The sequence below is a fragment of the Miscanthus floridulus genome, chromosome 12 (assembly GCF_019320115.1).
Source record: "Miscanthus floridulus cultivar M001 chromosome 12, ASM1932011v1, whole genome shotgun sequence".
NCBI lineage: Eukaryota > Viridiplantae > Streptophyta > Magnoliopsida > Poales > Poaceae > Miscanthus > Miscanthus floridulus.
Genome location: NC_089591.1, coordinates 71,295,332 through 71,367,420, shown reverse-complemented (window position 1 = coordinate 71,367,420; position 72,089 = coordinate 71,295,332). Strand labels below are relative to the sequence as shown.

The following is a 72,089-nucleotide window of genomic DNA, read 5'->3' as shown; positions in this document are numbered from 1 at the left end:
ATGAGTATCACTTCTCTTTTCCAAATATTTGGCATATATAGATTTTGATTACTTGAGAGAGATATTGTGAGACATAGTAGATTGTGGACTTAAGAAAGCCATGTCATGTGTGATTAGCCAATCAAACAATCAAGGAGAGCTATAATAATCATATGACAAGGCTAGGTCACAAAGACCAAGATTCAAACAGTTTTTCAAATTCACACTACCTACTCATGCTAGTTAGGGGTTTTGAAAAACATCTCTCCTATGTCACACAAATGCACATTCTAACATATAAAGGGCCTTAGATGCACTTACAATGCATGTATGTAAATATATACCTTTGCCTTGAGCCCACAAGAATTCCACTAAGAAGATATATAGCATGATAGTCTTTATGTTGACCTTAATTGCCAAATAATTATGCTAGATACATTTTCATCCAAAGGACTACAAAGAATGCTAGATAAATTTATTAGTCCACAAAGGTGCAAAATAGAAACTGAGCTCCCCCTAAATAAGTGCTTTAAGTAATTTGAATAACTTTTATCTAGCACTTCATTCTATTAAGAATTTGAAAGTCAATTTTCTATTTTGAACCACAACCAAATAATTTGCCATATTTAAATTTGAGTTCAAGAGATACTCACAATTCACTTGGATTTGGTAAATCACAAGCCTCTGAGTAAATTGAGGATATATGAAAATATATAGATCAAAGACTCAGTTGCAATTCTATTAGTGTTCTGGTTCCTGCAATACCAGACACGTCAGGTAGTATACCGGACACGTCCGGAATACACAGAATAGAAACACTTACTTTCTGTCCCTGACCATACTGAACGCGCCCAGTAGTAATATCGGACATGCCCGGTAGGTGCAGGACAGACACAAATAATTCGTTGCTTGTGATTCTATAACACCCTAAAATTTGTCGCTTTTGGAAACAGAGCTAAAATGATTAAATTTGGAATTTGGTGTACATTAAAACATAGGAAATAAAAATTTTCATGAAATTAAAATTTAATATAAGGTTTAGAAACATGGATGTGCATACATATCGATGCATTTGAATTATTTGGTTGAGAGGTTTGAATTGCTTTTGGAAGTGAAATTAAAAATGGCTTTGAAATAAAAGAGAATTAGGAATTGAAAGAATTTAAAAAGTTATAAATTTTAATTCTGAAAGCCTACTAAAATTTACCATTTGTATTTGAATTGAAAAGAATATTTGAATTAATATTTAACTTGATCTGGTTTAAAGAAATTTAAACCATATTCGAATTTGATTTGATTCACATTTAAATCTGGGTTTGAAAACAAAATAGCAAAGGGATTCTTCGTTTTTTTCCTTCCTACCCGGCATCTGGCCTAGCTTGATCTTCTTTCCCACCGGCCCACCTTCTCCCCACTCTTTCTCCCCCCTCTCCCATAGGCCTTTTTCCTCTCCCCCGCGTGGGCTAGCAGCCGGCCACAGCCCGCTCCCGCCCCAGCTTCCTTGTTCCATTGTGCGGCCCTGCATAGCAATCGGCCCAGCCAAAGGCCAGGCCTAGCCAGTCGCCCGCGCCCTCTCCCCTTTCTTCTGATGATAGGTAGGGCCGCCTTGTCAGCAACCCATCTCCTTCCTCCAGCCGTCCCCAAGCCGGACTCTGCGTCGTCGCCCGGGAGTCCGTGTCCGCGCCGCTCCTGCCTCGCTCGGTTGCGTGCCTCCCAAGCCACGCCAGCGCCATAAATAGCGAGCACATGCCCGCCGCCTCCACCCTAATCTCCTACGTTGCAGCCACCTTCGCCGAGCCACCGCCTATGCCCATAGCCGTGCCACCACAAGCTCCACTCCGCCCCACCCGCGCTCGAGGCCACCACCGTGCCGTCCTAGATTCCCCCGAACCCTCCATCGAGCTCGCCTCGAGCTCCTCTCTCTCCTCGTAGTCCTCTCGTGCTCTGTGGTAACTGGAAGCGTCGAAGCCGACGTCGCCGGCAAGGTTCAGCCATGGCGCCGCCATCTGGATGCAGCCGTCGGCGACCTCTTATGCCCCAATCGATCACAGCTGTCCGATTCGCGATCAACATCCCAGATTAGAAGGTACCGGTTCACAGGCATAATTGCTAAAGAGCCCTCGAGTTTTTCTGATTTCGAATCCGCAGTCCCTAGCGCTTTTCTAGATTTTGTTTTCTTTGTCTGAAAACGTATTTTATTTTGGTTCAGTCCAAAATACGCTTTCAGCTATTTACAGATTTGCCACTAATTTTGTTTTAGCCATAACTTCTCTGTTTTAACTCCGATTTGATCCGTTCAACTTGCGTTAGGTTCGTAATTTCATAATCTACGTGTTCATACTACTGTTCAGTATGTTTTTAACTTTTAAAATTCATGATTAGATTTAATCTATTATTCTATTAAAAGAAATCTTGTTTAAATCATATCTTCTGCGTCTTAGATCCGTTTTAGTCCATTCAAGTTGCGTTAGATTCATAGCATCAAGATCTACGCGTTAGTAACAGTGGTTACCATATTACTATTTCTAAAATTTCATGTTTAAATCATATCTTGATTAATAATTATGCAACTGGATTTTATAAATAGAATATGATTTGTTTCACTTTAGTTTTATAAATCAAATCTAAATTTGACTTAAATTATAATCTCTATACAATATCTTATATATGTTTTTATATAATTAAAACACATGAATCTAATAGTTTTATGAGTAGATCTTTCGGTAGTTGTATCTTTTCAACCGTAGCTCCGATTAGCGTGCTTCTCGCGTCTTTATGTTCGTATCGAGACGTAGATTCGTTTTATAAACTTTTCATCTTGATTTTATGTTTGGTGTATTGTACTGATTTAGATCTATTGTTTGCATCATGTATGATTGTATGGATGCTTGTGTGGTGCTTTACGATTATGTCCAGTCGTTAAGATATACATGGTGATCAAGAAGAAGAACGTTGAAGATTAAAGCTTACCGAAGGATCGGTGTTTAAGGCAAGTATAGCATGGGACCATCCTTGTTACCTATTCACCTTTAATCATTTAATTCATATTGCATGTGTCTACCTTGTTGCCAATAAGGATGTCCTAGATATTTGATATCTTGTACCTTGATACCTTTGGGGTATTGCATTGGGTAGTATGATGCTAGTGCTCAATTAAAGACCATGATCTTGTAACTTGACTAATGGTATATGCAATAAACATTGAAAGATGCTTTTTAGCAACATGGAATCAGGGGCCTGGAGCATTGGGCTGTTTTTATGGTGCTCTAGATTCCTCTCCCTAAGGACTTATCTGTAAGTGGTTTATCCAGGACTTACAGTACAGCTGTGATGGCTACATGGCTTTGGCTTTAGCTCAGTATGAGGACCTTTTCTAGCTTGTTAGTGGTTACCTTTATTGGCGTAAGAATGGCTTGCCGAATCAGGTATAGTGCGGCCTCTATCCCCATGTGTATAGGCTGCGTGTCAATGTGCCATTGGGAAGGGGGGCTTTACATCTGTTTGCCGAATGAATCTAATGGCCCTAACTTGTTAGACGAACTTTTGAAAGGCTTCATAGTGAACCCTGCCGACCTTCCTTGGTAGTGGGTCAAGAGGCTGATCACCTTGGGCGAAAGGGTAGATCACGACTCACAGTGAAAGTATACAACCTTTGCAGAGTGTAAAACTGGTATATCAGCCATGCTCACAGTCACGAGCGACCTTGGAACATTTACGGAATATATGATGAACACAGATGATACTGATGATGAAGATGCTCACTAATGGTTAATTGTTTATGCTATTCATTACCCATGTTTACCTGATCATGTGTTTATGGGCTTGTGATAAACTTGTTGCCACCCAATTGCTAAAAGATGACTCATTAAAAGCTAATCGCAGTAAACCAGTGTCAGCCTTTTGAGCCTCATGAACCCCATGTTATATTTGTTGAGTACAACATGTACTTATGCTTGCTTTACTTTTTAAATCTTTGGAAAAATCCCAGATGGGTACCAGATTGCTAGAGTCTGGAGGAATTAGGCTTATGATCAACCAGTCAGTTGTCCCTGTGGATTTGGAGTCTTCGCCTAAAGATCGGAGTTGTCTTTCCACTGTCTATACTCTGAGGTTGTATTCTTTATACTAATACGCTATGTATTTAAGCATTGTCTTTTGATATTACCCTTATTTATAGCTATATGTGAGATTTGACTTCCTAGGCTCACATATGGTGTGTTTCTGGTTTTGTTCTTAAAACCGGGTGCTACAGATTCCTCGTTTAGCTCTAGTATTTATTGTACACCAGCATCTCAACAAATAAATTACTCTACTAGAGAGCTATTAAAAGCACCATATGGCAAACATGATATTATCAAGTAAAACTAATTAGCCACATTCAATTTTTCACAAATATGCCTATTTGTGAACTATTGAACACAAAACGAACAAAGTGGCTATACTATAAGGTTTAGGTACTTGTTGCCAATGGAGAGGATGAAATATATGATATATTCATTGAATTATCTTTGGGTCAACCATATAAGGGATTATGATAAGAATTGGTTGATAGATTAAGTGAATATTATCAAATTGCTTGCTCAACCACCCCGAAGCTTTCATCTCATCACCAAGTACCTACATCATTAACCAAAGCACACTTTGGTACCCAACTTTTGTTGGGTCCTTTTGGGTTAGTCAACAAGTGCTTAGGCACCCAAATGGCTTTAGCACTAGTTTGTGGTGAACACATCACCTTGTTAGTGCTAACTCCATTTGTGGTCTTCCTAAGCTTTATCATTATGAACAAATATGTTCGGCTTAGGAGCGTTACCATTTGGGCATTCATAGCTTAGATGTCCCTTTCTTCTACAAGCATAGCATATGTGGCCTTTGTTTGCTCTATGCTTGCTTTGCTTGTATGGACATCTATCAACCTTGTGGCCCATCTCATTGCATCCATAGAATCTTCTTGTTGCAACTTGGGCTTCCTTTCTTGCCTCTTTGTACATTGGGCATTTCTTGGTAGGATGCCCCAATTTCTTGCTCATGAGACAAGTGCTTTGTCCATCACTTTTCTTTTGGTTGGACAACTTGTTTGAGGCCTTTTGTTCGGCCACTTCGCACTTGTCGGCCCAACTCTTATGTGGACACATGGCCCACTCATGTCCATATAATCCACAACCATAGCATAACCTTTTTCCATGTTTTTTGCTCTTGGTTGTGTTGGCCTTGCTTGATGTGATTCTTTTGTTGGGTTTTGGAGGAAGCAAGGTTTGAACCCTTCTCAAGCTTCTTCACCATGTTATCACGGTTATCTTGAGAAGGTTGTGCTTTCTCCTTACCCTTCAACCGAATCATATTTTTCTTTAATCTTTCCACCTCTTCTTTGAGCTCTATGTTTTCTATGAGATTTAGCTCAATCGAAGATTGGCTTGCTTGAGGAGCACATTCATTAGTACAAGAAATATTTAATTGAGATGGTGTACTAGTGAGTGAATGTGTGAGAGGTTGAGAAAATTTTACCAATGTGATCACAACCTCATGAGCCACCTCAAGCATGATGCTTGATTCTACTACTTCATCATGAGAGCACTTTAGATGAACATAGTTTGCTTGTAGCACATTATACTTGCTTGATAGTTCATCTAGCCTTGCCTTGAGCTCAAAGTTTTCCTTCTCTAGTTGTGAAACACTAGAAGAGGAGTTAGTAACTAAAGCATGCTCAATTGATAATTTTTCATACATTTCACTTAGAGCCTTTAGTTCTTCCATCTTAGAGATGAGAAACAATTCTTGCTTTTGAAGTGATTGCTCTTGCTTCTCAATCTCTTCTTCAAGCTCATCATTCTTTTCAACTATCTTCATGATGATGAACTTGTCCTTGCGATTGAGATGATCAAGGTTTTAGTTGTCTTCAACTTCAACATCACTCTTATCTTGGTGGTGGTGCTGGTGATAGTGTAGAAGAAGGGCTGGAGGAGTGGGTGTGCTTTTTTTATGACAACCAGGTGTTTGATGAAATGCCCCAATGAAATGTTTGTAGGGTAACTCTACCATACCTGGTCCAAGGTCACCACATCCAACAAGTCCAGGCAAACAAACACAATCCGGTCCCAGACTGTCTCTACTAGGAAATATAACCAAACAAGCAGGTGATCCGACCAGGCTGGCAATCTCTAGGGAAATAAACACGCCCTTAGAGTCTAGGCCATCAAGGCCTAGGCCGCCTCACGCCTAGTCGCCCGTCGAGACCGCCGTGTGTCAAGATGCTCCTGCGCTAGCCTCCGAGTCCCGCCCGCACCATCTGGGGTTAGGGTTTTTTAGTTTTAGAAGAGAGCGGGAGAGGATGCGGGAGGGAAACGAGACCGTGAGTTGAGAGAGAAGAGAGACATGACTTGGTGTTAGGGGTATTTTCGTCTATTCAATAAAAACTAGCAACTCAATGATGATAAACTTCAAGTTTCAAAAAAACGACAATAAACTTTGACCGATCTCATGGGCTAGATTAGAAAATAAAACTTCAAGTAAGCTCAAATAGGTAAGAAATTTTGTGTTTTTTGCCAAGAAAAAAAGAAAATTTTCAAACTTTCAATCAGACCAAATAAGAAACTCTCTCAGGGCCTATTTGGAACGAAGGAATAAAAAACATAGAAATAGAAAAAAACACATAGGAATAAGATGAGTGCATAATAGTAAAATAGAGGAAAGGAAAATCACAAATGGCGAGTGAGAGACGTTTGGAACACAAGAATCCATAAGAGCAAGTATAATAAGAGGCTGTAAGTAGGCTGAATGCTAACATGGAGGAGAAAAGAGAGGAGAAGAGGGTTGTAAGCTTACAATCGGCTTAGACACAAGAACCAAGAAACTCTATGAGAGAGACAGGTGGACTATGTATTAATGCTGAAGAGGTAACTACTCTATGGGTGGGCCGAGAGGTAGGCTGTAAGCATCCTTGGCTGTATTATTAGTCTTGCTCTAACACGGGAAATACAAAAGTTGATTATATGAATGATAATAAACAGTCGTTGTTAGTGCTTAATGGTAATTTATTAGTTGTATATTTTGTCTCTGACTCTATTCCACGTGGGACCATTGGTCTATGGAATAGGCCTATCCACCATTGCACGCATACATGTTTCTTCTACGGGTGGAGCTCTGACCAGCCTTTATGTCCACTTGTTCTGTCCCCATACGCTTCTCTCTCCTAATCCGCTCGAAGACTAGAAGCGTGGCCGGTGGAGCTAGAGCAAGCAGTGAGGCCAAGGCACGTCCAGGCGAGGCCTAGAGTAGGGCGGGCAGTTGTAGGCAGGAGCGAGTGGAGTTTAGGCGAGGCTGTGAGCGGGGCAACACAATGGGCCAGGTGGCCACTGGCGAGGCAGCGAGCGATGGCGCGCGAGAGAGAGCGCGCGTGTCTCGGGCTTCCATGAAAACTTTGAGTGTGAGTGGATGTAAAATTTCCTGCATTTCCTTCGGCGAAGAAAACCTTTTCAAAAGGAAAGGCAAGATACTAGGCCTGTTTGTATCATGACCAAAACATGCCACGTCAAAGGTTCGGTTTGCTATAGTTTCTTCGGTAGTTGTTTGGTTCACTGCCATAGCTATAGCACGCCACACTTTTTTAGCACTCTGCCCCACATGTTATAGACTCATTTTCGTGCCAAACCTTATCACAAGTGTGGCTTCGATTTTGTTCGCCACACTTTCTGTGGCAACCACAGTTTACCAAAGGTTAGGTGTGGCATGTTTTGGTCACCAACCAAACAGTCTATATCCTCCATTCCAAACGGTACTTGACATTAGCAAAATATAGGAATGTCAATCTTTTGAAATTCCTTTGAAAAAGAGTAAAATTCACCATAGTTCCTTGAACTTGTTCTACAATCTCATACAGGTCCATATACTTAGGAAACTAGGTTTACAGGTCCTTTAACTCACTAAATATATCATTTACATCTCAATCCGGCTTTGCAAGGTTGTTTTGTCTAGCCTAGACTGCCACGTTGGCCTACAGGTGGAAATGGTAGGAAATCTCTCGCCACTTTGTTGGCTATTTTGCAGTCTGCCCCCTAGGCCATATTGCTCTCTCCTCCTTTATGTATGTGGTCCTCATTTCCTCAGCCTCACTCTTTTTCCCCATTCTCATTCATCTCCACCAGAACGCCATGACAACCCCTTCAAGCTTGAGTTCCAGGCAGCAGCAGTGCAAGGTTGAGGCCGGATCTCCCCTTGATCTGGTGAAGAGTGTGGGCAAGGCTAAGGTGGTTGAGCACCTGTCAAACACTATTTTGAATCCAAACCACACCTTCTTCATGTGCCCCTATCATCAGGTTTTATTTGAATCCTGATTTGCCTGCAGTTCACTCATCTTGGAGTGTAATGCCTTCTATTGTTCTGTGTCGTCAAAGAGAAGGATGTGGTCGCACATTTTTCTATTGGGAGGAGGACTATGTGGATCTGTTGGCTAGGCTAAAACATGCAGAAGAAAAAGAACAACAGATTTTAGATGTGCAAGAAGAGGCCGAGGTTGGAGGCTTGCTAAAACCCGAGGAGGAAGATGGAGATGTGAGAATGTGCTTTCTATGTTAGTGGCCATAGCTAAGGTTGTAGTAGCATTACAAAAGGTCCTAGTAGTTATGTGTGGTTGTGCTATTGTGGCTTTGTTGTGCATTTTCTTTGTTCTATTGAAGAAATGAACAATGTAGGCTGACAGCTTTAGTGGCTATGAAATGAATGTACTCAATCCCAGTGATATGTATGAACAATGTATGAATAAGATTTTTTGCAATTCATAAGTATGCTTTGTTGCACAGATCAGACAAGCAACAATTATACAAATCAGACAAGCAACAAGAGTGAAAATGTCACTGATCATTACTTCCAAATAACATTTAGCGTCCATACAGAGTTTTGGTGCTATCATAGCATAGAAACCAGACTAGATCATTTGACAGTTAACAAGAGTTATGGACCCATTACATGTTAAACAAAATGAGCCCCATCTCAGACATGTTGAAAGGTCCTAATGGCTAGAGATGGGGTGAATAGCCTATTAAAAAATTCTACAACAACACTTAACAAACCGGTTAGACAAATATGAGGCGAAGCGAATGTTGCGCTAGCCTACTAAAAATGCAAGCCACCTACCACAATTCTAGTATCTATAGTCTCTACCAACACAAAGGCTATGTCACTACACTAAGTTAGTGAGCTCACAAAGACTAACTAAAGAGCCTTACTAACCACTAGACCCAATGCAAGCTAGCTCTCAAAACTAGTTACACTAAAGAGCTTAGCTTACACACTAGAAATATAAATACAAGAGGGGATGGTGATGATTATGCCGCCGTGTAGTGGAATTGAGCCAATCACAAGATGAAGCCAATCAATCAATCACAAGATAACCAATGAAATCCTTGGGACAAGATGACACATGATTTTTCACCGAGGTTCACTTGCTTACTGGCAAGCTAGTCCTTGTTGTGGTGATTCACTCACTTGTAGGTTCACATGCTAAACCCACAACCGGGTGCCGCACAACTAACATAGGATGAGGATCACACAAGCCACAAGAAATCTACTAGAGTACTTTTTGGCTCTTCATTGGGGAAATGTCAAGAACCCCTCATAATCACCATGATTGGAGCCGGAGACAATCACCTTCCTCCACTCGACGATCCTCGCTGCACCAAGCCATCTAGGTGGCGGCAACCACAAAGAGTAACAAGCCAAACCCATAGCAAAACACAATCACCAAGTGCCTCTAGATGCAATCACTTAAGCAATTGACTTGGATTCACTCCCAATCTCACAAAGATGATGAATCAATGATGGAGAAAAGTGAGAGGGCTTTGGCTAAGCTCACAAGGTTGCTATGTCAATGCAAATGGCCAAAATAGTGAGCTAGAGCCGACCATGGGCTTAAATAGAAGCCCCCACGAAATATAGCCGTTAGGTCACATAAGTGACTGTTGAACTCACTTGGCACTGCCCATCAGGTCTGTCCGATGCTCGATTCGATGCCCTACCACATCCACTAGCAAGATGCCATGTGTCCCAGTGAAATGAGCCGACCATTGCCGCCAATGGTCAAGCAGTCATGTGCTGAACACCATGGTCGGACCCAGGCCATTAGACTCCACACAGGGAGGGTCTGACATGGTCCAGTAAAGTCTAGAGAGGGTAAAAACCCTTGGACCCTGGTCCGACGCCAACCGTCAGACTCGAGCCATGGTCCGACGACGACATGTGTCGCGCCAGCAGTCACTCACATGCGTAGCACTAAATGAACAGTGCACTCGGTCGGTCCAATGACCCCACAAGCCCTGGTCCAAGCTGCCTCTTCTCTACTCATGTGTTCGGGTTAGCCGTCGGACCTAGGCCGGTCCTACACCCAGTGAGGTAGGGTCCGACGCCCCTGTTTCAACTCCTTTTGATCTCTAACTTTACCACCCTTGCTCAAATGTGCCAACCACCAACTGTATCACCTTGTGCATGTGTGTTAGCATATTTTCACAAACATTTAAGGGTGTTAGCGCTCACTAGAATCTAAATTTATATGCAAAGAGTTAGAACATCTAGTGGCACTTTTATAACCGTATTTTACGATGAGTTTCACTCCTCTTAATAGTACGGCTATCTATCCTAAATGAGATCACACTCGCTAACTGCCTAGATCACCAAAACACAAAAGCTCCTATCAAAATATACCTTTGCCTTGAGCTTTTATTTTTTCACTTTCTTCTTTTCTAAGTCTGAGCACTTGATCATCACCATGGCTATCACCGTCTTCATGATCTTCACCATTTGCTCCACCACTTGGAATGTGCTACCCTATCTCATATTCACTTAGAGCAATAGGTTAGCACTTAGGGTTTCATCAATTCACCAAAACCAAACTAGAGCCTTCAATCTCCCCCTTTTTAGTAATAGATGACAACCCTTTCACAAAGATATGAATTGAAATTCATTTGAATCCATGTTGCTTGCCTAAGCATATTTACCATGTGTAAAAGGATATGGACAAGTTTCATGAACCCCAATTTTGGTAGCATTAGCTCCCCCTACATATGTGCTAAGAGTTTTGATTGAAGCTTGCACATATGCATGGATTTGAGTTGTGGGAGAGTAATGTCTACTAAATGATTCTAAGGTATAAGAGATGGACCTTTGAAGCGTGATACCAATCAGAGTGCACCAAATATACCATCCTTAGCACCATTGGTAACTAGACATTCACAAAAACTAGAGTACCCCATGAGATCAACATTAGAAGCAAGGGTCTAGTTTTCACAAAATAAACGCAAGTCTAGTTACTAAACCTATGACTGCTAGGTTTTTATTTCATCAATCAAACCTACAACTAGCATACACCACACAAGCATTGATATTGGATTGTAAATACTTGTGCCATGCAAGCAAACATATGAAATGCACATCCAAATACATCAATCAAGTTTATGAGCTTGCTTTGTCATATTTCTCCCCCTATGTCAAAGTTCTCCCCCTTTGTCATTTAACCTTATCTTTGTACAATTTCTCCCCCTTTGTCATCAATGACCACAAAGGTTTAATTTTAGATAGGTTAATGATTATCAATGTCAATCAATGGGGTGAGGATCATTTTCCAAAATTTGGTTCAATCTAGATCACTTGCCTAAGATATTTAACTCGGTTTGATCCAAGAACAAGCATCTTCACACCTCATTTCTAGGGTTATCTTATACCATGTTGAGTTAAACACTTATAGCTTATTTTCTAGATCAAACACTAGGTTCACAAGCCCACACACATGTCATATGCTACCACTAGATAAAGTCAAGCATAGAAGCAATAGCGGTACCATACAAGCATCAAATTCATTTGATTTTCATGAATGAGCCTATAAGACATGAGGAATGATTACATGCACTAAACAAGTTCTTAGCAAAGAATGTATGCATGCCAATCAACTTTTACCTTGGTTGCTCGAAGGAGAGGCATGTCATATAAGTGGGGGTGCATCAACACATATTTGAGAAATCTAATATGTTCAACTCATTCCTTAGCTTGCAAAACCTCTTCTCATCAAGTGGCTTGGTGAATATGTCGGCAAGTTGATCTTCGGTGCCCACACTCTCAATGCGAATGTTCCATTTTTGTTGGTGATCTCTAATGAAATGGTGGCAGACATCAATGTGCTTTGTTCTTGCATGTTGAATCAGATTGTTGGTTAACTTGATTGCACTCTCATTGTCACATAGCAATTGCACTTTCTTGAACTTGATTCCAAAGTCATTCAAGGTGGCCTTCAACAAAGTATTTGTGCACAACAACTACCGACGGATATGTATTTGGCTTCGGTGGTTGATAATGAAACACTATTTTGTTTCTTTGATGACCATGAAACAAGTGATCTTTCCAACAATTAATATGTGCCCGAGGTGCTCTTCCTTTCAACCTTGCATCCCACATAATCAGAGTCTAAATATCCAACAAGTTCAAACTTTGCTCCTTTGGGATACCACAAACTAACATTTTATGTATGCTTCAAGTGCCACAATATTCTCTTTGTAGCCTCCAAATGACTTTCTCTTGGTGAGGCTTAAAATCTTGCACACATGCACACACTAAACATGACATCCGGCATTGATGCGGTCACATAGAGTAGGCTTTTAATCATAGACCGATACAACTTTTGATCTACCATGTTGTCACTTGCATCACTATCCAAATTGCCATTTGTTCTCATTGGTGTACTAATGGCTTTGCTTTCATTCATGCCAAACTTCTTGAGCATATCTTTGATGTACTTGCCTTGACTCACAAATGTACTATTCTTCAATTGCTTGATTTGAAGACTAAGGAAGTAACTTAACTCTCTAATCATGGACATCTCAAACTCATTAGCCATCATGTTCCCAAACTCTTTACAAAAGTCTTGATTGGTTGATCCAAATATGATATCATCACAATAGATTTGCAACACAAACAAGTCCTTGCCAATCTTCTTGATGAAAATAGTGGTGTTAACCTTACCCATCATGAACCCCTTAGAGAGTAGGAAGTCTCTCAACCTCTCATACAATGCTCTAGGTGCTTGCTTCAAGCCATATAATGCTTTCTTCAACTTATACACATGGTTGGGCTTCTTGTTATCTTCAAAATTGGGAGGTTGCTCAACATAAACTTCTTCATTGATGTAGCCATTGAGAAATGCACTCTTGATATCCATTTGACAAGCGCTTGATGTTGTGGGCATAAGCATAGGCTAGCAAGATTCTAATTGCTTCCAATCTAGCAACCGGGGCATATGTTTCTACAAAGTCAAGACCTTCAACTTATGTATAGCTTTGTGCTACCAATCTTGCTTTGTTCCTTACTACTATCCTATCTTGTTCTTGCCTATTTCTATAGACTCATTTGGTAACAATCACATTGTGTCCCTTTGGTCTTTCCACTAACTCCCATACTTGATTTCTAGTGAAGTTGTTCAATTCTTCATGCATAGCATTCACCTAATCAACATCCTTCAATGCTTCATCTATCTTCTTTGATTCAATGGATGACATAAATGAGAAATACTCACAAAATGAAGCTAATCTTGATCTTGTTTGTACACCTCTAGAAATATCTTCAATTATAGTGTTCAATGGATGATCTCTTGCAATATTGGTTGGTTGGAGTATTGGAACTTGATTATTTGCACTTGCTTGATCATTGGGTTAAGATGATGTACTAGCCACTTGATCTTGCACATAGTCAAGAGAGCCACTTGTACTTGCTTGATTAGTGTCAACTTGCATATTTGAGTTAGAAAGCACTTGCACTTGATCATCTTCATCATCATTCACTTGCCTAGGCCTTAATTCACCAACATCCATGTTCTTCATGGCATTTGAAAGTTGAACGCCTCTTACATCATCAATATTCTCATTCTCATCTTAGGAACCCTTGGTTTCATCAAATTCAATATCATGAACTTCCTTAAGAGTACCACTTGTCATATTCCAAACTCTATATGCTTTACTTGTAGTGGAGTAACCAAGTAGAAATCATTCATCACACTTCTTATTAAACTTGCTCAATCTAGTGTCTTTCTTCAAGATGTAGCATTTGCAACTAAATACTCAAAAATATGCAATGTTGGGCTTTCTATCATTCAAGAGCTCATAAGGTGTCTTCTCTTTCAATGGGTGACAATACAAGTAGTTGCTACAATAGCAAGCCGTGTTGATAGCTTCGGCCCAAAAAGATTGACTCACATTGTACTCACTAAGCATAGACCTTGCCATATCAATGAGTGTTCTATTCTTCCTCTCAACGAGGCTAATTGATTGTGGAGTGTACTTGGCTGAGAATTAATGTCTAATTCTAAAATCATCACATAACTCAGCAATTCTAGTATTCTTGAACTCGGTACAATTGTCACTTCTAACTCTCTTGATGGTTGTTTCAAATTCATTGTGTATGCCCTTGATAAATGATTTGAAAGTTACAAACACATCACTCTTGTCTACTAAAAAGAATACCCAAGTGTATCTAGTATAGTAATCCACTATCACAACGCCATATTTGTTTCCACCGATGCTAGTGTATTGTGTTAGCCTAAACAAATCCATGTGCAATAACTCAAATGCTTTACTAGTGCTCATCATGCTTTTCTTAGGATGGGTGTTTCTAACTTGTTTGCCGGTTTGAGAAGAGCTACAAATTTATCCTTCTCAAACATAATATCTTTCAAGCCTCTAACCAAGTCATGCTTAACCAATCTATTCAATTGTTTCATTCCAACATGATCAAGCCTTCTATGCCATAACCAACCCATACTAGACTTAGTGAACAAGCATGTTGACAATTGAGCTTCACTAGCATTGAAATCAACCAAGTATAGATTCTCATATCTAAAGCCTTTGAAGATCAAATTAGAGCCATCTATACTTATGATCTCTACATCATCTACCCCAAATATGCATTTGAATCCAAGATCACACAATTGAGCCATGGATAGCAAATTAAAGTTCAAGCTCTCAACTAGTAACACATTGGATATGCTCATGTCATTGGATATTGCAATCTTACCAAGCCCATTGACCTTGCCTTTGCCATTGTCACCAAATATGATACTATCATAGCCATTACTATCATTGGTGTTGATTGAGTTGAACATTCTTGCATCACCAGTCATGTATTGAGTGCACCCACTATCAAGTACCCAATGCCTTCCTCCAGCTTTGTAATTGATCTACAAAAGAAAATCAATTCTTTTAGGTACCCAAACTTGCTTGGGTCCTTCGAGGTTAGTTACTAAGCTCTTTGGCACCCAAATAGCTTTCTTCTTTGAGCTCATCCATGGTGCACCAATGAACTTAGCCTTCACACCATTTGTACCCTTAGTAAGTGCATAGAAAGAATCAAGCTTAATGGAGGATGCATTGGCTTGAGACTTCTTGTTCATGTACTTTTGCTCTACATGACCAACTTGCTTGCAACTAGTGCAAAACTGACCATTGTTCTTCACAAAACTAGCCTTGTGAGGAGAAAAGGCCACCTTGCCTTTCTTGGGGGTATAGCCCAATCCTTCATTGTAGAGAGAAGTTCTTTGGCTACCCAAGCACATAAGCAAATGGTCCTCGCCACCATAGGCTTTGCCTAAGGTGAGAGTGAGCTCATTGACCTCTTTCTTGATGGTCACATTCTCAACCATTAGTGAGGCATCACAAGTGAAACCAACAATACTAGATGAGGTAGAAGTAGATGTGCTACAAGAAGGGTTAGTGGGAGCAACAATGATAGGCTTATAGAATGATTCATCAATTATATCATAAGTTAAGCCTACATCACTTGTTACAACATGCTCTTCCACTAGACACCAAGCACCCCGAAAGCTAGCTACATCGGACAGTTCCATCGAGCACACCCCACAGGAGAACTCAAATCAATCCACATTTTACCTCCAGAATCCAATAATGAGTATGAGCTTACAATACTTAGTCCATTTCATACAACTAGAGGTCTTGAAAATTATTTATTACAATACCAGAGTTCAGAGTGCGATAATTAAATAGTGGAATAAAAATAAACATCTAGCGAAAACAATATAAGGATCCATCTGTGCCCACCAGAAGAATCCTCCACACAAGAGCTACTCCTCAAGCTGCACCTGCAATAGGGTAAAATAAACCCTGAGTACATAATGTACTCGCAAGACTTACCCAACTAATGGGAATAGTTTCCCAATTCCAAAGGGTATGATAGGCAATATGGTTTGTTGTTTTCTTTGTTTGCGAAAAGTGTTATTAGTAGTTGTCGGATACCATAAAAAGGGGTACCCTAAGCAAGAACCGAAAAAATTGCTTAGACCTTGTAAATAACAAAACCAAAAAACAACCGCAGGCGAACCCGCCACATCCGAGGCCTGACTGGACCGCCCGGCCCACCTCGAACAAATATCCGAGCTCGCCCGAAGCGGGTTCGGCCCAAAACCATACCGCGCCACAAGGCCTCGGATGAGGTATCGATTCTCTGACTCGCCCAAGGCCCCGTGCCGCAAGGCCTCGGACAAGGTACCGATTCTCCGATTCGCCTCAGGCCCCGCGCCGCAAGGCCTCGGACGAGGTACCGATTCTCTGACTTGCCCGAGGCCCCGTGCCGCAAGGCCTCGGACGAGGTACCAATTCTCTGACTTGCCCGAGGCCCCGCGCCGCAAGGCCTCGAATGAGGTACCGATTCTCCAATTTGACCGAGGCCCTACGCCGCAAGGCCTCGGACGAGGTACCGATTCTCCAACTCGCTCGAGGCCGGCTCGGCAATGACCCCGTCACCACTGCCTAGACTGACTTCTCTAATGGAACATCACATCCAACTAACATGTTCAACCACTCCCATGATGTCAGCCGCATGATGGCACGGTACAGCGGGGTGGCCAACGAGACGGGAGTCACATCGACCCCATGCTATTCGAGACAGGACAGGGCGAGGGTTACCGACCACTGTGCTCGGTATTATGCCCACGATGGACACCCATGCCACACTGTGCTGCCTAACCCCTGCTCAAGCATGGAAAGTCACATCCGGGTCCCTGTAGCCTCAGAAACGACGTGCAAGGCCAACTGCTCCCTCCGAGCCTTGGCTACCTGGTTCCAGGCTCCTGTAGCCTCGGGACTCACGCTCACCGAGCCCCCCATGATGGTTTAGCCTCTACACCAACTAGGCCTTGGCTCTCTATGTTGTCAGCACTCTAGGACCAGCACATTGCCCACAGTACACGCCATGCCCTATGTCGAGCTGTAGGAGCTCCCACGTCGTGCACAGGGCCTAGCTCCTGTAGCCTCGGAATCAGTGTACCCGCACCATCGCATCAACCCGGCCTCGGCACTCCGCGCTGGTCAAACATACAGTGACTAGCACGCCTCCAATAGAAGAAGGCACGCCTACCACCATAGGAGCTCCCACGTCGCACAAGATCAGGCGTGACCGGCGCATTGCTCTAGTGCATCGAGGACAAGGCCGCTCCACCAACCATGCCGTTATAGTGACGAGCTACAGGGCTCAAACATACTACCTCTGCTCACAAAACACCACATAGCAAATACATGTACCACCCATGTGCCTCCCTTCGACTATAAAAGGGAGTAACCAGGGCCGCTTCTAGACACAAGACACCCGCGCAAGCAACGCACAACACTCTGTAACACACACGCTTCCTCACTATAAGAGATCAACATCTCAAGCAACCCTTGCCACTCTACGTAGAGACCTGGGACTAGCTCCCTCTCTCGTCTAGCTTGTAAGCCCCTCCTACAAGCACCTCGGTGTAAGGAATACAAGATCGCTCCCTCAGACTGGACGTAGGGCACCTATTGCCTGAACCAGTATAAACCTTGTGTCTCTTTGCATCACCATCTAGGATTAGGGACATGCAGTACATTTTCACTAGTCGGTTGAGGGCCCGCCGGTCCAAAACACCAACAGTTGGCGCGCCAGGTAGGGGAGATACTATGTGCCAGCTTAATCATCCCAACAAGTTCTGGATGGCAGACCCCATGCGACCACTACATCTTGGCATGATGATCTGGTTCGGGAGCCTAGAGTCCATGTCTCTAGGATATGAGTACGATATGGTACTCCTCCCACCCAGAGCCCCATCAACCGATGATGACATCATGCACCAGTAGCCCAGGCGCAAACGGCGCTCGAGCTGCCGCTCTCGTCGTGCTCACCAGGCACGACATGGGTGGGACCAACCTAACACCGCACGAGCTTAGGGCGACACACCATGCTCCACCAGTATCCCATACCCAGCTATTGGTATAGAGTCCCTGGCTAGGGACCTGCCTAGCTTAAGCCTAGGCAAGGGAAAGATGCCGGTGGCCCGCAGCAACGCCCCATCATCAAACTTTGCCCCGCCACCTCTAGAGGAGTCGACTCTGGTGAAGTAGAGCTTGGTGATGACACCATCCACGTACCCCTTCGGTTTGGGCAATGCCACCGCCGCCTACGCTTCCGCTCACGTAGAGCCCCTAGGACGCCACCAATGTTTTGCCCTCGACCTTATCGCCACAACCTTGACCCACACCCACACTGACTCCTCGAAGGAGGATGAGGCGTGGGCCGGAGCGGACTTCTCCGGGCTTCGTGACTCTAAAGCCATGCGCCGCTTCATGGCCACGAGCGACTACTGCTTTGGCTACTCCAACTCCGATGATGAAGGCACTTATGATCCCACTTGAGAGTGCTTCAACGTCGAGCTCGGGATGCCGAGCGCGGGCGATGAGGACGAAGGGGCAGGCGATGCCACACCTTCACACGTCGAGCCCTCGGCGGCGCAGAATGTGAACCCCGCCCCCAAGGAACTTCGACACCTAGACCTGGAGCAGCTCCATGAACCTCAAGCCAAGGTCGAACAAGACCGACTCCTTTTGTAGTAGCTCTAAGACACTCTTGAGCAAGAGTAGCGGGGTCGCGGTGATGGCGGAGTAGCCCGGTGGAGGGCTCACAACATCAACCACCGCATCAACAACGACGAAGGTGGTGAGCAACCCCTATCTTCAATCGTGCTAGCCAGAACATTGCGGTAGTAGCGATGCTACTCTGGACAATGCTCGAGCCCTCTACCTCAGAGGGGCGACGGGTCCACGGCGAGCTCCGAGACCTCCTCAAGACCGCTATGGTATAGCAGGCTAAAAGTTCCACCTCTCGATGGTGCGGGGGTGCCTTGGAACTACCCACGACACCGCCTCGGTAGGATAGAGAGGCCTCGGTTCATCCTGAGCCTGCTCAGGCACCGAAAGCCAATAGGGCCCCCTCGGTGCATGACCGCCTTAGCGATCAACGTGAGGCGCAAGGCGACCATGATGTGGTCAGCAGGCGACGGCACCACGACAACAATGGGCCTGCCTGAGGCTACCACCCACACCGAGGCGGTCGCTACGACAGTGGGGAGGACCATAGTCCTTCTCCTGGGCCACCTAGCCCTCGAGTCTTTAGCAAGGCTTTCCGCGATGCCCACTTCCTGGCCCAGTTTCGGCAACTGGCCAACCTCTCGAAGTACAGTGGCGAGACCAACCCTAAGCTATGGCTGGCCGATTACTGCCTGGCTTGTCAGCTAGGCGGCGCGGATGATGACCTGCTCATCATTCGCAACCTCCCCTTATTCCTGTCAGACTCGGCGCGAGCCTGGCTCGAACATCTCCCTCCCTTGTAGATCAACAACTGGCGTGACTTGGTAAAGGTCTTCGTCAGGAATTTCTAAGGCACACACGTGTGCCCCGGGAACTCCTGGGACCTCAAGAGCTATCACCAGAGGCCAGACAAGTCTCTCTAAGACTTCATTCGATGCTTCTCCAAGCAATGCACCGAGTTGCCCCATGTCGGCGACTCGGAAATCGTCTAGGCATTCCTCTCTGGCACCTTCTGCTGAGACCTGGTCTGAGAATTAGGCTAGAATGTACCGACCACGGCGACCGCGCTCCTCGACATCGCCACCAACTTTGTCTCGGGCGAAGAGGCTATCGAGGCCATCTTCCCCGACAACAACACCAAGGGGAAGCAGAGGGATGAGGCCCCCGAGGCCTCGGCCCCCCTCCTCCCCAAGAAAAAGAAAAAGGGTCGCCAGGGGAAGTAGGAGGTCCTCGAGGCCGATCTAGTCATGGCCGCAGATCGCAAGAATCCCCGAGGCCTCGCCAAAGGCCCCGAGCTCTTTGACGACATGCTTAAGAAGCCCTACCCTTACCACCAGGGCCTGGTGAAGCACACCCTCGAAGAGTGCACCATGCTCCGATGTTACTACACCAAGCTTGGGCTCCCCAACGACGATGTTGAGAAGAAGGGCACCGGCGACAGGGACAATGACAAGGACGATGGGTTCCCCGAGGTGCACAACGCCTTTATGATCTTTGGTGGGCCTTCAGCGTGCCTCACGGCGTATCAGCAAAAGAAGGAGCGCTGGGAGGTCTTCTTGGTTAAGGTGGCCACTCCCCGGTACCTCGACTAGTCTCGGGAGGTGATCACCTTTGATCGGGATGACCACCCTGATTATGTCCCAAACCTTGAGCAATACCCACTGATCGTTGACCCGATCATCAACAACACCCAGACAAGGGCCGTGCTCCCCTCGCCAGAAGTCAGAGCTGGCTGCTCCATGGTGCTAGCTGCCACGGAAGCCGCCACCTCCTTCCCCCAGGAAGTATCATCGGAGGAGATTGAATGAACCTCCACCTCCCGGGCGCTCTCCTGCGACGGCAGCGGGTCTTGGACCGAGGGTGGTACCGAAGCTTGCCCCACCTCCGTCTCTACCACCTTAGCCTCGGTGGTCCTAGGAGCTCCAGCATTCACCACCTTGACCTTGGTGGTCTTGGGAGCCCCGGCGTCTGCCACCTCAGCTTTGGAAGCCCTGGAAGCCCCGGCCTCCACCACCTCGGCCTCGAAGGTCCTAGGGGCTCAGCCTCGCCCTCGGTGGCCTCAGCGATTGAAGGCACCTCGGCTTCACCTGACCCGAGGGCCCTAGCCTCACGGGACGTAGGCGCCTCCTCCCCCGCCTGCTTTGTGGCCGCCTTGGTAGCCTCTCCTTAGGCAATCGGCTCCTTCGGGTCAGCCCTAGCCGACGCCGTGCCACATTGTATGGCGGCCTGCGCGTCCACCACCCATCAGGCCATGGAGCTGGTGCTCACCTTGAGCACCTTAAGTGGTGCCAGGGCGAGTGCTTCCGCCTGATGCTTCCGGCTGAAGACGAAATACTCATGAGGTCAGCATACGACCAAAGAACGAGTGGGAGATGCTGCAAACTCCACTGACAAAACACTTACCTCGAATGGGGACACAATAGCTTCCACACTGCATCCCTCGTCCTTAGCAATGGTGGTGGCGGTGGCAGCAGCATGGCCCCCATGTCTGCCGGTACCGATCGGCCCTCGCCGGACTCCAATGCCTCCTTGGCCCTCTGCAAAGGCGGTTGGGTCACCCCCACCATCACCCGCTCCACCTCCGCCGTCGAGCCCATCGGGCTGATGACGCGCTTCCCCGATGCCCGTGTCTCGGGTGTGTCAGCCTCGGCCCCAGGGCAGGTGATCGCCAGCTCCAAGGTGCCCTCTCCTCCTCCTCCTAGAGACGCCAGGTCGCTCGTTGATGCCCTAGGCGCTGTCTCCCTGATGTTAGGGAGATGGTCCAGAGGACCCCGCCCTGCCTCGCTCTTGTCGTCATCGCTTGAAGAATCCATCGACGATGATGACGGAGATGGCTCCACTAGGAGACCGTCGTGCCTCTGTTGCCAGCGATGTTTCTCTAGCTCATCACGCTCAAGGCTCTTTTTCTTGCGCCTCGCCTCCTTGGCATCCTTCCGCTCCTTGTATGCCTCAACGTGCGCCCTATTCTCTACTCGCCACTCTGCATCCTCGAGAATGGGCGGCGGGGAGGCTCGCACATCCCTCATCCCCTATAGGAACGGCAAATGCAAATAAGGGAACATGTTGAAAATGTAAGGAGCAAGGAAGCCTTGGGGGCCGCAGCAACGCGTGACTCACTACAGAGATGTACCCTTGTGACAGGTGCATCAGGAATGGGGTCAGATCACTGCTCCTCTGTCACCCCTCCACTATCTCTCTCACTCGACACAAAGTCTCCTCATCAGAAAGGGCAACGGTGGACAACCGGATGTCATTGATCGGCTCACTCGGTGTCATCTCGAACAGGCGCTGCCACCGAACCATCAGCGGTAGCACCCTCTGGCGGTGGAAGGCTGCCATGACCACAGCTATTGTAAGGCCATGGCTGTGCAGCCTCTCCAGCGCCTTCAGGAGTGGCTACAGCTTGGGCTGATTAGCCAACAGGATGCCATACCTCCACCTCTCCGGCTGGCTCTCCACAACCTGCCCGGTATAGAGGGGAAGTCCACTGTCATCATTGCGGAGGTAGAACCAGCTGTTGTACCAGCGGCGGTTGGATGACACAAGCTGGGCCGGGATGTAGAAGGGTTGCCTATCTTGGCACACTTGGAGAGTGCAGCCACTGGCCCTCAACACCTTCCATGTGCCTGTCGTGCCCGTTGGCTTGGTGTTGAGCCTCGCCCGAAAGAAGTGGAGCCATAGCTCCCAGTGGGGGGCGATGCCTAGGTACCCCTCGCAGACGGTGATGAAGATGGCCGCCTACGCGATGGAGTTGGGGTTGAAGTTGTGGAGCTCCACGCTGTAGTAATGCGGGAGCACCTGCATGAACCGGTCCGCCGGTAGGCGGAGGCCACGCTCGTGGAAGGCCATGAAGCTCATGATGTAGCCTTCACGTGGCCTCGGCTCCGGCTCATTCCCTAGAGCAATCCACTTCGGTCTATTGGGGTCGGTGACCGGGCGAAGGAGATCGTCATCAACGAGCAACTGCAACATCGCCATGGACACGTTAAACAAACCCCAAGGATCCGCCTAGAGGACAACAGCGCCGTCGGTAATGGGTGCGGTGGAGAATGTGGCTATGGCAGTAAGGCATGCTCTCGCTATCCCTCTCTCTCTCTCTCTCTCTCTCTCTCTCTCTCCTTTCCTCCCCCTTGTCCCTTCTTCTCCTCGGCACTCTCTTCCTCTGTTCTTAGCAACTGCTCGAGGGCTAAAAGGGTGAACACAGGCAAAAAAGGTAAGGAGGGGCGGGGCATGGCTCATCACGTATTTATGAGGGAGGGAAGAGGGCGAAATGGACGGGCGATGAAACTGGGGAAGTTTCCCTTAGATCTAGCATAGTTAATCTAGATCTGACCAAACCACCCACACATCCACCTTCTTCTTATTAACTGTGCGCACACAGTAATGTCCCATCCACAGACATCGCATTGCATTCGACCACAACAACGGCAGGTGCCATTCCGTCTCCCCAAGGGACCACCTCAAAAGGCGCACCCGCCATCGTCAACTGATGGGAAGGGAATATCCCCCACCCGATTCCTTTCAGACTAAGGAATTGGGCACCGAGCCCGTTATGGTCCAAGGGTTCGAAGGTTGGGCCCCTGAGGATCTCAACAGTCGCCCTAGGACAAACAGAGTCAGGGGTGACTATGGGCGAGCCCGTACATGGTCAAGGCCCAAGCCAACAATTGCTTGGGATGCCCTAAGTCGTGTCTGAGACCGGCAGGGAGGTCTCTAAATGGGATCCCACCATAGGGAGGCATCGAGCCCCTAGGGCCAATCGAATGGCCCTGGGACCCACTAGAGAAGCCCTCTGATACTTTTGGAGTGCGTCTCTAGACTGCTAGCCGACCCCTATCGAATGGGGCATGGGCCTCCACTCGGACTTACCCGGTAATAGCTCACTGGAGGTGTCACTGCTCGCCCACCGAGGGTAGCCGGGCATACTCCACCCCTCCTTCCAAACGAAAAGGATGCGCGAGGTCCGTACAAAAAAGATAGGAAAACTCCTGATCGCCCTCTTGCTCTGAGTAGAGACTCAGGGGCTCTTCCTGCAACCAAGCCAAGACCCAGCGACCCAAACTCGCACTCAGAGGCTCGGCAAACATGATAAAACCTCTCCTTTCGAATGAAAAGGATGCGCGAGGGCCGCACAAAAAAGATAGGGAAACTCCTGATCGCCCTCTTGCTCTGAGCAGAGGCTCAGGGGCTCCTCCTACAACAAAGTCAAGACCTAGCGACCCGAACCCACACTCAGGGGCTCAGCAAATGTGACAAAACCCCCCACTCAATAAGGAAAAAGCCCCTAGAGGAATAAATCCACTCCTCCAGGGCCTCAGGGGCTACACCCGGTGGGTGCGCTCGCGCGCACCCACCGAAGCCTCGAGCACAAAACATAATCCCGACGGGAGCTGCTGCGAGCCAAGTCTCATCAAAACCTCAGGGAGAGTGCTCGCACTCCCCCCGAAGCTCGAGGGCTACTATCGGATACCATAAAAAGGGGAACCCTAAGCAAGAACCGAAAAAATTGCTTAGACCTTGTAAAAAACAAAACTAAAAACAACCATAGGCGAACCCGCCACATCTGAGGCCCGGTTGGACCGCTCGGCCCACCTTGAACAAATATCTGGGCTCGCCTGAAGTGGGTTTGGCCCAAAACCATACCACGCCACAAGGCCTCAGACGAGGTACCGATCCTCCAACTCGCTCGAGGCCCCACGCTGCAAGGCCTCGGATGAGGTACCGATTCTATGATTCACCCGAGGCCCCACGCCGCAAGGCCTCGGATGAGGTACCGATTCTCCGACTCACCCGAGGCCCCATGCCGTAAGGCCTCGGATGAGGTATCGATTCTCCGACTCGCTCGAGGCTGGCTCGGCAATGACCCCGTCATCGCCGCCATGACCGACTTCTCTGACAGGACATCACATCCAACTAACACGTTCAACCACTCCCGTGATGTCAGCCGCACAACGACACAGTACAACGGGGTGGCCGATGAGACGGGAGTCACATTGACCCCATGCTATTCGAGACAGGACGGGGCGAGGGTTATCGGCCACTGTGCTCAGCACTGTGCCCATGACAGACACCCATGCCACACTGTGCTGCCTAACCCCTGCTCAGGCATGGAAAGTCATGTCCGGGTCCTTGTAGCCTCAGAAATGACGTTCAAGGCCAACTGCTCCCTCTGAGCCTCGGCTACCCGGTTTTGGGCTCCTGTAGCCTCAGGACTCAGCGCCCGCCGAGCCCCCCATGATGGTTCAGCCTCTACACCAACTGGGCCTCGGCTCTCTACGTTGTTAGCACTCTGGGACCGGCACGTTGCCCGTTGTATGCGCCATGCCCTACGTCAGGCTGCAAGAGCTCCCACGTCGTGCATAGGGCCTAGCTCCTGTAGCCTCGGCATAAGCGTACCCACGCCATCGCATCAACCTAGCCTTGGCACACCACGCCAGTCAAACATACGGTGACCAGCATGCCTCCAACAGAAGAAGGTGCACCTGCCACCATAGGAGCTCCCACATCACATAGGATTAGGCATGACCGGCGAGTCGCTCCAGTGCATCGAGGACAAGGCCACTCCACCGACCATGCCGCCATAGTGACGAGCTATTGGGCTCGAACATACCATCTCTGCTCACAAAATGCCACGTAGCAAATACATGTACCGCCCCTATGCCTCCCTTCGACTATAAAAGAGAGTAACCAGGGCCGCTTCTAGACACGAGACACCCGCGCAAGCAACGCACAACACTCTGTAACACGCATGCTTCCTCACTGCAAGAGATCAACATCTCAAGCAACCCACGCCACTCTACGCAGAGACCTAGGACTAGCTCCCTCTCTCGTCCAGCTTGTAAGCCCCTACTACAAGCACCTCGATGCAAGGAATACAAGATCGCTCCCGCAGATTGGACGTAGGGCACCTATTGCCTGAACCAGTATAAACCTTGTGTCTCTTTGCATCACCATCCGAGATTAGGGACACGCAATACATTTTCATTAGTCGGTTGAGGGCCCGCCGGTCCAAAACACCGACAATTAGTAGTACGTCCTTAAGATCATGTTTTATTAGCAGTCATGATTACTTCATTAGCTAACCATTCTAAGTAAGCACATGTTCTACTTTCAAGCAAGGGTTGAGCAATCAGAACTATTTCACCATCTTTCATCTTCTAGTTCTTACTACGGTGCTAGACCATAGCCAAGTCGTACCATCTCACAGAAACGGTGATTCATAAACCAATGTATCCTAGCTGGGTACCCCAAAACACATGCCCCATTTGTACCCCATGCACAAATAAGACCAACCCATTCCACTCCTATCACGGTGTCTAGGTCCCCGTCCAAACTTGGACTCCAAACCCCCACACTTAAGACCTGGTCTCAATATGGTGCTTAGACCTCCACCTTTCCCCGCCTCCAATTAGTCGGTCCAGAAAGAGCTGAAACCCATGACAAGAGCGTAATGAGCCTTCTCACTCCCATAAACAAGTATGTGCTCAGGATAATAAGTTTGTGACCTGACTACCATCCACAGCAACGAACGGTCCTCAATCAACAGGACAGGGAAAACAATGTAACCAAGCTAAGCCCCGTGGCCATAGGACACAACTCATTACATTCGCCAATACCCATACCATATCCATACCTGGTCTCTATTTTTTCTTTCATCATTTTATCATGAGAGTAAATATAATAATCACCTATTGTGAGTAACGACAAGTTACTCACGCTATCAAAAACCTAAGCATAGTAGCTACTCGAACCTGCACTAGTAAGACACATAGGATAGATATATCTATGCATGTGGTTTTCATAAAATTCCTGTAATGTAAATGCACATTATATATATATATATATATATATATATATATATATATATATATATATTCAGTGATTATAAAAAATAAGGGTTATGCACCGAGGCTTGCCTTGGGTAGGTGCGGTGTTAGCCGAGTCAGTCGGTGGGGGCTCTAAGACTTCCACCCTCACAAGGACCTCCTCCTCGTATTCCTCGATGATCTCCTCAAACTCGCGATCATCGGTGGTCACTATCTCTACCAACTCGTTCTATACATGCATGCGATGATGATACAACAACTTAGCATTTAGGCAACAACAACTCTTAAAATAAGAATACGTATACCAAGCTACTAAGCTAGCTCTAATGACTAAGATACTAAGCTAACTATCATCTTCATCAAGCAAAGTGTTGGGTTCAACTAACAAACACATAGCTTTGCAATTTAAGGGTATATCTTTAGTTCTACTAAGGATTTAATGTATATTGAAACAAGGAGCATTTAACAACCCTAGTGCTTAGTCTATTCTAAAGCTGCAAAATTTACAGTGAGCACATAAAAATACAATGAAGCTACCATAAAAATTTAGAACTAAAGCTATCACCAATTTACCATAAAAATTCCTACACTGATCAACTTAATAACATAAAACACTTTTAAATGATTTAATAGCTCCTAGTGCCAATACATATAAATATGAACTAAATATACCAACAGATAGATCACAATTTAAGGAACTTAACAAAATTTGTTTCATAATTTTTGGACACCTACATGATTTCATATTAATTACCAAAGATCAGCTCAGAATTTAAATTAGAAAATGATTTACTAATCCCTTATGAAAAAGAAAATTGAATCTCCCGCGCGACCCACACGAGCAGCCCACGTGATGCAGCACGTGCACGCGAGTGCGCGGTGGCCCACGGATGCGGCCCACATGAAGCCAGCCTGTAGTGCGAGATGACCCGCGGCGGGGGAATCCTACGCGCTGGCGTTTATGCAAAAGAGGCCTCAAACTTCTTCCAAACTACACCTAAGTCCTAACACTATTTCTTCCTCTCTCTGGTGAATTCATTTAACCCCCTGAGTTTTACCTAATTCTCCCATGCACACCCTCGGTAACTCTGTGCACGACAGTGCGGCGAGTGGCGGCACTGGGTGACTAGGCCGGCCACCTAGGACCTGCGCGAGCCTATCTAATAGGTCCATCACCATCTCCGACCTAGATGACTACACTAAGCGGTGGTAAGGGGTGGTGGGGCTCACTAGGGAAGGCTGTAGAGGCTCGCGGCTGTCCACAATGGCGGTGTAATGGTTCCGGTGAACTAGGACAGCTGTCGGCTTAACCAGCTAGCGTGCGAGCAGTAGAGGCTCACCGTGGACTTAGCCAAGGTGACGGTATGGCCAGGAACTGCCTGAGCGAGGGTGGCCACGTGCGACCAAGTGGCACGGAAGCACACCACGGTGGACACGACTGCGTCAGCAGCACTAGGGTAGCGGTAGAGGCATGGTGACATAGAGGTGGAAGCAAAGCTAGCGGTGCACTTGGATTAGGTCAGGGTGGATAGATGGAGGACTACCCACTATAATGGCCGAGCTCAGCCTTATCGGCACGGTGGCGGGGAAAGCTCCAAGTTGGAGCTTGGCAGTGTGTGCTTTAGCGCTGGGTAGGGTTAGGCAGCCAGAGAACTCACTGGCGAGGCTGTAGAGGGGTGGAATTGATTAGAGATGACCTCTCGCTGTCTAACGTGTTGGCATGGCTCCGATGGTGGCAGCAGAGGGAAAGAGGGAGACGGGGCGGCAAGTGGGCTTACTTAGTCTTGCCTTGGTGGGTCGTGGCCGGTGTGATCGGGGTGTTACACGCATGGACGCAATCATACAAGCGCATGCATCCATTGACTGGCATGGCCCATGCAAGCGTAGTGCCATAAATGGCATGGCGACGACAAGTTCAGCCATGTGCATGTGGCATCTAACTAGACTAGCGACGGGGTATAGGTGTAGAGGACAGGCATGGATGCGATGGCAACACGATGACACCGATAGCGGCTAGTGGCGACCAGTGGCCCACGGCCAGTCAGGCAGGTGGCCAACGGTAGGCACAGCAGCCAGTAGTGTGACAGTGAGGTGGGGCAATAGTATAATGGCTAGTAGCAGCCAAGCCACAGCTAGGTGGCGGCCAGGTGAAAGGTCCTTGTTTAGTTTTAGTAATTGAGTGATAACCCTAGGTGGACTAATTGTGTTTATGTGAGATACACGGGTGATTAGTCCATAGGTACATGTGTGTGAGCAACATATGCCATGGAGGTGGAAATGGCTCGGAGATGTTGCAAAGCTCACACATGTGATGATGAAGAAGCTCATTGCACATGAGACATAATATTGAGTCATGTGATCAAGGTGGAGAAGATCAAGACATGACTTGGCTTGATGGACCAGTTGCAAGTGTGAAGAGCAAGTTGAGTGATGACTTGGAGCTGATGGACTGAAGCAATAGTGAAGAGCAAGTGAAGTCAAGATCGATGAACCAATATGGTCACGTGATGATATGGAGTAAATCATATCATTGTCGATCATGTTGGTGCATATGTTGCATCGACATTGGATGAGATGGAATGGAATGTGCAAGGCAAATGTATAACCTAGGGCATTTCATTTTACCGGTTATAGGTGTGTGGAGAAGTTGATGGCCAGGTTTAGGATAGATGGATGTACTATCAAGAGGGGCAAACTTGTTTGCATATTGGTCATCTAGTGCCACTTGAGCGATCTAACTTTGCATCATTGCTAGGATCGAGTGGCGCGGCAAGTTGAGTGGTTAACTCCTTGAAAAATGTTTGTGAAAAGGTAACACACGTGCACAAGGTGTTGTACACTTGGTGGTGTTGGCACATTTGCAAAGGAGAATAAGTTGGAGTTGAAACGGATCAATTCAATGAAGAAACAAAGGTGAAATAGATCACTATGAGTGACTGAACGCTGGCCTCGGCAGGACCAGCGTGTTCGATCTAGTGGCAGCAGAGAGTGCGCGGTCTTGGTCTTGTGACTGGATGCTGGCGCAAAGAGTGACATGACACATAGGGGCCATGTCTAGTGGTTGCTGACGTACACTAACACAGGCAGGCGTGAGAGGCCAGAGAGGATAGAGTACACCTGTGCGTCCGATCACATGTGAACGGACACGTCCGGTCGTGTTTTGGAGGCTCTAGGAGCTCTCTGTTGTTGACCAGACACTGAGGTGTAGTGAGTTCGGTCAAGCTAAGTAGCACGTCCGATCAGTGGATGAAGGCACACGCACAAGGTAGTCGTTGGTGTCAATGGCTATTTCAAACGGCTAGTGCCATGTGGAGGTGGTACAGCGACTGGACGTAGGGATCGGCACATCCGGTCACTTGGACCTACGTGTCCAGTTGCCCCAAAAAATGCCAAGTGAAGGGGTAACATCTATTTTAGTCCATGGGGCTATAAATAGAAGTGTTGGTTGGCCTTTGGCTAAGAGCGGATCACCCTTGAGCCTTGGTGGCTTGTGTAGGTGTGCTTGGGAGCCCTCTAACTCACTTGAGATTGATAGTGTTTATCCGATCGAGTGAGTGAGCGATTCTAGTGCGATTGCATCATGAGGTTGCGTCGAATGGCACTAGGTGGCCATCTTACAAGCCAGTGGTGCTTGCTACTCTTGGAGGTTGCCACCTCCTAGATGGCTTGGTGGTGGTCTCTGTCAAAGCCCGCAAGAAGCTTGTGCGGTGCTCCGGAGAAGAGATTTGTGAGGGGCATTGTGCTCACCCCACGGGAGCCGCAAAGAGCAACTCTAGTTGAGCATGTCATTGAGCTACCCTCACTTATGGGTAGGTTCTTGCGGTGCCCAACGTGTGGACTTGGTGGGTGATGCTAATTAGCTGCTGAACCACCAAGTGAGCGGTCGACACAGCAGGGATGTAGCGTGTTGGCAAGCACAAGAACCTTGGGAGAAAAATCACTGTGTCAACATTGTTCTTCCCATTGGTTTGTAATCCCCTTACACAAGCTTGTAATTACTTTCATATACATTGTGCTTGTGTAGTTGCTCTTGTAATTAGTTAGTTTGTGTAGCTCACTAGTTACCTTCTTGCTTGTGTAGCATAGAAGTAGCTCCCTTGCGTGGCTAATTTGGTTTGTGTAACCTTGTTAGTCACATTGCTTAGTTTGTATAGCTAAGTATTTATGCTCTCTAATTTGACATTGGTTGCCTTGTTATTGAGTATTGCTAGTGAGCTTAGGAGCTTTGTGCTTTTGCTTACTAGAATTGTGTAGGAGCTCCCCGGTGTGCAAAATACTAGTGGCATAGGTTTGTGTGACCATGCTCCTAGAATTAGATAGGTGAGCTTTAGCTAGCTTGGCACCTTTGTTTCTTAATTAGGATCTTTGCAAGGTACTAAAGAACATAGATAGAGGGGTGTAGTCTTGGCTAGACCAATAGTTTTAATTCCGTACTTATTTCGGTTAGCTAATGCGATTAAGTTTTAGAAAGGACTATTCACCTCCTCTAGTCCGCCATCTCGACCCTACACCAGGCCGAGGATGGCCTCAGCTGGCCAACACACATCAACGTGCATCCACATAGGTGGCCAAACATGGTGATGTCGTGCTCCCGAGCATGGTGACCGCGCCCACTCGGTCAACCAGCCTGAGATGATGTCCGTGCATGTATTTTAAAGCGTTTGCCAAAACAAAATCGATTTGATTAAGGCTCGACCACCTAAACCATGCTAAAGAGGGTACATCAAACTACCATACTGAACAAAAACATAGCACTAACCTTTAGCTAAATTTTCCAAAATTAATTCACCAACATAACCTTCTCACACTATTTTCAAACTTAAGGATTTTTTGTCTTGTGCAGGATTTGATTTCAAGTTCCATTTCTAAGCTATTAGAAATACTAGCTAGCAATATTATTTTCTCTACAGCAAGAGTTGCATTGTCATCTACAAAGTTTGTACTTCAAACCTTATTTAGTTGTCACACACATGTTCTATAATACTTTTGCTAAATACAAATTGGTTTTCAACCCTACTTAATATACATGAGCTATTGAATTAACTTTCATTTAATATTTTTATTAGTCATTTTAGGTTACAAGAAATTGATCTACACACTTTATCACAAGCTTTATCACAAAAACATGATGCTCATTACATGGTTTAGTGGTTTGTTTAGGGTGTAACACCGAGGGTGTTACACATCTTCTTATCATCCACCTCATCAAAGCTCAAGTCTTCATCTTCACTTGATGATTCTTGCTTTGCCTTGCCCTTGGATGATGTTGCTTTGAATGCCACACTCTTCTTCTTGTCATCCTTCTTCTCATCTTTCGTATCCTTCTTTTCTTCCTTCTCATCATCATCATCTCTATAGGTGTCATCGGTCATCACATCTCCTAACATTTGGTTTGGTGTCATGGTGTCCAAACCACTCCCTACAAGCAACGTGACTAGCATGCTAAATCTTGAAGGTAAGCATCTCAAGAACTTATGAGAGAAGTCCTTGTCCTTCACTTCTTCACCAAGCGCTTTGAGATCATTGACTAGCACTTGGAGCCTATGAAACATCTCCAGCACACTCTCATCATCATTCATCTTGAAGCTTGCAAACTTTTCTTTGAGAATGTATGCTTTGGCTCCCTTCACCACTTGAGTGGCCTCAAATGATTCCTTCAACTTCTTCCAAGCCTCATGAGCCATCTCAATGTTCTTGATTTGCTCAAATGTCTTCTCATCAAGAGCATCAAGAATTGCACTAAGAGCTATGTCATTGTTTTGGAACAATATTTCTTTGGCCATGGTGGGTGCCTCTAGATTAGCAACCTCAATCTTGGTCTCTACCACCGTCCATGTCTTTCTATTGATTGACTTAATATGTGTGGTCATCTTTGACTTCCAATATAGATAATCTGTGCCATCAAATTGGGGTGTCTTCTTGGTGTTGTTGATTTGAGTCATTTTGACACTAAAGGTTGTTAAGCTTTAAATCAAGGTGACCACAGCTCAGATACCACTTAAAAGGTCCTAATGGCAGAGGAGGGTGAATAGCCTATTGAAAAATTCTACAACAACACTTAACAAACCAGTTAGACAAATATGAGGCGAAGCAAATGTTGCCCTAGCCTACTAAAAATGCAAGCCACCTATCACAATTCTAGTATCTATAGTCTCTACCCACACAAAGGCTATGTCACTACACTAAGTTAGTGAGCTCTTAAAGACTAACTAAAGAGCCTCACTAACCACTAGACCCAACGCAAGCTAGCTCTCAAAACTAGTTACACTAAAGAGCTTAGCTTACACACTAGAAATGTAAATACAAGAGGGGATGGTGATGATTATACCACCATGTAGTGGAATTGAGCCAATCACAAGATGAAGCCAATCAATCAATCATAAGATAACCAATGAAATCCTCGGGACAAGATGACACACAATTTTTCACCAAAGTTCACTTGCTTGCCAGCAAGCTAGTCCTTGTGGCGATTCACTCACTTAGAGGTTCACGTGCTAATTAGCATCACACGCTAAACCTGCAACTAGGTGCCATACAACCAACATAAGATGAGGATTACATAAGCCACGAGCAATCCACTAGAGTACCTTTTGGCTCTCCACCGGGAAAAAGTCAAGAACCCCTCACAATCACCACAATCATAGACGGAGACAATCACCTTCCTCCCCTCGACGATCCTCACTGCACCAAGCCATCTAGGTGGCGGTAACCATAAAGAGTAATAAGCCAAACCCACAGTAAAACACAATCACCAAGTGCCTCTAGATGCAATCACTCATGCAATACACTTGGATTCACTCTAAATCTCACAAAGATGATGAATCAATGATGGAGAAGAGTAGGAGGGCTTTGGCTAAGCTCACAAGGTTGCTATGTCAATGCAAATGGTCAAGAGAGTGAGCTAGAGCTGGCCATGGGGCTTAAATAGAAGCCCCCATGAAATAGAGCCATTGGGTCACATAAGTGATCATTGGACTCACTTGGCACAGGCCGTCGGACCATCCGATGCTCGGTCTAATGCCCTGCCGCATCCACTTGCAAGCTGCCACGCGTCCCTTTCAAACGAGTTGACCGTTGCCACCAACGGTCAAGCAGTCGCACGCTGATCACCATGGTCGGACCTAGGCCATCGGACTCCACATAGGGAGGGTCTGACATGGTCTAGTAAGGTCCAGAGAGGGTAAAAACTCTTAGACCCTGGTCCAACACCCACCATCGGACTCAAGCCACAGTCCGACGCTGACACGTGTCGCGCCAGCACTCACTCACACGCATAGCACTGAATGAACAGTGCACTCGGTTGGTCCGATGCCCCCACAAGCCCTGGTCCGATGCCACCTCTTCTCTATGTGTGCATTAAGGTTAGCCGTCGGACCCAGGCCAGTCCTACGCCCTGTGAAGTAGGGTCCGATGCCTCTGTTTCAACTCCTTTTGATCTCCAACTTCACCACCCTTGCTCAAATGTGCCAACCACCAAGTGTATCACCTTGTGCACATGTGTTAGCATATTTTCACAAACATTAAGGGTGTTAGCGCTTACTAGAATCTAAATGCATATGCAAAGAGTTAGAACATCTAGTGGCACTTTGATAACCGCATTTTACGGTGAGTTTCACCCCTCTTAATAGTACGACTATCTATCCAAAATGTGATTACACTCGCTAAGTGTCTTGATCACCAAAACACAAAAGCTCCTATCAAAATATACCTTTGCTTTGAGTTTTTGTTTTTTGCTTTCTTCTTTTCCAAGTCCGAGCACTTGATCATCACCATGGCTATCACCATCTTCATGATCTTCACCATTTGCTCCACCACTTGGAATGTGCTACCCTATCTCATATTCACTTAGAGCAATAGGTTAGCACTTAGGGTTTCATCAATTCACCAAAACCAAACTAGAGCCTTCACATGTCACTTTCTTCAGTAAACTAACACATCCAACACATCAGGTCATAGTAGGTCTATAACTCTGTGTGTGCCAACTATGGTCCCAAAATGTATACCAAAAGTTGTACCCAAAAGATGTACCCAAAGGTGTACCCAAAAGCTATTAACAAAATGGTTCATGACTGCACCATGCCCATCAGTTCAGGTTTGGTGCACCAGCACAACCAAGATTTGTTGCAGGATCTTTCTTCCGCTTTGGTGGATTTTTTTCTTCTTTGCAGGTTTCTCTCTAGCAGTAGTGGCATTCTTCTTCTTTGCTGCATTTTTGTGCTTGGACTTTCCTTGTTTTGTTGCTGTTGTGAGGACAAGTGGCCTTGTAGTGGGCTAGTTGCTGTCGATGAATGATGAGGAAGGGAGAGGCCCATGATCAAGTGACTGGTTCATAGGATATGGTGCCTACAAGAAGATGAAGACAAGTGGCCATGAATTGTGCTACATTATTAACAATGGAATAAAATGGTGAGCTACAAGTTATTCACTTGTGCTAACATATAGGACAACATAGTTTCTTGGACCTCTAATGGTTGCACTATGGGCTACAGGTGTTGTTCTATCATCACCTCCTCTACACCTTGCTATGTATTGAGTTTGTGCTCTTCTTCCTCATCTCCTGTTGCTGTTGGAAAAGGTGATGGCTACCTTCTCACTTGTTATTTCGGCCTAATGCTTGCCTTCTTGAGTAGACAACCCTTGGAATTGTGGTGAGGCTCATGGCACCAGGAACAATGAATGATGATGCCATGCTTGGACATTGAAGGTCCATTTTTGCCCTGAATCTCATGGGGTTGCTTCCTCCTAGATTTGGGTGGCCTTCCTATCTTCTTCTCATATATTGGAGGCTGGATATTAGGACCATTCATCTTCATCCAGTTGGTATTGTCAAAACATGGCATCACATTGAATCCATACATAGCACTATAAGTTTCAGTAGTGTAGCATTGAGGTATGACATCTTCAACAGGGATCCTTTCATGTCTCAGGTAAGAGATGGCATGACTACAAGGAATGTTAGTCAAGTTCCACCTCCTGCAGTCACAGTGCTTGTCATAAATGTTAACTATGTACTGGTAATCTCTATCCTTCACTTCAAAAAAACCTCTGCCAGTAGGAGAAACATAATAAGTGTTGGCCCACTTTGAGTTCTAGAGAATTTTCTTCCTAATCTTGGGACAGATAGGGCCTGGCCACTTGTCATGAACATCATTTTGCTTGTTGTACACCCTGGTCATTAGTTGGTCTTTGATCTTCATAATTATGCTGAGGATGGGCATTTCTCTTGCATCCAGTATGTACTTGTTGAATACCTCATGTGAATTATTGAGAAACAGATCACACTTAGGAAACTCACTGAAAAAAGCTCTAACCCAAATGTTGGGGGCATCTGTTCTAACCATCTATGTGCATCTGCATCTAATGTCCTCATTTTCTCCATGTTCCTATCCTAGGCTGCCATGGTTGTGGACCTAGCACAAGCCCAGAGTTGGTTTTTGAGGTTCTCACCATTGAAGTGACCTTAAAAGTTGGAGTACAAGTGTATGACATAGAACCTATGTTCTGACTCTAGGAAAACATCTTGGACAGCAGGTATAAGTCCCTGTAGATGCATTGAAACAATTAGTATACAATACAGAATAAGTTTAAAAAAATGGATAAGTCATCAAGCAGCCATAGTATATAACCTTTTGCTTGTTAGTCATTATAGTCCATAGATAAGTATTTTGAATCCCAAGGTCTTGCTTGAGGGTCTCAACGAACCATTTCCATGTACTCTTTGACTCCACCTCCACATAGGCCATTGATATAGGAAATATGCAATTGTTTGGGTCTATACCAACTACAGTAAGCAAACATCCTCCAAACTTGGTCTTAATGTGACATCCATCCAAGCAAATGACAGGCCTACAGCCAGCTAGGAACCCCCTTTTGCATGCATCAAGTGAGAAATACATGTGACTGAAATGGCCATCATTGAGACCAACATAGAAAGTACTTCCTGGGTTTGACCTCCTCAGTTCATTACCAAAATCCCACAATAGGTTGAACTGCTCAAGCTCATCACCATATATCCTATCCATAGCTAGTTTCCTTGCCCTAGCTAACTTGCTCTTGGAGGGTGCCAAGTTCTGGTCCTTCTGCACAATCCTTGCAAAATTGCCTAGTGTCATCTTGCTATCTGCTCTAAAGGTCTCAGTGTACTTCTCTGATAGCCACTTGGTTGTGCACCTCTTGAGAACCCATTCCTTCCTATAGTTGTACTCTCCCACATAAGTTTTGACCATGAATGCCTTAGTTCTACTGTCTAATGAAGCATATAATGTCTAGGGGCAGCCAACAGCACAATGAGCCCCAACCCTGCTCTTGTCAATCCTGGGCATCCTAATGTCAACTCTATGCTTTAGGCTGTACTCTGTGATGGCTTTTCTTAGGAGCTCCACACTAGAGAATATCATGCCTACCTTAAAGGTTGGATTAACTAGATCCTCAGGGTTGAATGATTTGGACTTCAACTTCACTTGGCCTTCTCCATCTGAGTCATCAGGTAAATCAATGTCATTATCTGAACAACTAGATGCCTCATCTTTGGGACCAAATGATTCTCCTTGTGATGTACCAGCTGGTGACCTACCCTTCTTTGCCTTCTTCCCCTTTCCTGATGTGATAGAACCGCCTAATTTATACAAGATCAAGTACGGTTGTCCCTGCTAACATGTTGACAAGCGTATACTTTCACTTATATAAACCCGGTAGTCTGTCGAGTGTCACGAAGGACCTTGGTAAATCAACATCATAACCAAGATCGAGGAATTAAGCAAATACACATCACATACAAAGAGTTGCAATAGAAATAATATTACAAATGAGTTCACAAATAATAGTACAAGTTTAGGTTTCAAAACCAATTAGTGAAAACAACATAGCTTTCAAATGATTACATTAATATAAGTTTCAAATAAATTGCTAGCATAAGTGACATCCTCTAATAAAAGCATATAGATGAGAAATAAAAATAGAGTCACCGAGCCCACTGGCGGTTAGCCACCATCTTCAGCAAGCCGAGAACTTCACCTACAACATGGTGGGATAAACCCTGAGTACTCGAATGTACTCAGCTAGACTTACTCATCATAAACCAGAAATAAAGTGACACCAAAGAGTATGCAAGGCTTTATAAGTGGAGGTAGCTTGACGACATTTTGCATAAAAAGCCACTAATTCAGTTATACATTTTATAATTCAATCATCAAGTTAATTATAGCTATTCATCTCTAGATTAGTAACTAACCTGTGCCAAACATGTGGGATATCATTTAGTAGCATAATAATAGTAACCATAGCCGGTGTACTAATTCCATGTTTATCTGAACCATCACATTTCATAATACAATTACTATGGTGTTGGAGCTAGCCAAGTTTCTCACTGTCTGAGAGAGACGGCGATTTGAATCGATTTCAACCAGTTGGGAATTTATTCCTAACACAAACCCATGTCTACCAGCCATGGTAGCCTTAGGTCACATTTGGTACAACTCAGGTCCATATTTCGTGGGTTCGTCTAGCGCTACACAATCAAGGACAACTAGCTACCAGGACGTTCAAGCCCGGCCTACCCTTGGGCTCACATCTGACTCCCCGCACATCCTTACTACCATCTAGAGTGCGCACTTTTATAGAATAGGGCCAGCCTAAGTTGAGCTACTCGGCTTCACAGTTGGAACAAGTTATCTGGCTAGCTAAGTGAGAGGCATGCGTTCAATCTTGTCAGAATGGCCAACAATGGTACGGTCCTTAATCGGCACAGACGGAATCGCATGAGTCAACCTACACATAGACTCCGCCCAGCCTCCATTTCTATTACCTCATGGTTCTTTTCCATGATTGCAAATATAGCCAACTGTGCTTCGGCATCCACCTATATCTCATGATTTTTCTACTAATTATTACGATTTTCCAAAGTTCAGCACCAAAATCTGCAAAAGAAAAGATTAAACCGAAAAAGGAAAATACTTTTGCATTGGGAACCCTGGAGATCTTAGGAACCAACTAAACCCATATATGTAAATATATGTGTCTGGCATTTATGCAAAGTGAACACATGAAAAAGCTTCTATTTATGACTAGGTCCTTCTTCTTCAACCTCTCGCACAGAGCAGAGAAGAAGCAGAGGTGCCGAGTCGGCCAGCAGGGGAGGCGTCGACCGGCGGTAGTGGATAGCCAAGGTAGGGCCGGCCTGGCCGCACCCATGCATGGCCCACGCTCGACCACAGCTGGCCTCAGCCTGACCACGGAGCTCGCTGTGAAGGCGTTTGAGCGAGGGACGCCGCACCGGAGCATGAGCCGGAATAGCACAAGCGCCCGTTTGGACAAGGGTGCGCGCGAGGGAGAGGAGAGGGTCATAGAGCTGCTGGTGGAGGCTAGGGAAACACTACTCAGTGGTGATGGCTGTGCGGAGCTCGAATGAGGCTGGCCATGGTGAGCGACTGCGTGGCAGTAGGGCAAGCGAGAGCGCTAGGAGAGCGAGGGAGGCTAGAGGAAGCGAGCGTGAGTGAAAAGGGTGCCGGTCTTTATATTCATGCACATGGGGGTGAGGTGGCAAGCGAGGACAGCATAGAGGAGCCACGTGGCATCGCTCTCCTGCCTGTGGTAGATGCCATTCGTTTCTCAATCCTAAAGGAAGTAACTAATACTACCGCAAAAATACACGGAAACATCAATCTTTGTCCCCTCTTAACTCTGAATTTGTTTAGTTTTGGCACAAACGGTAGTAACAAATGTTGTAGAGCTACGTGAGATCTCCAACTTTGCTTAAAGTGCCAAAGTCTAATTTGGTCTGGTTGGAGAGATACAAGGTTCCAAAGTGGGGTTCACGAAACTTGAAAACTAAAATCAGTTTCAAGATGACTTAAACCTCTAACTTCTCCCCTCAATATCTCCCAAACCATTTGATGATTCAATAAACCAATTTCTCCTTGTTGTAGTGCTACGTGAGTACTACAACCTTGATTACAGGAGTTTGGCCAAAATCGACAAGCTTTGCAAACTAAAATTCGCCAAAGATAGGTACATGAAAACGAAAATACAAAAATTCAGTCATCCTAGACTTAGCCAAATTTCTAGATTCCAAAACAACATTTTGTTGATTCTTGTGAGATCTGTTTGGCTAATCTAGGCACTGATTTAGCTCTTGACCATTAAACAAAATTTGTTCTACATAAGATGAGCTACAACTTTTATTTAGGTTCCATTGCCATGCAAACACTCTAAGCCACTATTCAAACCAAGTCAAAGTAGCATCATGATAAAGCTTAAATTATCCTTTTTGATCTATTGAAGCATTTTCTGGCCACTTGCTCAACATGAACCCTTCATGACTTTTGTTGTAGAGTTCATTTGGAGTCATTTGGGTAGTAAGGTTCAGTTGATGACCTATAATTCCATTCACTTAATAGTGCAATTCAAGCAAGAATGTAACTCATCATTTCATGTGACTTTTTTATTCCAAACTTCATGAAACTTTTCCACCGGTCTAGATGGATGCATGTTGATGTAATGTACATGGAATGAGCATGTTTAACATTACTCTTGCATAATCTTGACAAGGGTACACATGTAAGTAAAGGTGTGTTGTCTAAGTTTATGTTGGAGCTCACTCTTGTAGTTTTGATCTTGACACCTTTGTCACCACTTAACATGTCATGTTTGAGCTCAATCCCATTGCTTAACTGGTGACAAACACCTAGGGTGTTACAGCCCTCCCCTTTACGAGAATCTCACCCCGAGATTCTGTGCAAAAGACTTTTAAGGAAAGAGAAGCATGCCATCCATTTTCCAACATTAGTGATAGCCTTAGACTACTTAACTTTGGAGTATCAAAGAGGCTAATTTGATCAAGACACTTTCTGATACTTGCTCTTCGTAGTAAGTTTTGTCTGAAGAATTTCCTTTGTTGGCTTTCATGAAGTATTGTTACTTTGGGAGGAATCCAAGATAGCACAATACTTCATTCTCAGGATCTAGAGAGTACTACAGAGCATAAACCAATCACCCACTATCTCTAATTCCCTATTGAATATAGCATGGACCATGTGAGCTTAGCACTAGACTGCAAGCTTAAGAAAGCTACTCATTATAATGGTTCCATACTCATTCACAAAGCTCAAAAAGTAGTTCTCTACCAAAGTAGCTTGAGTATGACCTTTCATAAGGGATGAGATCACAGACAGGGGTAATCATCCTCCAAGGCTATAAGAAACCGACTAACCAATAAACAACATCTATGCCGGTCATAATTGTTCAATCACTCAGATGCCACCCGATGGAAAACTACATAATGTTCCATGTGTGCAGTTCTCTTTCTCTAATGATAACACTTTATTATCTGAGTCCATTGAGTGAGCGGTGAATGTAATAGCTAACTCTGCTGACTCAGTGTTTTTGATGATCAATAATTGGGGAATCCTTGTATCCAAGCGGCAACAGTTATCTGTGTTGAATCTGAGGCAACCTCATGAGTAAAAACACATAGAATGTACCAAGGACGAGTTTGCCCTAGAAATCCTTGTTGAAGAAGGATGTTAATGAGGTCTGGAGGACAACAAAGGTTGCAATTATTCACCATTCGAAGAAACAGTACACTACCAAGATCAAGTACAATTTTTCCTTCATGGTGCTGTTGCATAGTAAATTGGATTGACTTGCATTGTAGAAAAACTAGCTTCGTTGGACTACAATTGACATTGAAGCTTTCTTTGTAATGTCAATCAACAACTCAAAATCAAAGTATGAAATCTGTTGTTTGGCACTTTTCAAATTGTTTTTGACTCGCAATGGCAAAAATTGACTTGTAGAACACCTTGACTGCTCACGCATTGTTGATATGAGGGGGCAAAAGCAAGGCATAAAGGGGTGCCAGGAGTCTTCTCTAGGGCATCTAAAGTATTAACAATCATCACATTGCTGACATGACCTGAGCAACAAACACAACCTACTAATATGAGGGATGCTAGTAGTCATTAGAGAAATCATAGATTCTATACCTCTCAGTAATCAGTTCATATCCTACAAACAACTGCTCCATTGTGCACAAATTTTGGTAGACATCTAGATCCAAGAGTCCTTTAATGACTGACCAAAATTTAGCTCAAACGAATACTATTTGACTATCCAAACAAATCATCTACAAAAACTGCTTTGTTCTAAAATTTTGGGATCGAACTATCAAAACATCTCTCAAATCTGATGCTTTACTCAACCAATCCTCAAACCAACTGAAGACATCGAAGTACCTTAAGTGAGGAAGGAGATCACCAAGTTTGGCATGAATTCAACCATGTTTGAGCCACTAATCACTGGCTTAAAAATAACCGATTTAGTGCCATGAAATCTTGACAGATTTCCAATTCTTCTTTTCCTTTGATTTACACATTGGGAAGTGTGCTCACAGTCTTTAACTCTTTTTATGATAGTGGTAGCCTTCTCGCCGAGGATGGAGGCTAGGGTTTTCCTCAGGTGCTTCCTAAGGAACAACTTCAATCTCTTGATTTGGGCACCAGCTCATGATGCACAAACATTGGACTAGTGGGCTATTTTTGCAGGGCACAATGCATACTTCACATGGAGGGGTAGTCCTACTAGATAAGAAAATGTCTCTGATTACCTTTTGTGCTTTATCCAATAGAGTCCTAAACAAATCCTTTAATAACACCATGTACATGATGATGCTGACCGAAACTAGGGACATGCTTTCTCTAGCTCTTTACTTAGCTGATACAGTATCTTGCACTACCCGTGTGATTGTCCAAGATGGAATTAACTTAACATAGGGCTTAGAGAAGAAAGCAGTACTAGCATCGATGACCGACTTTGTTGTTTCTTTGCTTAACATTGTTCTGTGAGATCTGGCCTTCATAGTTACCAAAGAGTAATTACCTAGCTAGAGATTAACCTTTCTACTGGTAACTAATCAGTTATCTCTCAACACTAAAAAGGTTCCAAATCTTCACTCTTGATAATAAGAATTATGGTCGAAGCATAAATAGATGGTTGCCATTGAAGTCAGTAGAAAGGGGTCACATCGAAGAAGGTCGGTTGATCATCTTGCACATAAAGGTCAAGACTTGGATAGAAAACTCATAAGCACCAGGTGACCTATTATCGCACATAATATCCTGGTCCATTTATCATCCGACTGATAACTTATTCAACCTTAAGTGTGGTGCACCTTTCTGATCCAACGGGAATGACATAAGTTGCTCACTAGATGATCGACGTCATTACATGGACCGTCAAGTAGGGTCACTTGTCTACTACCTCTTGTAGTCTGTTTATGTTCATGTCAGTGACTTGTTCTTCAAAGGTTATCCTTTGGATGACTCCAGAAGGAAACTCTGCTACTTTTGGTCTGATATAAGGATCTTTTGAGTAGATATGGAGATATAACCAAGGAAGAGCTCACATGAAAATAACACATTAGTGCAGTTCTACAATGGATCATGACTAGAAACCTCAATAACAGTGCGTGCCAAGTAGCACAACCTTGTGGGTGCACCCATAGGGGCTCTTGGTTTCATCATGGCACCGTAGATCGCTAATTGTGGCACCATTACTGAACATACAACCCACAAGAAATCTCATGTGGCACAAATTGGGTTGCATAGGAGCAAGCACTATGCGAAGGAGGGATAGCAAACAAAGATAGTCACAAGGTTAGGAGTCAACAAGGAGGTGGTCCTAAGATAAAAACACAGTGCTAGAGAACATAGCCTAATTGCTGAAGACAACTGAGCAGGGGACTCTTGCTTAATTTCCATATACGTCTTGTGTCCACCAAAGTGATTATCAGATAAAGATTAACATGAGATTTGGTCTTAACGAGCAGCAACATGAGATCAAGACTGATAAACATCCAGAGACTTGAAAGGGTTGGAGGCAAAATAAATGAGATTCGAGGGACAGAGCCAATGCACTGACTAGGGATTCAGTTGATAAAGCAATGGCATGATTTGTGAGGAAAAAGGTTCCAAAACCAGGGTAGATAGCGATTAGCGTTGCACCAGATCATCGGCAGGAGAAGGAGCAATGAGGCTCGACAAGGATTTTTTAGTAAGGTCCTCCCACACAGGAGCTGGACAACCACGACACATGCAAGCATTCAAGGGAACTAAGCTTGAGCCCAAGGTCAAGCAAAGGCATGGATAAAGGTCTTCGTAGCGCAACGTTCAAGGTCTAGCAACCATGTGTACAGGCTCAGGCTCCTAAGAGAGAACTTAATTGGAGATGACAACCATGAGATTATCAAAACTTGGACGCTGTTCTAGGATAGCGCTCTTCAACACTCGTATGCTTACCGTAGGCAAAAGGGGTGACAACTACGACACTACCTAGATAAGAGCATCCACACATACATCATGGTCTTAAGCAAGCATTTCGAAAACACTCAATCTAATTAGCTTAAGCGACTATTACTAAGCACAAAGCTCGCATACAACAAGCAGTCACCTACAGCAACACCGCTACACATAAACATGTGAAACATGGTGGTAAGGTGTTGTTATCTTTTATTTCTTTTTTACTGAGTAGGTGGATATCTCTACAAAACAAGTTTTACTTACATTTAGCAATTTAGTTTTCAAAGGGGTGAAGTTTTTGCTAACTACTAACTTTTCATCTATTTCCTTTGGAAGCAAACATACAAGGCAAAGCTAATCACACACTATCTTCAAGCATAGCTATTCAAGCAGCATGGGACAAGGCATTTTGGCTAGCTTCACACAGGGAAGATAGTAACATCACATTGATCATACGTTACTTAGTATTTGAATAAAGTGAGGGAAACATATTTTTGCACAAGCACAATCAGAATGCATGACTGCCCTATTCATCCTCACAAAATTGCCAGCCTAAGGTGACAATCACGTTCTATGTCGATGGCATAATGCGTACTCTCTCGATATATAGCTAGTTGTCAGCTACATTCAATCTACACATTCGTGGTTAGCGTACCTGCAGAAGGATTTCATTTCAGCCCAACCCCACAATTATATATATAGAAATGAAAGTCTAGACTCTAGGTTGCAAGCTAAATACTTCCATATATATATATATACTTCTGTATCAAAGCTATCCGAAAGTAAATACATTTATACATACATATAGAAGATGCATATATAGCCGTACCAAAGCTAACCCACAATTAAATACTTCCGTATATATATGAGATATATATACTTAAGTATCAAAACTATCTCTTCCCTTTGACTGCACGCTCACATCTCGTGGTCATGTCACTCATCAACTTACCTTCTTACCTAGGCGTAGAGGTATAGTGATCCATACATTACCATTCAAGCGAATGACATCCATACAATAGCACACCATATGGATGATGAAATAAAAATTGCAAGAAAGTACATCCCTCATAGTTAGTACTTAGATAGCCACCTAATAGTCCTTAACTGGGCATAAAGGAGGATGTCACTAGCATAGTTTTGCAAATAAGTTTAGAAAATTTGCCTGTAGCTAAAGTTTTAGCTAAAATAGGCTTTTTAAAACTAAAACTTTATTTTTAAAGCTATGTATATGACAGTATTATGCTTAATCTTGCTCTGATGCTAGCTATGATAGAACCGCCCAATTTATACAAGATCAAGTATGGTTGTCCCCGCTAACATGTTGACGCGCGCATACTTTCACTCATATAAACCTGGTAGTCCGTCGAGTATCACAAAGGACCTCGGTAAATCAACATCATAACCAAGATCGAGGAATTAAGCAAATACACATCACATACAAAGAGTTGCAGTGGAAATAATATTACAAATGAGTTCACAAATAATAGTATAAGTTTGGGTTTCAAAACCAATTAGTGAAAACAATATAGCTTTTAAATGATTACATTAATATAAGTTCCAAATATATTGCTAGCATAAGTGATATCCTCTAATAAAAGCATATAGATGATAAATAAATATAGAGTCACCGAGCCCACCGGCGGTTAGCCACCATCTTCAGCGGGCCGAGAACTTCACCTGCAATATGGTGGGATAAACCCTGAGTACTCGAATATACTCAGCTAGACTTACCCGTCATAAATCAGAAATAAAGTGACACCAAAGAGTATGCAAGGCTTTATAAGTGGAGGTAGCTTCACAACATTTTGCATAAAAAGCCACTAATTCAGCTATACATTTTATAATTCTATTATCAAGTTAATTATAGCTATTCATCTCTAGATTAGCAACTAACCTATGCCAAACATGTGGGATATCATTTAGTAGCATAACAATAGTAACCATAGCCGATGTAGTAATTCTATGTTTATCTGAACCATCACATTCCATAATACAATTACTACGGTGTTGGAGCTAGCTAAGTTTCTCATTGTCCGGGAGAGACGGCGATTCGAATCGATTTCAACCAGCTGAAAATTTATTCCTAACACAAACCCAGGTCTACCAGCCATGGTAGCCTTAGGTCACCTTCGGTACAACTCATGTCCACATTTCGTGGGTTTGTCCAGCGCCGTATAATTAGGGACAACCAGCTGCTAGGACGTTCAGGCCTGGCCTGCTCTTGGGCTCACATCTGGACAACCAGCCTGAGTTGAGCTACTTGGCTTCATGGTTGGAACGAGTTATCCAGCCAGCTAAGTGAGAGGCATGGGTTCAATCTTGTCAGAAGGGCCAACAATGGTACGGTCCTTAATTGGCACAGATGGAATCGCATGAGTCAACCTACATATAGACTCCGTCCGGCCTCCATTTTTATTACCTCATGGTTCTTTTCCACGATAGCAAATATAGCCAACCGTACTTCGGTATCCACCTATATCTCGTAGGTGATAGGAAATCACCCAACTTCTACCGGTCTAAGCATGGCTAAGTATATATTCGATCCTGGACCTACACAGGGTTAAAGGTATATTTTCAGACAAGGAAATTATATGCATCAAGTGGTTCCAATCAACTCTTATAACCTAATACATCAAATATAAAGGATTCAAGTAATATTTATAAAAATATAGGAGGCTTAGAATGCTCTGGGTCTTGCCTATGATCCAACACTATGTCAGTGTTTGTTAGATGACACTCGCTTGGTGAGCATCTCCTGTTCAGGCATGTACTCCAGGGGTCCTTCCATCTTCGGGAAAGGTCCACCAACACCGTCTTCTGGTTCGATTCCATCATCACGTCCTTCACGTGGTGCATTTAGCGTACCTAGATGAGATGCAAGATGCAAATACATGAATATGAAGAATGGTAATATGAGATGCATCACATAATAGCATTCAAGGCAAACATAACATCATGCAAGATATAGGCACCTAGAGTTATTTAACTAAACATCACACAACCTATTATAGAGGGATAGCAAGCATATTAGGCATGGCACACAAGTGAAATTAAGTTTAGATATGACACCCATGCATTGATCAAGAACTAACCAACATGTTTAGCCAAAACAAGAGCAAGCTAAAGTCATCGCCTAGCACATGTAAGACAACCGCACAACAGTCAATTATTTTACCCATAATTGGAGATATAAGCATCCAACAAGGGTGACCCTAGACTTTCTATAAAGATAATAAAATTGCCTATAACATTGTTATTATCACTAAAAGCTTATTCTAAAGCTAACCAGGTCAAACATACCAATGTTTCAGATCTACACAGAACTAGGACAGAAAAATAGTAATAATTTCAACAATGCATAACTAGAGTTATGGACATCAAACAAGTATGAACATTAACTTTATAGAAAGATTATTAAATTATCTAAAACATGTTTATTATCGTCACAAGGTGATTCCTCAGTTAACAAGGTCAATCAAGCACAATTGAGCACCTCTGTCTAGATTTGGACATATTCTGCCATGCATCTTCTTAAACTTATAACTAGAGCTCTACAACACTAAAAGGTGTGATATTTAATAATTTGGAAAGCTTGTGAAAGGCACTACACTTCTTATATTATCTTCAAGACATGATTCAAAGCTTAGTTAGGCCAAACAACACAATCATTCATATCTATACGGAGTAGAGACCAAACATGATAGATCATTTGCCAAATTCATAACTCCTAAACTATCAGGCCTATGGTCATGAAATTTGAACACAAGCAAGATTATGAAATTATATACAACTTTGGTATTCACTATAGCCACAGAAAACATCATTTCCACCATAAAAATAATTGCACAAGCAAAACTGCACATGCAGCCCAAACAGCAGTGGTACAGAAAACTGATAGGAAATTCAGAGAAGCGTAACTAGAGTTCTAGACCTCCAACAAACATGAATCATAACTTTTTGAAAATATTATGAAGTTACCTACAACTTTATTATTATTATATTAAGATGATTCTATATCTAACAAGGTCAATTAATCCAATGAATGCATCTCTGTCCAAAACATGGATAGAATCTGACATGCCAATTTAAACAGCTAGAACTAGAGTTCTACATGTCTAATAAATGTGGATCTAGACTTTTTAGAAACCATATCAAATTCTAAACAACTTTGTTACAAATACCTAGAGCTAATTATACTATTAAAAAGGCCCCACAGTACCAACAAGGCAACCCTGTCTGGGTTTGGGCAGAAACAGCCACCAAAATTTAAGTAGCTATAACTAAAAATCTACTTAACCAAAAATAATGCTCTTTAGCTTTTTGGAAAGCTTAATAAAAGTTATACAACTAATTTATTGTCATCAAGGCATGATTCATAACTTAACTGAGCCAATTAATACAAACATGCAGGCCTATTCAGAATATGAGCAAAGCAACATAGGGCATTTGTTATTTTTATAGCTCTTAAACTATCTAGCCTAAACTCCTAAAATTTTTACCACATCATGCACATAGCATCAGTAGATTACCATAAACATTTCACATTTATTTGAGCACAAAAACTGCAGTTATGAAAAAGACAAGTACAACTAGTATTCAAAATCTAACATGCATAAATCTATTTTTACAGCAGAATCTTTAAACTAAAATATGTCATATTATAGATCTACTGCATATATAATTTCACAATGATTCCAAAAAATCCATATTTGTTATTTTACGATTTTTCTACTAATTATTACAATTTTCCAAAGTTCAGCACCAAAATCTGTAAAAGAAAAGATTAAACCAAAAAAGGAAAATACTTTTGCATTGGGAACCCTAGAGATCTCAGAAACCAACTAAGCCCATATATGTAAATATATGTGTCTGGCATTTATACAAAGTGAACACATGAAAAAGCTTCTATTTACGACTGGGTCCTTCTTCTTCAACCTCTCGCATAGAGCAGAGAAGAAGCAGAGGTACCGGGTCGGCCAGCATGGGGGGCGTCGGCCGGCGGCGGTGGCCAGGCAGGGCAGCGCTGGCCTAGCCACACCCATGCATGGACCGTGCTCGGACACAACCGGCCTCGACCTAACCACGGAGCTCACCATGAAGGCGTTCGGGCGAGGGACGCCACGCCGGAGCATGAGCCAGAACAACGTGAGCGCCTGCTCAGACGAGGGTGCGCACGAGGGAGAGGAAAGGGTCACAGAGCTGCTGGTGGAGGCTAGAGAAACACTGCTCGGCGGCCATGGCTACGCGGAGCTCGGCTGCGCCCGGCCATGGTGAGCGGCTTGGCGATAGTAGGGCGAGCGTGAGTGAGGAGGGTGCCGGTCTCTGTATTCATGCACATGGGAGCAAGGTGGCAAGCGAGGGCAGCACAGAGGAGCCACGCGGCATCGCTCTCCTACCTGTGGTTGGCCACGATGCCATTCGTTTCTTAATCCTGAAGGAAGTAACTAATACTACCGCAAAAATACACGGAAACATCAATCTTCGTCCCCTCTTAACTCCGAATTCGTTTAGTTTTGGCATAAGCGGTAGTAACAAATGTTGTAGAGCTACGCGTAATCTCCAACTTTGCTAAAGTGCCAAAGTCTAATTTGACCTGGTTGGAGAGATACAAGGTTCCAAAGTGGGGTTCACAAAACTTGAAAACTGAAATCAGTTTCAAGCCGACTGAAACCTCCAAATTCTCCCCTCAATATCTCCCAAACCATTTGATGATTCAATAAACCAATTCTCCTTGTTGTAGTGCTACGTGAGTAATACAACCTTGATTACAGGAGTTTGGCCAAAATTGACATGGTTTGCAAACTAAAATTCGCCAAAGACAGGTACATGAAAATGGAAACATGAAAATTCAGTCATCCCAGACTTAGCCAAATTTTGGGATTCCAAAACAACATTTTGTTGATTTTTGTGAGCTTTGTTTGGCTAATCTAGGCACTGATTTAGCTCTTGACCATTAAACAAAGTTTGTTTTACATAAGATGAGCTACAACTTTTATTTAGGTTCCACTGCCATGCAAACACTCTAAGCCACTGTTCAAACCAAGTCAAAGTAGCATCATGATAAAGCTTAAATTATCCTTTTTGATCTATTGAAGCATTTTCTGGCCACTTGCTCAACATGAACCCTTCGTGACTTTTGTTGTAGAGTTCATTTGGAGTCATTTGGGTAAGATAGCAAGGTTTGGTTGATGACCTATAATTCCATTCACTTAATAGTGCAATTCAAGTAAGAATGTAACTCATCATTTCATGTGACTTTTATTCCAAACTTCATGAAACTTTTTCACTGGTCTAGATGGATGCATGTTGATATAATGTACATTGAATAAGCATGTTTAACATTACTCTTGCATAATCTTGACAAGGGTACACATGTAAGTAAATGTGTGTTGTCCAAGTTTAAGTTGGAGCTCACTCTTGTAGATTTGATCTTGACACCTTCATCACCGCTTAACATGTCATGTTTGAGCTCAAACCCATTGCTTAACTGGTGACAAACACCTGAGGTGTTACACCTAAACCCTCATCCACCACCTCTTCATCTACATTGTCCACAAATAAGTCATCATCACCATCTCCAAAGTCATAATCACTGTCATCATAGTCTGATCCTTCTGTGTCCACTCCCTAATCTTCTTCCTTCCTTGACAACTGGTTGTAAAAGTCTGATAGCTTCTCCCTTGGGTTCTTATCCACATAAGTGACCTTAACAGGGCTCACAACCTTGGGTAAATCAGCAACTGGATTGATTACAACATCATCCCAAATATTGTTGTCACCTATATGGTTGTACTGATCAAGATACAGCACGAAATTGTTCACCCTACCAACAATTTATTTCATGACTAAGGTTTCAGCACCAGATTCAATGATTCTAAGGCCATCATGCAACTATTTGCCAGGGAAAAGCCAATACACCTTAACCTTGCCAATCACATAATCAAGCTACAATAGGAGGTCTTCTATCCAAAAAAAAGCACTACAATTCGGCTTCCAAGCCATCTTCCCAAGTGACTTTACCATCACATAGGTTTTGTTCACACCCTGACCGTAGAAAAAAAAACCCATGATGGACTTCTAGCGAGAATTTGTTCGAATTGGGACCTAAATTACACAGAGCTTCAGTGAACTGGACAATCCTAACCAAACACCAACTCCATCAAAACCCTAAAAATCACTAATTTACCCAACAATCCAGCTACATGACAGTAACCCTAGACCATAACATTGACAAAGAACCACCAGAACAAGGCAATTAGGGTTCCGACGAACTCACCGTAGTCCGGCGACGGCTCGCCATCAAGGCGAAACCTGGCGGCCATGGCTCCTATGGCGCCGAAGCCAACCGCCTGAGGGGTCACGCCCTCTCCCATCGCCGCCGCAGCAGCACCAGCCGCTTGCGGGGGTCGCGCCCTCTCCCGTCGCCGCCACAGCGGTCTTCAGCGGCTCCATCCCGCGCGTCGCCGAGTCCGTCGCCTCCACCTACTCCAGGAGGAAGCAGGCCCACGAAATGAAACGCAACACACACGGGGCCTTTTTGCATATTCTGCTTGGGTCCAAGTTGGTTAGATCAGGTCAACCAGGCCAACGTGGTAGTCCAGGCTGGACAAAACAGCCTTGCAAAGCCGGATTGGGATGTAAATGATACATTTAGCGAGTTAGAGGACCAGTAAACCTAGTTTTCTAAGTATACGGATCTAGATAAGATTGCAGAACAAGTTCAAGGACGTGGATTTTACTCCTTGAAAAACCTTGGTTCCAAATAGGCCATCAAGGCTCCGTTCGCGTGTCCTTAAACCCGACTTGATCTACTTCTTTTTTTTATCCGAAACAGTATTTTTCTCTCACAAATTCGTCAAGTATTCCTTCCGACTATCCAAATTTCTCCGAAATTCACGAGGACAAGGTATAGCTGCTGGACCCGACCCGGCCCACTGTCTTCTTGTGGGAACAAAACGAAGAGGTGAAAATCCACTTCCTCTCGTATTATCCTCTTGCTCTGTTCGTCCGGCTCTTCGCCCTCGCCGCGCGGGACTATCAATCCAAATTGGTGACGACCCTGCCGCCCACCCCCACTGCAGATTCGGGGAGCGCACCGCCCGCTCCAATGGCGATTAGAGTCCCGTCCATGGAGCTCCACCGCTCCTCTCCGTTGCTCTCCGGTTGCCGAGGTATTGCTCTTCATGTTAATATGTGATTGTTCATATGAAACTTGAAATTTGTGGATGTAGAATGATTCTATGGGCATTTATTATTCCTTCACCTGTTACTGATTCGATCACGATATGTCCTCTTCAATTTTTAAGGGAGGAATACATGCCCACAGAAGAAGCCCTTCCTTGTCCAAGCAAAGAGACTAGGGGGACTGGAGAAAGAAAGTACGAGGTATGAAATCCACTAGTTGCTTTATTGCTTCCCTTCAATAATTCGAAATTAGTTGTCTAATCACGTACGGTAGGACATATCATTGCTAGCGCCACTCTGCCACTGCAACTGCATCCTTGCCTGTGCACCGTTCTGACGCTTGCTGAAACTCAAACTCAAAAGGTCAGGGATACAAGAGTCTGGACAACCAAAGAAAAGAGCACCCCTGGTTCGTGGAACTGTTAGCCCACCTCTTCCAGTACCAGGAAACATACCTCGGCCTCCTTATGTTGGCACGAAATATGTACCAGAGATAGCAAAAGAGGTACAAATGCACGACAAAGAGAGCATTGTCCACATGAGAGCTGCTTGCGAGCTTGCCGCTCGTGTTCTTGACTATGCAGGAACATTAGTGAAAGTAAGCACAGCATTTCCACTATGTTTATCTTTCTTGTAGCTAATAAAAGTACCAGTTTATGTTTTTGTCTTTTCTTTTTCTTTCTAAAATTGATGTGTTTGTTTTGTTCATAAGACACCATCTCTTTTTTTATCCATGCGCACTCCGTCATCATTATATCTTGAGTGAGAAATTTATTGCATCTTTCTATCAGCCCTCTGTAACAACAGACGAAATTGATAAAGCAGTGCACAAGATGATCATCGATGCTGGAGCCTATCCATCCCCACTTGGATATGGTGGGTTTCCAAAAAGTGTATGCACCTCAGTGAATGAGTGTATGTGCCATGGAATTCCTGATTCACGCGAGCTACAGGTTCAGAAAGCCTTACATTGACATGTTTTGTGCCAGTTCAGGGCCTTTCAACTGCACATTTCCACAGCCACCGTGACTAAACGTTTCACATTTGTGTTTACAGGATGGAGACATAATTAACATCGATGTCACTGTCTACTTGAATGTACGTGTTTATCGTCTTGGACATATATAATTATTCTCACTTCATGCTATTTATTTATTTGCCTCATTCACTTTAATTTGGCTATCATCGCCTAAAGTGCCTTCACCATTTTAGGGATATCATGGGGATACCTCAAAAACGTTTCTTTGTGGAGAAGTCGATGAAGCCAGTAAACGACTTGTGAAGGTATCTACCCTTTTCTGTGGAGCAGATGCAATGCTTGCTCTTGCAATCTACTACCTCCTAAAAAAATGATGTTTTAGTTTTGTCCTAAGTCAAACAATATTGTGTTATTGACCAAGTTTTGCAAAAGAATACTAATGTTTATATTACCAAATAAGTATCATTAGATTTATCATGGAACACATTTCATATATAATATAACTATTGGTGTCATAAATGTTAGCAATTTTCTCTATACATTTGGTCAAACTTAAGATAATTTAACTTAGGACAAAACTAAAACATCAAGTTTTTTGGGACGGAGGTAATAGTACTATTTTTCTAGTCGTGACTAGCAGCTCAAGTTCACAAACTCTGACTGTAATCTACTTATTCGCTTTTATTTCATGCCAACATTCTGATTTTTTACTAGACTTAAATTGATGAATGATGAGGGATCCTCACAATTACAGTTGTCAGAACATCTTACCAACATATAAGTTTCTTTTCCTCTAGAATGCTGAAAGATCTGTATAAATTTATTTTTTTGGTTTTGGCTATTTAGGTTGATAAAGATTAGTGTAAGAAGGTGCTTCTTTTCTCACATTATCTGTTATTTCATATGTACATACCTTTTGCTAGTTGGCTGACTGCCAACACAGACTTCAGGAACCAGATGCTTACTGTATCATGCTAATATCAGGTTACTGAAGAGTGCCTGCTCAGGGGCATATCAACATGCAAACATGGTACCAGCTTTAAGAAGATTGGCAGAAGAATAAGGTATAATATTTTGCACTGATTTCTTTCGTGGCCAAGAAGGCAATGATAGTCATATCTCTAGTTCCTCGAAAAGAAGTTTTCTCATCATAATAGTTACTGGGTTGGTTATGGCAAAAGGGAAGCCTTTGAGATCTTGAAACATTAGAGTTGAAAAGGAGCAATGTTACTGAAGAATCAAGAGTTTTTCTGCCAAATGCATAATAGAGTCACCTTTGGCCGTTGAAAATTTTGCCACTATTTCCCTCATTCGCTACCCTGGCATTGCAAAAGGCTGCTTGGAACAGTAAAACACTACTCTTTTTTAACTCTTTAGCAGTACTAGTAGCTTCTCATGTAACTAGCAGATGCCCGTGCGTTGCTACGGGAGTCCCAAAAGTGAGTCGAAATCAGCAGACTAAATTAGTACAAACTTGTCTTTTTGCTTGATTGCATATACAGACAACACAATTCTTGCAGAAAGAACTGACTCAACCATTTAGCACCAGCCCATGATTTAGAAGACTAACTAACAAGTAACTCGGTACAATATTAGGCCTTAAATCAACAACTATGATGAAAGCAGCAAAAAATATTTATTTCAAATTAGATAAAATAATTTATTTTCAATATTTCGATAACAAGATTTCAATAAATATAGTAAAAAAAAAGCTACCCCATGTCTTTATTTGCCATCTATTTTTTGAATTCACAAAAACTGCCATACGTTTTTACAAATTTTCATTAATAAATAATACAATGCTCAGTCATGTCATGTAAGATGCATTTTTGTATTCAAAACAAGTTTGAACATCATCATATTCCCATGGATTTCTTCAAGTCTATCTTTTCGCCTTCATTCTATTGGATCTTGCTGTCAGCAGTACACAAGCTTGGACACTGAATTATATTAATTTCATATCTTGGTAGCAGCATCAGATCCCTTCAACCGCAGTCAAACCAACTGAAAGATTACACAACTGGAGGGAAACAAAATCACAATAAATAACCACCCCTTTGTTCTACAGTTCTCTCCTTTACATGAGCAATTATATAGATGTTATCTTATCATGAGCTATCCTTAGCACAGCATGTTATCAGGAGTTTCAGACAACAGTCAGTTTAACTCCAGTCGAAATTTCAGTAATCCAAGAAACGGGCCCATGAAACCTCCAGGACCTCAAACATAATGTAGTCCTAGAAATTGGTCACAAAGTGATTCATTTCATTGAATAGAACTGAAACAAACTGAGCTCCGATGCTTGTTCCTTCCATGTAAAATGGAGAAGAAACGATGCAGTTAGGCTCCATCACCTTCCACACTCCAGTAAGGGAGTGATCCACACGCTTGAGCTTCCACAAGAAGTTGAAAACCTTGAGATACATCTTCATAATTGAAGCTGTGAACACTGTCTAGGTGAACCCTAGCATCATACCCCAAAGAGAAGACATCACAGCCAAGATCACAGTCCTAAAGCTGTGAACACTGAGATACATCTTCATAATTGAAAACCTTGAGATACATCTTCATAATTGAAGCTGTGAACACTGTCTTCGAACGCGTAGCCATGGTGTGCTGATTGGTCACTGGAGGGAACGCAACAGCACCCTTGGGCAGCGGAGGAGCGGGGGCCAGTGGAGGCGGTGCAGCCGGTGTAGGAGGCTGTGGCCGGCGCGTGTAGTGCTGGGCGAAGAGACACTCCGGTCGGAGAGGCGGGAACCCGGGTGGGGGCCCGCGGGACGGTGACGCCGGTGACAGGGAACCTGCAGGAGACATCGATGCCGCGCGAAGTGCTGGTGGGACATACAGCCGACGAGCAGAGGTGTCCCCAGCACTAGCCGCGGTGGGCGCAGGAGAACCGTCGGTGGCTGCGCATGGCGCGGTGGGCGGGCCTACGAGGATCCCCAGCGCCGGCGAGCGCAGCGCAGGGGGGATGTAGAGTGCAGGCGCCGGGGGATCATCAGGCGTTGCTAGTGGCGTGGGCGCCCCAGGCACAGTGGTAGAACCACCAGCAGGGGCACTGCTTGTAGTAGCAGTAGGGGGCGCCCCAGGCACAGCCGCAGAGGGGCTGGCAGGGGCGCCGGTGGTAGCACCGTGGGAGGTACCTGCAGACAGAAACTTGTGGGACGGTCCAATAGGAACGGGCACAACGTCAGTAGCATCAAGAAATTCGAAGTCCGTGGCAATGCGAGGACCATCTCGCTCGGCAAAAGGAAAGGCATTTTCATCGAAGATGACATGCCTGGAGATGATGACTCTGTTGGAAGAGAGATCAAGGTAGCGGTATCCTTTGTGATGAGCGGAGTAGCCAAGGAACACGCACAGGACGGACCTAGGAGCGAGTTTATGTGGAGCAGTGGCGGACAGGTTTGGGTAACATTTGCAACCGAAGACTCGCAGGTGATCATATGCTGGAGGCTTGCCAAAGAGGGCAAGGTGAGGCGTGGAAAGTTGGAGAGTCTTGGTGGGCAAGATGTTAAGCAAGGAGGTCGCCGTGGAGAGGGCCTCGACCCAGTAAGAGGGAGGCATGGATGCCTGAAAGAGCAGGGAGCGAACGACATTATTTATAGAACGAATAATGTGTTCGGCTTGGCGAAGTGTAGGGGCAAGACATGCGAAGATGGATGCCTTGGGTGAGAAAGAAGTTACGGGTGCTGGAGTTGTCAAACTCTTTCCCGTTATCGCACTGGACAGCCTTGACTTGGGTGCCAAATTGAGTGGAGGCGTAAGCGATGAAGTGAGCAAGCGTACTGAAAGTGTCAGACTTAAGGCGCAGAGGAAAAGTCCACAAATAGTGAGTGCAATCATCAAGTATAACCAAATAATATTTGTATCCAGAAATGCTGACAATTGGGGAGGTCCACAAATCACAATGAATAAGATCAAACTTGCTAGACGCAAGAGAGGTGGATGCATGAAAGGGCAGACGAACATGACGCCCTAACTGACAAGCATGACATAAAGATGAACAATCCTCAATCTGACAAGAAACACTAGACGCAAGCTTCGACAACGCCTCATGACCAGGGTGGCCGAGACGTCGATGCCACAGTGGAGAGGCAGCCCGGGCGACAAGGGAGTGTGCTGTAGGAAGGCGCAGAGGGTACAACGGTCCGGAGCTATTGCACCTGACGATTTCGGTCCGAGATGGAAGAGCCTTCACAGAACAACCAGCAGGGTCAAACTCAACAGAACAATTATTGTCGGTAGTAAATTGGCGAACAGAGATGAGATTCTTAATAAGCTGTGGTGACACAAGGACATTATTAAGACGCAAAGCATGTGGCTACTCTGTGGATCCAGTGATAGTGACAGGAAGAATAGAGCCATTACCGACGACAATAGATGAAGGAGTAGGATACCGCGGGACAAGAACATGTGAAAGAGAGGTGGACTGAGAGGTCATATGTGAAGTAGCACCTGAGTCGAAGTACCACTCGTTGGTCTGAGGTGGAGTCAGCGACGTCGTGTTGAAGGCGGAGGCGAGGGCCGAAGGATCCCATGAAGGGAGGCCGATCACAGGGTTGTAGTAGCCTGGTGCGACTCACTGACCGGTGCCGTCGATGGCAGCAGGTGCAGCAGCAGGCTGCTGCTGGGCGATGAGAGCCTGCTGCTGCTGCTGCTGCTGCTGAGCGACGAAGGCCTGCTGCTGCTGGGCGAGGAGGGCCTGCTGCTGCGGATGCAGCGGGATGGGCGCCAACGGGGGACGAGGGCCACCCGGCCACGTCTGGATCGATCCCATCCAGGGATTGTAGGGGGTGGGCCAGCTCCTGGCACCGGCCTGCTGCTGCGATGTGGCAGCGCTGCTGCGGCGTGTCAGCAGGGGGGCGCTGCCCCTGCCCGCCAGCGGTGCCACCGCCACCGCCGCCCTTGCCGCCATCGCCGCGCTTGTTGCGGCGATTGTTGGAAGACTTTGATCCCCCACCAGCGCCCCCAGAGCCCATGCCGGATGACGTAGGGGCAGGGCTGGGAGAGCTTGACGTGGTAGAGACGACGAGCGCAGTGGCAAGGGCGTCCTTCCGGTTCTCTAGGGTGAGCTCCTCAAGGATGAGGTCATCACGGGCCTCCAGGAAGGAGGGGAAGGGCCGGGCGCGACGGAGGAGGGCCCCAACGTGGCTGAAGCGCTCGTTGAGGCCGCGGATGACGTTGAGGACGAGGGTGCGATCAGTGATGACCTCACCAAGGGTCGTGAGATCGTCGGCCATCTTCTTCAGCCATCGGCAGTAGTCGGTGATGGAGAGGTCGCCTTGGACGAAGTTGCGGAACCGCGTCTCAAGATGGATGGCGTGTACCTCCTGTAGCCGAGGAACTGCGACTCGACGGCGAGCCAGGCATGCCGAGCAGTGGAGCCCTAGGCGGAGATGATTTCGGGTCGTCGGTGAGTGTGGCGACGATCCAGGACTTGACGATATATAGTAGATTCATTGATAGAGTACAGGGAGGTACAATATATAGGCAAGGATCAAATAGAGTTTATATGATACACTCAATCAACGGAGATCCTTATCTAATCTATAATCATCTACCATAATCCCTAGAAGCAGCCCACACAGGCGTGGGTGCCAAGGCCCATATGGCCAGCCCATGGGCGCCTATTCTAACAATGTTAACTAAAGAAAAGGAGAGGTTAATTGGATCATTTAGTCTCCGCCCATACCCCATATGCTGGTCTGCAGTACACAATCATAGAAATATACCGAACATACATGGATATTGAACATATCGGCACAAGCATATTGAAATGGTATAGTATAATCTGCACTTGAAGATATTGTTTCAGAACTGAATTTGATAAAAGAATGGTAATTTTAAATTAGAGCCTCAATCCATAATCCAAATACCAGTTGATGAAATTAAAAAACAAAGACCACACTGGACTATTGATCGGCCCATCTAACTCCTGAGTAAAAACACACTGCTACAATGTTCAATGCTAAATTAGTATGTATCAGTTTCTCCTAAACACATGACATTAGTGGTCGTCTTAGTACAACTTTTCCCCGACTTAAATTCAGAAAGGATCCAATCTCAGTTCTGCTTGACTCTTACCACCGTGGGTTGACAATGGAGGCCAATCATCATTCAAAGCTTATTTTCTCAGAGAACAGGACAAAAGAGAACTATTGCATCAAACCATACATAGAGTGCCATATATTTTCTCAACAGTATCATGATCAGTCTGTACTGATCTTTAGCTTATACATTTTCGGCAAACTTGAAATAGCAAGATTCATAGAGTATGCATAGATTCAGAATATCACAACATGACTGCTTGGAGAAATATATATTACAAATTCCATGCTCTACCTAAATATGAGATAGAGAAAAATACAAACGTAAAGAAGCGCCAAATCAACAAGATGCAACAACAACAACAACAAAGCCAAATCAACAAGATGAATGAAAGGAAAATGATCGTGTCATCTAGAGAACTGCCGAATTAACAAGCTGAATGAAAGACAAATAAGGCAGTAAAGCACTCACCCGTACCTTTTTGGGCAGCCTTAGCGCAAAATGGAAATTTTACCCAGAACCTACTACATTTGAATTCGGCACTGTCTGATTCAGTAGGCATTGTCTAATTCAGTATTACCCAGTATGACAGTACGTAGTACATAGACCTTGGGTTTTCTTTTGCTTATAGAAATGCAGGTGCAAAGACCTAGGTTTTCACCGACCTATGTGCAGCTGCATCATATCATCATATGCAATTAGCAAATGGCCCTGCCTTCCACAAATAAATTGGTACACTGGGATGGTACGAATCTCCAGAACAAAACTTGATTCAGTCAGACCTGATCTTGGGAAGATGGCCAGAAGCTGGTGGCTGGCATCCAGAGGCTTGGTGGACCGGGTTGCTGCCATCGAGTAGAGTGGGGCCCACGTGCCGTCGCCGCCACAGGAGGAGGCGTAGAGGCGGGCGCCATTTCCCATGTCCGCGTTGGGGCTGCTCGGCGGCGGTGGCAGGGGCGCCAGGCGACGCCGGCGGCGGGGGCGAGGCGAAGGGAGCACCCCGCACGGCGTCGGGGGCGCACAAGTGAGGTCGACGCACGCTCCGGCCTCCGAGGTGAGGGCGAGGGGCACAGGGAGGCCTCCGGGAAAAGGGCGACGGGCGCAGGGCAGCCTCCGGGGCGAGGGCGAGGGCGAGGGCGAGGGCGAGGACGAGGGGCGCGGGTCTAGGGTTTGGGAGACACGGGGAGTTGGGAGGGGCGAGCTTTTGGTAGACGCAGGGCAGGTCAGGTGGGAGCATGGGATCGTGGAGGGAGTGGGAGGGACAACAGAGGGAGCCTGGTCCCACCTGTCGGCGCGGGAGGATGCGGGGAGTCGAGGGCTCGCGCAAGTCGGGGGCAGAACGAAGCCAGGGTGTGGACGATGCCAGTTTCGTCTTAATAGGAGCAGAGATGTATATTTTTACACAACCATTCACCCAGTGTCTCTCGCATGTTAACTGAATTTGAAAACAAGTTTACTGTTAATGTTGTCCGTTGTCCTACATGATTTGGTGTGGCTATACCAAAATTTACTTCATCTTAGATATTACTTTAATAACGTTTACCCATTGATTTGTTTGAACATTTCAGTGAGCATGCTGAGAGGAACGGATTTGGTGTTGTGGAGTGTTTTGTTGGGCATGGAGTTGGCAGAGTATTTCACTCAGAACCAATTATCTATCACCAGCGTAAGTCAATGTTTTTTGGCAATAGATGATAGGCAGTGCATATTGTAGTTGAGGACTTCAAAGGCTTAGCACACTAGTACTTTAAGATTTACGTAAATAGAGTATAACCGTAGGCTGTGGATTTTCTCCTGAGAATAAACATTTTAATTGATAAGCACTGCTTAGGTGAAGAGCAAATTATGTTGAAGTTTAGATGTCTCTCTGTGTTTCTCTATTGAAAAAGAACAGAAAAAAAAAACCTCCAGACTGCGGACTTTCTGTTTTAGTATATAATTAATTTGATTGATATTAAGTCCTCTTATACAAACTGGGACCACCATGTGCCTAGCCAAAGCATGAAAATTATAAGAGCAGAGTCCCACTAAGTCTGTCATGCTTATATGTATGCCACAAAACTACAAAAGGAAGGATAATAGTAGAGTCATTAATGATAAATTTGTAAGATCTCTGAGATATTGATCTTGTAATAGTAGTTTTTTTTTTTGTTCTTGTTTTCTTATTTTAGTGTGCAATTTTTAGACCTTGTTGTGATGTGCTTGCAACAGGGAACAACAGGCCGGGTCAGATGATTGAAGGGCAAACATTCACAATAGGTTCGCAGCTTCCTAACTCATTCCACGTCTTGCACGCGGAGTAAAGCCAGCCATGTTTGAGTCCTCTTTTGCCGTCGACGTGTAGCAGTGTTCTTGCCTTCCTGACTGATGCTAGCGCCGCCTAACTTTCTTGTGCAGAGCCGATCATATCCATGGGGAGCATCGACTGCGACATGTGGGACGACGGCTGGACTGCCCGTGACGACGGACGGCAGCTTGGCGGCGCAGTTCGAGCACACGATACTGATCACCAGGACCGGAGCCGAGATCCTCACGAAATGCTAGGAGAAGTCGCATGTGCCCGTTAGCTGTTTGCCACGGCAATCTGTATCCGTGGGGATGCTTGAGGTGGTGGTCGATTTTATTTGTCATGCTAATTGGCGTGCTACAGAATACTGAAGAAAAGGCTGAGATTGCAATGGCATGTTTGGGCAAGGAGGACAAGTTCTAGGCTTCCGGGCTTCGCTTCGACTTTGTGGCTGGCGTTCCCTTGAGTTCTCGATGTCCCGTGGTTCATTCAGCCATCTCTTGTGCGCGTTCTCGTCCCGCCAGTTGGTCCACCGCTTGCCCACTGCGTGTAGTGGAGGTGGAAGGCCGGAGGCGTTGGCGCGTTCGCGTCATGGCAGCGGCCGTGCGGTGCGGGCAACACACCACACCGGCCGTGTTGCCTCGGTGGGAGTAGTTGTGCCGCCGCGCCGCTCGTCGCTTAGCGCGCGCCGCTGCTTGCCGCGGCGCCGAAACGTGGAGCCGAAGCGAAGTGCCCGCGCCTCCACGGCATCGGGCACGGGCGCACGGCTCGTGCGCCAAGCGGCGGTGCGTGGCGTGGCTGCAGGATAATCCCGTCGGCACCACGGCTGTGAGCGTGCGCAGCTGGGTGCTCGATCTAGGGCTCCAGCCTTGTGGCCTGTCCATCCGCTCGCCCACCCGTGGTCCTGGACTTGGCCTTTTCGTCCTCGATCGACATGATCCGACGGCACGAAGCTGAGAGAGGTTGGTTGGTTAACCGCTCACCCGCACTGCCGGTGCCGCCCGGGTTGGATCGGAGAGGTCGCGTCACCGAGTGCTGCGGACTCGTAGATCTGGCAGCGTGCTTTGTTGACCCGCCGCTGCGGCGCCAGGTTGCGTGCGCTGTCCCGCAGGCGGCGGGAGGACGCTGGTGGCCCGGCGGCCGACACGATCCGAGGCGCCACCTAATTTCCCCGTGGAAGCGTGGGCAACGCGCCAGCTCGCCCCGTCTCCGCTGGAGGTGAGGTTGGGTTGGGTCCGCACGCCAGTCCGCCTCGTGCAAAGGCGGCGGCTCCTTTTGTTTATTCTGGCCCCGGCGCCGCCCGAGATCCAAAGCCGCCGACGCCTCCGAGGTGTGGCGGTTCCGTGCGGGCACGCGCCGCCTCGCGTGTGGCTGGTCGGCTTTGGAATCGGAACGGAAAGGTGCGGTGCTACTGCCGCCTCCCCTATGGACTGGGCGACTGGCCCTGGCCGGCTCCGATCCGGATCGAGCTCTCAGCTCAAGACCTGGCGGTGGAGACTGACTCGAGGAGGGCACGGCGGAGACATGTGTGCTTGCTTTCCCTTTCCGCGCCAACTTGTGTGCTCTGCTCACGATAGCCGTTTCCCTCCAGAGCGCATACGTGATTAACGATTCAGCCATTCAGGTGTGGACGGAGACCACCGTGTGGCCTCGCGTCGCCCAGATTCAGCTAAAATGGCCAAAAACATCCAAGTTACTGCCCGTCTTTCTCCCAGCTTGACTCGATGCGTATCATCACCTCCTGCAAGCAGTAAAACCAACCAGACAACCACCACCATGTCACTGGATTCTCGGACAAATCCGACCCGCCGTTCCCTAGGCCCCAACAACTGCCGTCATTTTTTTTCCAGCTCGAGCTTGGTAGCTTGTTTCACGAATTCTTTTAATCATTTTTGCGAGACTTTAGCAGCTTGGCATTCTAGGGGCTTCCCTCAGCGAAATGAAGTTTTGCTTAGCCTCGCGCTCGCGGTAGTCAGGCTAGGGGGTATTCACGTGTGATTCTGTGTACAAATCTCATGCCGAATCGTATTGATACATGTATAAAAAAATAAAATATCCCAGTGTTCGGAGCTTTAAAGGAATTTTGATAAGAGCATCGTGAATTATCATCACTTTTGTGTTCGTATTTCTGCGCTACGTACGTATTGTATTGGACCAATCCAAGCAACCCAGGTAAAGCAGAGGTGGTTTACGCTTTACGGTTTGCTTGCAGGAGCTCCCAAAGCTACCGCCGCCTGAACAAAATAATCCACCGGTGCCTTTCAAAAAAAACAGGGCCGCGCGGAAGCTCATAGGTTAGCTTGATACTCTATCACATGACTCCACGAGGACGCGGCGCGGGTGACCCGCCTCGCGCGCCTTGCCTCGTGTTGCTCGGGGTCGTCGTGGCGGGGAGCTTGCCGCGGTCCGAAGCGTTAGTATAGTAGCGCCTGCGCGAGCGACAGGAAGCCTTCAAACGCGCGTGGGGCCGCGGGGGCGCGCTGGCGATCCCGACTGGCTGCTGCTATGCCAATGCTTGCGTCGCGGCGTGCGCAGGAGAGAGGTGACGCCAGCGCGTACGGGTGGACCAGTTCGTCTCTCGGAGTCGGGGACCCAGCCTCCGAGCTCGCGGTGTTGTTTTCCTAGTCGTCTCGTCTCAGGTCGTCGTCCTCTCATCAGTGGTTGTCAAGCCGGTCGTCTGGGTGCGCATACAGAAATTCACATTGAGAACGAACGGTTCACTTGCACTGTAAGTAAGCAACAGGGTGTTTACTCGATCTGGTGCTAAGCTCGTTAAGAAGAAGACTTCTTTTGGTTTTTCCGCACCATATTTCTTGATAAAGCAGGCTGCTGAGATCAAATTATCGGATTCAAAAGTAAGATTTGCGCACGTTATTGATTTAATGATGATTCCCTCAAAACTCTTACAAACGTAGTCAAATCAACAGGTACTTAGAAGAACATATACAATACAATAGGAGCAAAAGACGGTAGATCTCTCGTTAATCAGCGAATTAATATGTTACAAATAACCTCGAAGGACAAAACATTTTTGTAGTATTTTGTTTTGTAACATCGGCAGACAGTAGCTTTTGTTATACCTAGCCACCGATGCAAAAAGAACATCTATGTACACCTAGTATAGTAACTCATCGCGGCAAATTAAACGATCGAGTAACCAACCAACCTCGTACTAATACAAGCTCTAATCATCTACGCGTACGCGACCTCTTGAGCCGCGTCGTGTCATCGGGCGTTGCGGCCGGTCCACCACCTATGCCACCTCGGCCGGCGGCGGCATGTTGAGGTCGAACCCCACGCCGACGGCTTCCGGGGAGGCGTCCACCACGGATGACGACGACCCGGTGTCGCTCTGCTCGTCGTCTTCACGGCAGGATGCTGCTGCCTCTGCCTGCTTGTTGGCGCCGGCGGCGACAACGGTCGGCCGGCAGGGCACGGGCGCCGGCACGGCCACGGTCACCGCGAGCCTCGGGTCCAGGAACAGGAACGGCTGCGCGGCCACCATGGCCGGCATGGCGAGGCTCAGGTCGAGCGACGGCGCGGGCATCACCGTCGGGGCCGGAGACGGAGCCCTGGGCGGCGTGGCGGGCGAGTCCCGGGAGGAGGACTCCACGGTGCTGCTGCTGGGGCTCACTGGCCAGCTTCTTCTTTGGTGGCGGCGGCAGCGGCAGCGGCAGCGGGAGCGCGTGCGCGGCCGCGGCGAACGCGACGGGGAAGTTGGTCTTGGCCTTGGGCCCGCGGAAGTGGAGCGCGGCGGCGTCGTAGGCGCGCGCCGCGGCCTCGGCGGTGTCGAAGGTGCCGAGCCACACGCGGGCCTTCCTGGCGGGGTCCCGGATCTCCGCCGCGTACCGGCCCCACGGGCGCTTCCGGACGCCGCGGAACCTGGGCTCCATCATGCCGTCGGTCACGGCGCTGGCGGCGGGGAGAGCGTTCTTGGGCGCCATGGAAGGAGTGACGACGGCGGAGGACGATGCCAAGTGTTGGGCAGCGGCGCAGCGCTCGGTGGCGATGGTGGTGGTTGTTGTGTTGGTGCGCTGGGCAGGCAGGGCTGGAGTGCGGGAGGAAAGGGAGGTGGATGCGCGGTATTAATAGGGGAGGCGGGAGGTGAGGAGGAGCCAGCGGGAGGGGAGGTTTGACCCACAGCCACAGGCGAGGCGCCCACAGCGACGGAGGTGGAGGGAGATGGGGGCGGCCGTCCCGCGTTGGCCTCCGACGTTTGCTCGCCCGTACATGGAATGCCGCGGCTGCTTGCGTTGCATGCGCTCACTCAGTGCGCGGGTTGTACGGGTGCGTGTCCGTGTATGGCTGGTAACCGTATTTTCTCCCTCACTTGTTCAGTCTCCGTGGTCCTTCGGAATGCATTGTACCTGTACCGTTCCTTTTCCTTTCTACTACGATCCAGGTCAAGCGAGCCTGATGCATAGGATAGCCGGTCAATTTTAAAATTTTCCAACCTAGAGTGTCACATCGAATCTTGCGGTACATGCATGGAGTACTAAATGTAGACGAAAAACAAAACTAATTGCACAGTTAGGTGAGAAATCGCGAGACGAAACTTTTAAACCTAATTAGTCCATAATTAGATGCTAATTACCAAATACAAACGAAAGTGCTAAACAAAAAAAAAAATTGGGAACTAAACGCGCCCTCACTCTTCATCCAGCTGCAGAACGTCCTCATCTGAAACCCAGCTGAGCAATCAACACCAAATAAATACCTAAATCTGTCTTGATGAAGAACTTGAACTTAGCTGATATATCTGCACTCACAAGTCACAACCGAGTAGGTTTGCCTCTTCATCCTAGGGCCTTGTTTAGTTACCCTCAAAATTCCAAAGTTTTTTCACTCTCTCTCCATCACATCAATTTTTAGCCATTTGCATGGAGCATTAAATGTAGGTAAAAAAAATAACTAATTACACAGTTTAGTTGGAAATCACGAGATGAATCTTTTGAGCTTAGTTGGTCCACGATTGGACAATATTTATCAAATAAGACGAAAGTGCTACTATTCATCAGGTTGAAATTTTTTTCAATCTAAACAAGGCCTAGGTTCACCCAAAGGCAGTACCGTATAAAAGAAATCAAACCAACGAGCACGAATCAGTTTCGCATGTCTCTGCAATACACATGCTCCCTCCCATAGGAAAAGCTTCACCCAGCTGCGCATCTTGGCATAATCACTTCCCGGTCCACACGTCCGAAGCAATGGAGTGAACGGTGCCTGGCGCCGGTCGTTGCGTGCAGCACATCAACGTCTTGGAGCGGCAGCGCAGCGAGTGAACCAACCAACCAACCCAACGGTGTGCCTGCCGCCGCTCCGCCCACCGTCCGTCCCGGTTGCTTTCGGCCGCACTCCACGACGCCCGCCCGCCCAAGGCCCAACGAACGAGCCATGCAGAGACGTCGCAATTTCCAGAGACGCGCGGGTGGGCGGCCGGGCGCGGCACGACGCGTCGCGGTCACGCTCCAACGAGCGGCACCGGCTGCCTACCCTGCCCCGCACGAACGAACGAGACGAGTGGGCGGTCCCGCGGGGCGCACGGCGCGCGGCGCGCGGCGGGGGCGGGGGCGGGGCCCGGCGGTGCTTCCGGTCCCGCCGCGAGCCGCGTGGCCCGCGGTGCGGTGCCGCGCGAGGCGTGTGACGGCGACGGGTTCAGAGGAGGCGACGGCGACCGTGGAGTGGAGCGCGGATGTGTGTTGGGCGGCCGCACCGCACCTGCACCGCGTCTTCCTTGCTTGCCTACCACGGCGGCGGCAGCGCGCACACGACAGCCGGATCCGCGCGGGGATTTGGATATTGCTTACGTGCACAGCGGGAGGGGCCGCCCGGTCACCAGCGCCGGATTTGGGCGGCGGAAAACGGAAAACTACCACTTGTTTCGTTACTGGCCGGCCCGCCTGTGCTGTCTGCTGTGCTTTGCCGGCTGCAAGCTGCCTGGCGTACCCACCTACTAGTAGTAGTTGCCTCACAATATCTGCAGTTTACTTCTGCACGGTTTAACAGTAGTATGTTTTTTAATAATATATTGTATTGGGGGAAGTAGTCTCTTCTTTAAATTGAAGTGGTGGAAACTATTGTGTTCATTTTTTTTGCGCGAGAAACTATTGTGTTCATATACAAACATCCAATATTTAGAAGAAGCAGTTGGATAACTTCCCCGAGCATTTTGAATACTTATGTCGTGAATCCGTGGCAGGCATCCACGGCTAATCTACGAAGACAATCCACTAATTTTAATGTGTTCTTTTGCCAAAAAGTAGTATGCTAGTGTTATGTTTACTGTTTACTAGTAGCAAATGAACATCGTCCTGTTTTTTAACCTCGCAGTTTCACCTGATCAGTTACACCTCGCATGGCTAAATGAAATGTTGGTCGTAATTTCTTCAGAGAAATTGCCCCATTCATGCTAAGGGCTCTATGTTTTTACTACTAATACTACCAAGCAGATGGAGCAACTATTATGCAGCCTGTTCGCTTGTTGGTTTCAGCCAGCCCAAACTAGCCAGCCAATAGTGTTTTTCTCTCACAACAAACCAGCACCCGCCAGCCCAAACCAGCCCAGAATCCAACCAGCGAACAGGCCGATGGTCTATTTGGTAGCAACTCTAAGGCTGTGTTTAGTTCACGAAATTGAAAATTTGGTTACTGTAGCACTTTTGTTTTATTTGGCGTTCAATCATGGACTAATTAGGTTTAAAACATTCGTCTCGCGATTTTCAACCAAACTGTACAATTAGTTTTTTTTCATCTACATTTAATGATCCATGCATATATCACAAGATTCGATATGATTGCCACTGTAGCACTTTTTGAAAAACTTTTTGGGAACTAAACGTGCCCTAAGAAAACCGACTGGGCTAAGCAACTACTAGATTCAATCACAGATAACCAAATTTGAACGCATGTTCCCATGGTCATGGTCTGAACCAGACAGTCATTGCCGCCAAGAGTAGATATCTGTAGCTGTAGCCAGAGTTTCACCTGGACGTTTACACAAACAAAAATAAGAAATCATCTGGATTGGATGTAGCTGCCGCTAAACCTGCGAAACCAGGCCCTGAACGAAACCGCATATGACGTCCAAACCTGAGAAGCGTACATGCGCAGGAGTGCAGGACGCAGCACCGAGCGGCCGAGCGAGGCGTGCGGTGGGTGTCACGTCCGTCGTCGTCCACCCGGCCCGTCCGCCCGCGCCGTGGCAGCGTGTTTTCACACCTTCCGCACCCGTGTCTCCCCTCTCGCGCTGTCGCTCTCCCCGCAAAAACGCCGGGACCGGATCTCCGGATCGTGTCGCACGCAGCGGGGCGCTGTGACTGCCGCCACCGTCACGGCGTCCAGCCGTCCACACGTCAGCCGGCCCGGCAGCCGGATGGTGACGTGCGCGACCGCGGCCGCGGCCTCAGGGGCGGCGGCGGCGGGCGGATGGGTCCCGCCGCGAGAGGTTTCTCCGTTCCACACGCAGACACAGACGCACAGCTCAGACGCCAGTGGACGCGGGCCCTGCCTTTTGTTTATCGATCGCGGATCGCCGGCCGGCGCGCCATATATTCTTTTCTTTTTTCTTTTCTCCTCTGCTCCTTTTTCTCTCCCGCCTCGACTCGCTCCCAACCGCTCGCCGACTGCACGGTGTTGTCCGTTTCAGACCTTACGCCGCCCGCCGACGGTATCGTTTTCCTCCCTTTTTTCCCTGTCCGAATTCCACCGACGGTTTCTTTTGTTTCTCGTCTTTGCGTCAAGTCCAGTCTGCTAGGTTCCAACAGAAAAAAAAAAATATGCAAATTGTATCCATCGTGTCTCCTACATATATGTCATGAGGTTGTCACGTGTCCGGTCAACACGATCCAACCACATATGGTTGTGGCAGAAAAGCAACGGGCACAGGAGGCAACCTGAAGCCACATGCGGACATACGAGGAAATCTTCTAGGTATGCGGTTGAATCACGTTGACCGGATACGTGGCAGCTATCCATGGCATATATGCAGGGAGACACGGTGGATACAGTAATATTTTCCCGGTACCAACATGTACAGACGTTCTCCCCAGTGGCCGGTTGTTTCAATAGCGTCTAGCAATTTGGGATTTGGTTCACAAATCAGCGTCGTTTGCACAAATCGTATGGATGAATGAATTCCAACGCATAACGAACGAATAGAACATCACCTGCACCGTGGCAATAAAGTTCGGCAAACACAACTATAGCTATGCTCCCTCTGGCCTCTAATAGAGTGCATTCTACCTATTTAAAATTTATCCTTAAATATAATATATTTTAGAGGACAAAAACTAGTTTTACATTAAATATTTTACATTTGTCAACTAATCCCCATCAATCATGTCCATAATAGCGTCTGATAGAAATAAACTGAGGGTAATTAGCGCTTTTATGTTCTCTCTTAATTTATACTAAAATTCTTAGAACGTACTATATATTGGAGTAGTAGAAAAGGAGCCAATAGAAACACGTTATCTATATGTTTAAATTTTTTTCTTAGTGTAATGATACGCAAATCTTTTATGTATTCGAGAAAGAAAAAAAAAAGCCGACCCCGACGCAGTCAGTCAGTCAGTTCGGCCGGCGCTTCGTCGCAACCTAACCTAACCCGCGGAGCACGTTGACGACGGCAGAGTATGGCGCCGAGCCGAACTTATTCTCCGTCCGATTCGATCGCGCGCAGCATAACGGCAGTGCAGCGCCGCGCCACAGGCGGCGTCGTGGGTGCGAGGAAACCGGGGGCGGGGCGGGAGGGCGCGCGAACCAGACAGGCGGTGGTAGCTTCACGTTGCCCACAGGGGGGGGGGGGGGCAACGCGTGGGCGCGCACGGACGGACGGGGCAGGTGGCGTGCCGCGTGCCGCGCGCGCACGCCCGCGCTTTCACTCGACAGCTCCCGCGTGACGGCCGCGTGGCCGGCGGCAAAGCGGTGCAGTGCAGAGCTGGGCTGCTCCCTGGGTCCTGGCGCTGCCGGCCGGCTTCTGCGCTGCCACGCCCCGCGGCCACGCCAGCTGTAGTGCGATCAGGTCGCATACGACTACGAGCTGTACCAGGTGAGGGCTGAAACTGCATGGAGATTGGAGACGCCACCTCCGAGGCTAAGGAAAACCGTACGAAACCGCGCCCAAAGTTCATGCCGACACAAGCACTTTGCTCCAATGCTAAGGAGCCGTCCTGGTCCTGCACAGCAAGCTCCCGAAAGGAGCGAGATCTAAGACAACTCACACGTTTGCCTCAGCGCGCGCCATCGCTCCTCCTTGTCCTCGTCGTCGTCTCCTGCAGCGGCATGCTTTTCGTCCATAGAATCTGTTTTAGTTGACATATACGAACTGGCCCTGTTCAGCTTACCCATATTAGGTTTGTTCGGCTTCTTTTTTCAGACGGAACAGTGCTTCTCTCTCACAACAATTCAATCGGAACATTATTTTTGCCAGTTTCAGACCTGTGAACGGGTTCGTAGTAAGTGAGACCGAGAGTGAGACTGAATAGAATCTGTTTTAGTTGACATGTAGTGAGACCTAGACAACGAGAGTGAGACTGAATAAATTCGAGCTTTCACTGACCAGTGTGTTTACGTTCGCAAAAAAGGTCCGGGTGTACTTCACAAAGACATCGTGAGAACCTGTCACGAATTCACGTCTAGGAGACCTCTGGTTTTCCCGAATTTATACAATAGTAACACCACGATTCATCACTCGCCCCATCACATAGTTGCACTCGACACCTACCTACCTCCACAGCAGGTTGACAAACCATAGCGCCAAACTATTCCATCATGCATAACGAAACGGTGTCGTGACGCAGGAAACGTAAAGAAAACCCTTGACAAGAGCGGGAAGCGCGAGTGGGGAGCGTCACGATGCCCACAGAGTGGCCAAAAAAGCAGCCAAGCTTGGCAGGGGCTCTTGAAAGTTCGAAACAAAGGGAGTGCCAAACTGCATGGATAATTGGAGAGGCTACCTCTGAGACAAGGCAGCGTACAAGAAACCTGTAAGAAACCGCTACGACGCTCATTCGCTGAAACATGCCCATAATTTACACGCGGACCGTGGCCAACCGGCACACTTACTTGGCTCCAGTGCCAATTGCCTAGGCACCGTCCTGCACAAACTCCAGAAAGAAATGAGATCTCTGAACCACAGCCCACAGCAAGCTCACGGCTAGCTCAGCTCGAATGCTCCTCCTGGTAATCACTATCATCTTCCGCATTTGGATCTTCTCCGTCCATGGAATCTAATGTATCCTGTAAACACAGAAATTATGTGAAGTAGGTTTAAAACCTTTTCGCATTTAATCAGGAATCTAACCGGCAAAAAGAGCCTAAAGGCCGCACTCGTTGAAACAGTTTTAAGTTAAATAGCTGCAAACAAATTAAACAATGTACTGCAGTCTGTTAACAAAGGATGCAAATATTCCTGTTTTATTAGGTGAATGAATCTGTTACGCGTGAGTGAGAATATCAGTAAAGAAGCTATCCTTTCATGACCGCTACACATGGTGTGTTCCAGGAACTCCAGAAAATATGGCTTTTACTCATACATAACGAATATAAGAAAATGCATGGGTCCATATATAATCCAAACGAAATACAATCCCTGTCAGGATTTGCACAACCCACAACCTTACA

At 46.2% G+C, this 72,089-nt stretch overlaps 1 protein-coding gene and 3 pseudogenes across 2 annotated transcripts in view; 1 reads left to right on the top strand and 3 right to left on the bottom strand.

Moving 5' to 3' along the window:
* Positions 1-36,175: 36,175 nt before the first annotated feature.
* On the bottom strand, positions 36,176-50,805 carry LOC136496100 (uncharacterized; annotated as a pseudogene).
* Positions 50,806-51,894: 1,089 nt separating this feature from the next.
* Positions 51,895-61,909, top strand: LOC136497391 (methionine aminopeptidase 1B, chloroplastic-like; annotated as a pseudogene).
* Positions 61,910-64,420: 2,511 nt separating this feature from the next.
* LOC136497392 (ethylene-responsive transcription factor 4-like) lies at positions 64,421-65,539 on the bottom strand (annotated as a pseudogene).
* A 5,595-nt stretch (positions 65,540-71,134) lies between these two features.
* LOC136497390 (uncharacterized) overlaps positions 71,135-72,089 on the bottom strand; it is a 6,856-nt gene continuing 5,901 nt past the window's right edge. For both annotated transcript variants that reach the window (XM_066493181.1, XM_066493182.1), the window contains exon 10: positions 71,135-71,705. In XM_066493181.1, the coding sequence (XP_066349278.1) occupies positions 71,628-71,705 (78 nt within the window). In that variant the 3' untranslated portion in view covers positions 71,135-71,627. The remainder of the gene's footprint in view (positions 71,706-72,089) is intronic.